Source organism: Cryptomeria japonica, chromosome 3 (genome assembly GCF_030272615.1).
Source record: "Cryptomeria japonica chromosome 3, Sugi_1.0, whole genome shotgun sequence".
NCBI classification, from domain to species: Eukaryota; Viridiplantae; Streptophyta; class Pinopsida; order Cupressales; family Cupressaceae; genus Cryptomeria; species Cryptomeria japonica.
Window position 1 is genome coordinate 385,856,141 of NC_081407.1, and position 72,089 is coordinate 385,928,229.

Here is a 72,089-nt window from a genome sequence, read left to right on the forward strand (position 1 = left end):
AAATAGTTTTTTCTTTCATGGTCACGATGTTAGATGCTTCTCCCCAAGCCTATCATTGTAGATTACGTTTTTCAATATGATAAAGATTATTAACTAATCAATTAATTAAAATAACTAATTTATGTGAAAAAATAGAAGTAGAAGTAGCATAAATATTTTTCTTTTTTTCCCTTTTTTGAATAAAAAGATTGGAAAACAAATTCTTCTCTTCAAATATTTTGGAAAGAAAGGGAAGAAACTAACAATTATTTCATTTTTTATTTTAATAATAAATAATAAAACCTTTTAATAATGCAAAGAAACAATTTTTTTGTACTTCTTAGTTGTTTGCGTGACTTCTTTTCATGCTTCTTGATTGTGTTGGTGGCTTTTGATTGAATGAGATTGTCTTGTCAATCCACTAGAAGATTTCTTTATGTATATTTTGAATCTCAATGAACAAATCAAAGAGCTCATACAGATCCCCTTTGGAGAATCCTTCTTGAAATATTCTATTTTGTATTTGTGGACATTTAATTATTGATGCAAAAATAAAAAGTTTTACACATGTAAATTTATTTAAGCATTTGGAAAACAAAAGAAACCTTTTTAAATTGAATGCAAAGTTTTGAGGCAAAACTTGTGAATTTTTTTTTTCAAATTGAACATAATGGACGAAAAGCACAAAACTAAAGTAAAGGAAGCTATGAGTCTAAATCTAATGTTTCTTGCTACACATAAATCTAGTTTAATTTATATCACACCTCTTTCAAAAACAATGTTTCAAATCAATCAAAAACAAATCTACCAAAATTAGATAAGCAAGTCTAATTTATTGTAAATTAAAGGAAATCCATTAAAATGCCAATAATGTAGGCAAAATAAATAGCAGTAACCACAATGAGCTGAAAGTAAATAGCACTAACCACAAAGACATCCACACAATAACACCAAATATTTACGTGGATTACTCAAGCAAGGAAAATCCACAGTGAAAATCAAACTCGCAATATATATATTCATTGTTGACAATAAATGTGGCTACCGATCAAAGAGCTTACTGCTCCAGACTTGCAAACTAAGGCACACTTCCTTAGGCAAAATACAAAAGATGATTCGCACAGTTGAAGATCACTTCTTCAAGGCAAGATACAGATAATTGTTCAATACAATATGCAATATGATTTGAATTGTAAAAAGATCATCTATACAATGTTGATAGTAGTTCTAGTTAAAGCACTCTTAGATTCATATGCTAAGTCTTCGGATCTATGATCTGCTCCAAATCTATATCACCTTCACATTGTTCGCCTTTCTCATATCTGTGCACACTCATACATGCAATTACAAAACATTTATGACTTTCTTATATTGTTTGGATCAAAATACATAAATTATGAAGTTGGCTAGAGAGAGATGTAACGAGTATATTACCACCGGACCAAAAAACACCCGATTTCGTTAATGTGTAATGCACAAAAACATGTATACTAGTCGACTCCCTACAAGAGATCCATTCTTTCCATACGCTACTGCATATCCTCAAATGAGATTGGCAATTTGTTATTACTTGGTCCAGACCAAAAAGTGATTACAAAATTGTTCATTAACCAAACCAGGCAGGAGATACCGGACAACCTTTGGTCAAGAGGAGTTGACATCAATGACAAGCAGCAGGGCATATTGCAACATCTCTTTCTAATGCTTATTTATTGATGAACTCCATAATAGAACATCAAAAAAAATTGTAATTGAAAGAGACCATTTAGAAAGCTCAAAAAAATTGCAATGACTAATTATGGCTTGCAAAAGAAAAGCTTGGAAGATGTGTAATGGTCTAAAAAATTCTTCATAATTGTAGGTGATTGTTCACAAGAAATTGTGAGCTTGTAACCAAAATTAGAGGAATATTAATAGAAATCGAGATAATCAGAATTAATTGAAAGCAAGCAATGAAGTTCCCTGAACAAAATTGGGCCAAACACAACAAAAACTAAGATGAACTCACAAAAAGAAAAAAATCATGTGTACCACCAAAAACAAAATGTTGTTGGTATACAAAAGCATTCACCAGCTTAGTATCAAAACATTCATTGTGGTGAAACATTCTCCACTACAAGGAAGCAATAAACTCATCATTAAGTGAGAATTTGTTATTTTTTTAATTAATTATTTATTTGCATAAAATTATTGTACAAACACGTGCCAAATGGAAATAGGCTAACATAGACAACATTTTAGGAGTTCTAAGAAGTTATCAAGATCATTTTACTTTCGAGATATCAATTAAAAACTAATTTCTTTATGTTTCATAATGCACAAGTTCACATGTTGGATTTTGTTTATGCTTAGACTTGCTATGTAGACTACACAAAATTCAGACATTTATAAGGACATGTACACCTTTAAATCGTTATTGTCAAACATATCTTACCAATGTAGGATTAACCCACTTACAACTAAACATGCATTTTTCTCAAGTAATAAAACAATTCTATCTATTTTTTTTAAAATTGACTTCTACATACTTATATAATGTCAAGATGACCTTCATCAGTATTGATTATGCTAAAAAACTCCACCAATAATTATCTGCAAAACAAGGATGCGTCCCTAGCCTTGAAAACCCTGTCCTCATATCAGGGACGTCTCGAGGATGTGGAACAGCTAGGGACATCCCTTGACATCTCGTTTTTTGCTTGAAATTTGAAATGTCGTCCCCTTTTTCGGAAACAACATCTCTTTTTTTGGAAACGTTGTCCCCTTGATGGCAAGGGCATCTGGTTGTCTTGGGGATGGTTGGGGGACTTGGCATCTTGGGGACAGTTAGGTATGTCTAGGAAGTCCCCCAACCGTCCCAGGGATGGCCATACATCCTCAACATCAAGGAGACTTAAAAAAAACACACAAAAAAGACATTTTTTAATTGTTTTGTGTGCCCCTACCTCTCAGGTTGCCCTAAAAGTCATTAGGCAGCCGATTTTGACTCATTTGATCATTTGAATGAGGGAAAAAAAAGTGGAGCAGCAAGAGGGTTTAAAGCACGCAATCATTGAAAGAGTAGTAGGATAGAAGGAAAAGAGGTTGAATCTACGACATGATGATCCCAAAAACATGGATTGGTTGGAATTCCGTGTAGCCTATATGACAGCACTGTAGCCTTTGGGTATTTTGTATGGTAATTTTTTTCATATCACATGTACATTGACAATGAATTCTTAATTCTGAATGCACATTGAGCATTGACAATGAATTTTGAACACAAATGTTGTATGTTTTGATAATTAAAGAAGAAAAACTAGGGTGTTGACCCTTAACAACAACCCATAGGCTGTAAGAAAAGCTAAGGGAACAAGTCCCAAACAAAAAGGTTAGATGGGCAAATTGAGGAGCCTGCAAGACCAAAGATGAAATAGACCCGAACCAAGGAGTAGAGACACCTGAGCCTTGATTGGGAGAGGTTAGGGAAGGGGGGGGGGGACTTCCCCTTTCGCCTACAACAAACCACCGTCGAGGCAATACAATCATTAGGATCATCCAGTGAGAGATCATTCGGAAGGTGGTCCACAGGAATATAACTAGTAGAAACAACAGTAGACTGCTGGGAGCCGCAGAGGGTTGGACAAGTATCGCATCAAGGGCATCTTCGGGAGCTTCCAAAGGTTGTTGTAAAATCGCAATAGGTTGTAGAGGAGCCACAGAACAAGGTTGCAAAATCTCACAAGCATAAGGAGAAGCAGCAGTAGCATAGTCGATAGGATCAGTAGTAAGAGGCACCGCATCTCGAGGCTCCTCACCCGAGCCATCTGAATTCTCTTCGAAAGCATAGATAGTCAAATGATCTAATGTAATGTCCTTCCACCAGGTCACACCCTTGCATCGTGAAATAGAGCAATCCGAAGCCAAATGTCCTATAGAGAAACACTTCTGGCAACAAAAAGGGAGACCTTCAAAATCAAGCAGTTACATTCAAGACCTATCCCCAACCATAAGAACCACATTTCCCACGAGAGGTGAAGCATCATCAATGTCTACCAAGATGCGGGTGAAGGTGGAGTGTCCCATAGAGGAAGTATCTTCATCCACCATCAAGAAGTGACCAATAGAGTTGCCAATGGCCTCATAGCAAGATTATTACCAAAAATGAAGGGGAAGATTTGGGAGACAAACCCATATTGGACGCACATTAAGTGGTTCAGTAAGTGGGTTGAAGGCAGTAGTCCAAGGCTTGATAGAGAGAAGGAACCCCCAAACCCACAACTTACCCAAAATCAAATCTCGATCAGTTGAAGAGGTAAAGGATGCAATAAAAAAGCCTTTAGCACAAGGAAATAGCTCAATATTGTAAGCTACCAAAGGCTTCCAAGAGTCACTCACCCAATGATGGAGGTTCAGTAAGGAGGGCCAAAGCCCAGAAAATCTGCACACCAGGGACAGCATTGGTAGAAACCAATGTTGTCTGCAACATCCTGCCCACAGACAACCACAAGGGATGACTTGGCACAAGGGAGAGGATGAACCCCCTTGGAAGATTGAACCGCAAATCTTGCCACACGAACAAAGCTGCATTTACCAACAGGCGGAGGCTTGGACGGGGCAGCATCCAAAGTAATCTTGCTAGAAAAGCAGTTGCACCACGAGCCAAAGCAAAATCCATAAAACCCATGGGAGGAGGACAGTTGGCAAGAGTAAAAACCACAAAGGCAACCAAGGGGGTCTCTCTAGTCGGGAGAGAAGAACCCATCGTTGTTCCCGAAGCAAAGGGAGCTGAAGCGGGGGGAACCACGGAAGGGTCCAACGGACCACCTGAGCCACTCGAGCGGACGAAACCCAAAGGAGACAAGCCAAATGTGGAGGGAGAGAGGGTATTCAAACTAGGAGCAGGAGAGCCGTTGGAAGCCATTCTTTGTATAACTATTTATTTTATTACAAATGTCGTATGTTAAAACTTAAGGTTTTATAATGTTTTCATACGCATGCTATATCCATGTTTTCATATGAATCTAATGTATACATGCATCATTTATCCATGTTTTCATATGAACATTTAAAATTTCTCTATATATTTTTAAAAATTCTTATATTTTATATTGCCGTCCCCTTTGCGATCCCCTAGCTGTCCCAAAAATTGGTTAAAAAAATGTCGTCCCAGAAACCCGTCCTCCCATCCCGTGTCATCCCTGTCCCAAAAACTTGGAGTAATGTAGATAATTATTAATATCAATAAAAAAATTCCAATGGAGACAGATCATCTTGTGACAAAATTGAAAACACAACATTTATAAAATTGGACAATTTTTTTAACAATATTGACCTTATGGCTTTCTTTGTATCAAACCTTACACACAACTCTGGACACGTGAAACTAAGACTATCTTCTGACCCTCCGTCAAGAGGTTAATATTGTTCAAAATCAAAACACAATTTCTTATAGTGGTAGTTGGGTCAAAATGATGCATGAAACTTAAAAAACAATGAATTGGGTAAAACACATTCCATAATTTTGGATTTAAACAGAGTCAAAATCTGTATAAGCTATTTCGGGGAAAAATGTCAACTTGAATGTGATTAAGATACAGAATCAATATTCAGTGGCATCATATATGTTACACATTATACAAAATCGTATTTTTTACATATGCTAATGAGATCACACCTAAACAAATGAAAGTCACTGTGAACTTCATATACATCCAGTTCATCTTATCTGTATGTTGTCTTTAACATTCTTAAAAGACAAATGTAAAATCATCTTATGTAATTATTTTCTCAAGTTGTTTCTTTTCCTCCTTTGATACAGTAACAAAATATAGAATTATGATACTTCAACAAGGCAATTGTGTTATACATGCAAGTACAATGAAACTACAAATACCATAGGCCGCCATAGCCAATGATAAACTCTGATATTCACGTCTGAGAAAAGCATCATAAAATTTATACTGTCCTAATTAATACTGCCTAAAAAATCCTCTTCCATGACATCAGCAACAAAATAGACAATAACGTATGAAAATTAATCCCTCTACTGAGTCTACTCAGGCATTCTTGAAGAGTATTTGAGCATATACACTTTAAGAAATACAACTAATTGAGCTAACTACATATGAATGGTTTGGTCTTTGTACGCCACACCCTTCTCTTGCACTGGAAGAACAATTGAGGTTAAAACCTTACAATTATGACTATCAGTAATTTTTCCAATTTTCTTGCACAGACTAGGTGAAGAACTTACATGCTTTTCATTGCTATTATCAGTTTCTATCAAAGATGGTCAGCATGTTGATCTCAATGAATTGATCCTAATTCAGATTAGATCACAAACGGTGAGGAATCTTCAGTACTGAAGAGGATGTGGTTGAGAACAGGGATGCAGGGACAACAACTTTTGTTTCAAATTTCTAGTCATAGCAGACTTAGAAGCTATTAGCCTATTTGTACTCTCCTAATTTGTACATGGACTTACTGAAATTTTGATTTTTAAGGAGAATTCGAGAGTAATTAGCAACACGGAATCTTTGTTCATCTTGCAATTGAAATTCAGAATTAGAGACCAATTGGCAACATTGAATCTTTGTTCAGGCCTTGTTTCTCTTTCTCCACACTCTTCAACTTTACGTACAGTTGTAAAAGTTCCCCAATTAATAAATATTACAATACAAGATGTGAAAGTTCCATTCTTGCATTTCTTCATTGTTATCAATCATCAATTTCAAATACAGTTAAGAGTTCGACAATGCTTAAAAAAAAAAAATTAAAAGTCAACATAATGGGTTTTTAGTTAAATGTTCTACTAGTTTCCAATGAAAAAATAGTTTGCAAAAGCATGAACCAAGACACAAAAATTATGCTGTCGGCTTCTTAGTCCAAGCAGATAACAACACTTGGATACAAACTACTAAAAGTAATCTCTAACCATGCTAATTACATAACTTCAAAGTCATCCTAGTTACAAACATCTAAGTCGACATAGGAAGCTAGGGGATTATGAGTTCTGGATTCCTATGCACGTTTTGGATGGTTGAGATGTCACATACAAAAAAACAGCAGCATGTAGCCTTGCACCAGTATATCCTTTCAATTTTTTAACTAGATGAGCGTGATGATACAACAAAGTCGCACTGTCCAAACCCTAGGCATGGTGAAGTGGATTCTACAGTGGCAAAGGAAGCAATTGAGGAAGATTCAGCTGCAGATGAAGATGTTGGAGATGTGAGTGATGCTTGGGCAGAGGAAGATTTTTCTCCATCTGCATATTGCTATTTGCCCTTTCATGGGAATGGAGCTAAGGATGCTTTTTCTGTGGATGATGTGATTGATGAGGAGGATGAACTTCTTTTGGGTATCCTCCTTGATGCCTCTCTGAAGGCAAAAAGGCTTGCTGGGGAGTCTGTGGCAGAGGCCATAGATGGAGTTTCAGGTTTGTGTAAAGGATTTCTCCTACCTTCCATGGGTGTTCCCTGTTCCCTCCAAGTCTGTCTGCAATAATCTATCAATGCTTATGTCTTGATCAAAAAATTAGGGGGTTCCAGTTTGTGTTTGTTGAGGATGGTGTTGTTCCTTCACCTCCTAATGTTGTTTCTGTTCCATCCCCTTGGATTTTGGAGGAACTCTGTTAGTTGGATGTTTGGGGAGCTTCAATCCTATAGCGTCCCCTTGGATTTTGGAGGAACTCTGTGAGTTGGATGTTTGTGGTGCTTTGATCCTGTAGATAGGTGTGGACTGTGATGTTGTGGCTGGGAGTTTTGGTGCCCCTGTGGCTGATGTTTCTACTCCGAACTATGATGTGTTTGGTTGCTGTCTCTTCACCTCCACTACTGCCCCTAATTCAATCCAAAGGGTTTCGGAGGATCTCTATGTAGAGGTGTGTGCTCCATCTATGGAGGACCAGTTCCAAATTGGTAATTCCTGATTCCTTCTAGTTGAGTCAATTGATTCCCTTCTAGCCAAATCATCAACTTGGCTTAGGTGCTTGCTTGTTGGGAGATTTTGTGGCAATCGTCCCAATATTGATGATGTTAGATGGGTTCTTCAGGTTTGGAGACTTAAAGGCCAAGTTGAAGTAACTGCAATGTTAAATGATTTTTTTTTTTCCCTTTCTCCTGTTTGGAGGATTGCTCTAGGATTCTTCTGGATGGCCCTTGGTTTCTGGATAGTTTGCTAAATTGTTTAACTAAAATGTTGAAATTTTTTTTCACTTTGTATGTGTAGGTTAAGTAAGCATTAATCATGGCAAGGGAGCAATGGCCACTAGATCCATGCCCATTTGGATATATAGGCACCCATCCTAGAGGTGCTAGAGATGGGGCATGGAGGTATGCCTATGAGGGACCTGATCCTGGGTTAGTTATATGCATAAAGTGTGAGAAATCATGGAGGCATCAACCCCCTCAAATAACACCTTGCAGGAATAGATAGGCATGATGCTAGTGCATGCCCTGGGACCAATGAAGAAATAAAAAGACAAATGAATGCCCTACTTGCAGTTGGAGAAGAGAAGAAATTGCAAAGGGAGAGGGCAAAGCTAGCCATGAGATCAGCCATAGCTGAATCTCAAGGTGTTTTTGTTGACCTTGAAGAGGAACTAGAAGCACTTGAGGGCATAGTGGGCTCTCGACGTGGCCCACGTATCCACAAACCCACCATCACCTCGCCCATTGCTTCTGCTTCCTCTAGTAGAGTACCTGGCACTGTTCCACTTCCATCACCACGATCAGGGTCCATAGGTGATTATTTTGTGCCCAGGAACACACCTGGAGCACAACCATCATTAGAGGCCACTGGATGAAATAAGGAGGTACATGAGAAAACTGACATTGTAGTAGCTGATTTTTGGTACTTCAACAACATTGCATTCAATGTGGCGGACAATGCTTATTGGCTGAATTTGGTGACTGCTATCACAGTTTCAGGAAAGGGGTACAAGGCCCCTTCTCGCAAGGATTTGAGTGGGAGGTTAGGAAATTACTACATAGTCCACTTGATTTCATTTTTAATTATTTTTTAGATTTCTTGTTTATTAAATCAAAATTGTATACTAAGACCTAATTTCACTTTGCACTTACAAGTTGCTCACAAATGCATTTGCTAGGGCAAGAGAAGTGATGGAGGATCAAAAAAATGAATGGGCAAATTATGGCTGCACCATTCTTTCTGATGGCAAGAACCACACCATCATCAATTTTTTGGTTGCTTGCAAGGAGAATGTAGTATTCTTGAAATCTGTTGATGCCTCTAGCAAGATGAAAAATGCAGAAACATTGGCTGGAATGTTGGAGCATGTCGTCATGGAGGTGGAGGTAGAAAATGTGGTGCAAATCATAACAAATAATGCAGCAGCATATGTGTCAGTAGGTAGAATCCTTTTAAATTATCACCTTTAGGCATTAGCAACATTTTCATTTGTTGTGGCTTTGTTTTACTTGGTTGCATATTTCTTAAGAATAAATTCTTCTTTTGCAGGAAGAATCCTCCAAGAGAGGCACCCCACTCTTTTTTGGACACATTGTGCAGCACGTGTCCTTGACCTTCTTTTGGAGGACATACGAAAACTTGAGTGGGTGACTCCAGTTGTGGAAGATGCAAGGAGGATCACCAAATATATTTACAATCACCCTTGGATCCTAAATTTGATGAGACAACACACCCAAGGGAAAGATTTGGTGAGAGTTGGTGTCACAAGGTTTGCAATGATTTTCTTGATGTTGCAAAGCCTTCTTGCTGCATTGACTTCTTTGAAACAAATGTTTGTGAGTGGAGAATGGCTTAACTCACCTCATTCAAAGAAGCCTGAAGGAGAGGTTGTCGCATGCATAGTCTTCGACAGCCAATTTGCACAAAGGGTTGTAGAGATTGTGAAGGTTGTTACTTCAAAACTTTAATTTTTAAATTTTAGTTATTCTTGATTCAAGTCTCTCATTACTAATTTGTAACTTCATTATTTAAATTTTAATCTTTTTGTAGTTTGTATTTTTCAATTGTAGGTGTCAGAGCCCTCGGTTCGAGTTCTTCGCTTGGTGGATGGGGATCAAACCCCAATGGGATATCTTTATGAGGCCATGGATAGGGCCAAGGAGTCTATCAAAAATTACTACAAGGGGAATAGACTCAAATTTGATCCCATTTGGGAAATTGTTGATAGGAGGTGGAGCAATCAGCTCCACCAACCCATTCATGCAGCAGGTTACTTCCTCAACCCTCGTTTTAGGTTTGGGGGTTCTTACTCAGATCCGAATGGAGAATTCATGGAGGGCCTCAGTACATGCATTGAGAGGATGGTACTTGATGTTGAGGAGAGAGACCTCATTGTGAGTGAGCTCCAAAATTATGAGGGAGGAAGGGGTAAGCTATTCTCTTCAGAGCTGGCTAGGAGAGGAAGAACCACTCAAACCCCAGGTATAACATTTGCCATTTAGATTTTGGGATCTAAAGACTAAAATGATTGATAAATTATGTTTTCTCTTTTCTCTTTGCTTTCTAACTTTTCCATTTTATTTATTTTGCAGATGCTTGGTGGCAAAATTGAGGTGGAAACACCCATCTCAAAAAAATTGCCCTCAAAGTCTTATGTCAGCCTTGCAGTTCATCCAAGTGTGAGCGCAATTGGAGCTTGTTTGAAGCAATCCACACGAAGAAGAGGAGCAAGTTAGCACAGAAACGGCTCAATGACATTGTCTATGTGCAATATAATCTTCGATTGCGCGTAAGGAAAGTAGAGGAACTAGAAGGTGGTCCAATTGACAGTGATTGGACATCACAGGAGCAACCTCCATTGTTTTTCGACACTGACATCACTGATTTGGAGAGGTAGGCTATGGAGGAGGGGGGTGGATTTGGTTTCAGGCTGGATGACATTGAGGAGGATGAGGATGAGGATGAGGATTCATTGCCAGTGCCAGAAGCAAGTGGAGACATAGCTTCATCTAGGATGGAGGATGAGTCTCAGTCAGCCATACCGAGCGAGGAGGCACAGTCATGCCACGGCAGACTTATACGACTAGACCCTCTAGTTCTACCTCTCCCCAAGTTTTTGCTAGAGCTGGGAAGAGAAAGTTGTAATTGTAATTTGTAATGATGTATTTACTTCTGTTTTTACAAAAACTATTTAGTAATTTACTATTTTGCTTCCAGGCTTCCAGCCATCAGCATTCTTCAAGAAGATGCGATTTTGTAGACACTTTGCATTTAAATTTATCTAGAATCAGCTTGTTTCTTTTGTGTTATCATTTATTGACTCATTGGATGCATCTTCTCATTAAATTTTGCAAAAAAAATGCATTTTTTACTAAGTTTAAGCGTGCTTTTAAGTTGCTGAGTTTTTCACTGAGTTTTTCCGAGTTTTCCCCGAGTTTTTTTCTCGAGGGCTTGGCGAGTCGAGCCGAGTTGCGAGTAGTCCAACTATGGTTAGAACTGACATATGCAGTTATACGTATATGAAATTTATCAAACACTTATGCACTATTGCTAAGGTGTGGGGGGCCACAAAAATAAATAATTTTGTTTTTAAGCAAGAGCTTTTTTTTAATTTTTAAATGTGTTGAGAAAAGGGGGATGGCTAGCTGACTTTGGGCCGGTTAGGGGATGTCACAAGTGTCCCCAACTACTATGGGGATGGGGGGATGTGACCTTTGAGAATCATTGCTATCCCCAAATTTCCAGGAAGTTTCCTAGGAAATTACAATTTTTGGGGACAAGAGGGGGAGGGGGGCATCCCTTGGTCATCCCTGTGTCCCCGAAATGTCCCCAGTACGGGGACAGGGGATTTTGGCCCAAGGACATGTCTGTGGGTAACCTTGCAAAATTCATGAAGCATTTGTAATTTGCTAGATTCTGTGTATTTGGAGAAAAACTAAGTGCTCCTCACTCAAATTTCCTCATCTTCGATATTTGGAATTTGGGAGTTGCAGATTGAATATGAGTAGCCTCTAGTTATTTGCCGTTTTTGTCGTACTATGTACCATGCATCCACAACTTGTTTGAAAAATAAGAAACACCATTTTGTTTGGAAGAAAAAGGAACAAATGCCAGCTTCTATCGAGGAGTCCATTAGGAGGTTTAGAAAGAAGATTATAAAAGGAATTCCCCTATAGACTATTTGTTGATGGACATCTCTTTAAAACCTTTGGGATTGGAAGAAGGATCAGCCAGTGATCTTCTGATTTCTCCTTGTCTCAAGAAAACAAAAATGGAGAATGATCCTTGCACCGTGATATGCAAAAATCTCTGGAACAATTTTTCAAACCACCCTGACTTTGGGTTGGTTGGTTTTGTAAGGTTTTGCAATGCTTTGCCTTTTGTAGTCTCTTAGTTGTTCCTCTTGGTTGTTCTTTGGTGTTCGGTGGTGGTTCATGTTATATTCTTCTCTTTGTACAAGGTTCTAGGCCCCTCTCAAAACCCTGCTTACCTAATAAAAAACAGTACATCCTTTTTGTACCCTTTAATCTGAGCTATAGAGCCTATTCTCCTATAAAGGTCATCCTCATACTATTCATCTGACATATGATGAAATTATACCTAAACTAATCAAAGCAAATCCAAACTTCATATATATGTAGTTTGTCTTGTCTTGATGTAGTCTTTAACTACCTTATAAAATGATATAAATATTTATCCGATATAATTAGTTCTCAGACTGTTTATTTTTTACTCTTGTATATAGGGGAAAAATACAGAATGATGTGACAACTTCAACAAGGCAAACGTGTTACATCTAAAGGTACAATGAAACTACAAAAAGCATAGGACCACCTTAAACATTGATAAACTCTTATTGGTGTACACATCTGAGAAAAACAGCATAAGATTTGCTGTGGATAGAATTTATACTGCCCTAACAAATACAATGACTAAAAAAATTCTCTTTCATGACACTACCAACAAAATATGCAAATAAAATATGAAAATTAATTCTTCAACCACAAAAGTAGTTGCCTGACAATATCAGAAAAGAGCAGATTCACTTTAAAAGTTTAAATTGAAACAACAGTTGAAAGCATCAATCGTGGTCATATAGCATTCGCTTTCCTCCTTGTGACAAGAAGTGAACAAAAGAATGAACTCCCGTATCATTTTGTAAATATTAAAATCATTGTAAACTAAAACTGCATGCTATGCACTCTAGCTACAAAATCCCTTCAAAATCTAATTTTCAAATAAAAAGTTCTTCCAATCATCTTCTCTTATAGAGAAATGTTCTTGTTTCATAATATATGCTGCCCTGACAAAGAAACCTGGATACAAACTAACATGAATTTTCAAGTCTACAAAAACTCCTTTGCTACTTATGTATATGGTATAACTTTATGGAGAATCTTCATCACCGTCAACAGATAGAGCAAAGGCACCAATGACAACTTCAAAAGTTTCTGAATTGACTTTATCCACATATTTCATCTCAAACTCACCTTCCTGTTATGCATTGAAACATCAGTATCTTTTAAACTTCATTTATAATTTCAGAAGTGAATTGCAGATAGTTTAGTTGACAATACCATCTTTCCAGTTGAAGTTCCAAGAGGACAAGCAGAAGAATACTCAAAACTAGTCCCAGAAAGTATAACTGGCTGCTCTCCAATAACCCCAATGCCCCTGAAACAATATAAACCAAAACTTTAAGCATGTACAAAGCAACACAGAGAGAGTGAGAGAGTGCTAGCCGTAGTGTAAAATCTTCAACAAGTATGTTAGTGGCATTTTAAAATTTAATGCAATTTCTTGCAACTTCATTATCAATCCACCCAATTAACAGCAACAATGATAGATTCTGAATATAAATCTCTCTTGGGCACATGTCTTCCATCCAAGCTTCATTGGCATGAGCTACGTTACCAAGTTTTCAAACAGTTTGTTTTGAACTTACAAAAACTAGATTTTTAGTCCATGGCAATTACCTCCAATCACAGCTGTGTTCCACCAGCCACAATTTCAAACAAAAAAGAAAAAAGGAAACCATTTGAAACTAGAGATCTCTTGCAAGACTCTGCAGATAAAATCTTGTGCATCTGGGAATGTTTAGAGGCAAAAGCTCTATTGCTGAATAATAGTTGAATTCAAGTTACTTCTGTAACAGAAGTAATCAAAGGTAAGCAAGAAGAACATTCATTACCCACGATAAGAATAAAACCTACCGTATATGTTCAGTTTTGCCATTTGCATCTGTAATAGCCCAATGCCTACGAAGTAGCTGGACTGGTCGATCAGATATATTGCTGATTCTTATACGATAAGCAAAAAAATATTGTCCCTTCAATGGCTGGCTCCGTCCTCTTACGTATACGCTCCTAACTTGAATTCTGATTCCCTGTCATGAAAGCCAATTTCTATCCTTAACAAAACATTCTAAAACTAATATGTAAATCTGATTCTGCAGCTCAGTCCAATAAACTTCCATGTCTAAAATAGCGATTACAAACATAACTAAAGCTCAAGCACTTACAAATGTAGTGGTATCACTTAAGCACTTCAGAAATGCATCAGGAGCAATAAGCTGAAGCTCGTTTCTGTATTTTGTAGCATCCTGTCAATAGTTTCGTTGTCAGCAAGGATGATAGAGGCTAATATCAGCTGTTAAATCTCTAGATTAACTTAGAATAATTTGCTTCAAACATTTTAAATACAACTTGTATTTGAAGCACTACCAAGCTTGTTCATACAAAATTGGATTTCTCAAGCTAGCCCTCAAGGGCTATCTCTAGCCACTCTATTACTGACTCGACAACTTTAAAACCATTTTATTTTTTTAACAAGCAGCATTCTTCAAATTTCTGGAATAAAAACCAATAACTAGATACTTTGATGCTTTCCATTTGGCATGGCATTAACCAGAAATAAAGTACAGAACTGTATTTTTTTTAGGAATGTAGTTTACAGTACACACAGCTAAGAAAATTACTTCAAACCTCTCCTCAGAAATAGCCTTTTTCAACAAACTCTGTAAACAAAGAGCTGGTTCCTCTTCTTCCATCGAATTTAGAGCATCTCGTAAACGAGCAGCTTCTTTGTAATCCTGAACAACATGCAGTAAGATGATCAAAAAAGTTTTAATAAGTTCTTAAACACAAGTTGACTATTGAATCCTCTAAGAAAAGGCAACTTTGACCAATCAATGTGCATGGATGCCAGATCAAAAATTTCAGTGAAATTGCACATCATTTCGTATGCCAGTAAAAAGTTGGGTCTTTTACTTTGCTACAGCTTGCAAAAAGGAATCTACATAAGTAGCATGGAACCCAATAAAAGCAACAGATAAACTATTTTTCTGCAGGGAATAAATGAAAAAACTAAACTTAAATTACCATTATATCACATTAGAGGAAGACAGAAATCAACAAGAATATTGAAAGAAGAATTTCTCCCACAAGTACAAAGGACAACTCATAGCAAGCACCAACACTTCTGACTCCATGACATCGTCCATTCTCTATTTTTATTTATAGAAATGGGTTAATATTCATCCTTCAGCCCATAATTTTGAGATTTGATGAGTTGATCTGTAAACCTCTAGATTATTTACCCTAGATTTACATCAACAATGGATTCTTAGGCTAGCTGTATGTCCACAACTCTCCGCAATGCTGTCTTTGACAGTTTATTAACTTGAAGCAGCATAAATAACAAAAGGAAAAATGAAAAAACAAGGCACGCAGCACACAATTAACACATGACACAAATCTTTGGCTGGAAAAAACTCATATGGGTGAAAAACTCCATGAAGGGTGTGCTACAAGTATCCCATTCACTAATTTTATGCCAGTAAATGGAGATCATACCAATTAAATGCTTTTAATGAAATTGTTTTACAATCCCACCAAACTCCTCTGCCTTGACTTTTGCTCTTGCTACACACAAGAACCCTATAAACTTCTTGTATTCTTTGAATCAATCATTAGAGTGTCTTTTCCAAGCCAACTGACTCTCAAATGACTTATCGATTGCCTATTAATCCTTCTCCAACCACTCACAAAGAGAAGATTGATGGTTGCCTAGAAGAACAACAGCCATCCATTTGCAATTGTGTCTGCCAAAATGCCCACACAAGAATCCCAAATGTCCATCATCCCAGCCCTAACAACCATAGTTGGACTACTCGCGACTCGGCTCAACTTGGCTCGACTCACCAAGCCCCTGAGAAAAAAACTCGAGAAAAACTCAGCAACGTAAAAACACGCTTAATTTTAATAAAAAATGCATTTTTTTTGCAAAATTTAATGAGAAGATGAATCCAATGAGTCAATAAATGATAACACAAAAGAAACAAGCTGATTCTAGATATATTTAAATGCAAAGTGTCTACAAAATCGCATCCTCATGAGGAATGCTGATGGCTGGAAGCAAAATAGTAAATAGTTTTTGTAAAACCAAAAGTAAATACATCATTACAAATTACGATTACAACTTCCTCTTCCCAGCTCTAGCTAAAACTAGGGGAGAGGTAAAACTAGAGGGTCTAGTCCTAGAAGTCTGCAGTGGGCGTGACTGTGCCTCCTCGCTCGGTATGGTTGGCTCATCCTCCATCCTGGATGAAGCTATGTCTCCACCTGCTTGTGGCACTGGCAATGACTCCTCATCCTCATCCTCTTTCTCCTCAATGTCATCCAGCGTGAAACCAAATCCACCCCCCTCCTCCTCCATAGATTGCCTCTCCAAATCAGTGTTGTCATCCTCAAAAAACAATGGAGGCTGCTCCTGTGACGTCCAATCACTGTAAGGATCTATATCATCCAAGTCAAGTGGACCACATGCTACTTCCTCTACCTTCCTTACGCGCAATCGAAGATTATATTGCACAAAGACAAGGCCATTGAGGTGTTTTTGAGCTAGCTTGCTCCTCTTCTTCGTGTCGATGGCTTCAAACAAGCTCTAATTGTGCTCACAACTGGATGAAATACAAGGTTGACATAAAATTCTAAGGGCAAATTTTTTGAGAGTAGCACCCCTCGCCGAGGTCTGAGGGTGAGAAAAAGAGGGGTAGAGAGATAGGTCTAGATCTTGGTGGAGATCTACAAACGCGCAATATTTGAAATTTCATCATTCATACTCATAGTTTCAAACTTTCAACTCTAAAATGTATAATACCGAGATTTCTTCAATGCTAATTATGTTGTTACATGAAGCCTAATCAGACTCGAAGGTTAAATTTTCCCTACTTCAATCAACGCAGTTTCCCCCTATATTTTTCGACGGGGGTTTGGGGGCAGCCCCCCTTGCGCGCTCCCTTGACCCCGCAAGGGGCGATGCCCCTTGACCCCAACTTGAAATAAAATATAAAAAAGGAAAAAGACATATTGAAATGCCGCTTATACTTAAATGTTATATTTCATGTGTATATTCTAATGAAGAGAATGAAACTGACCTGAAAAAACAAAAATTGATAATTTTTTGACATGTTTGGGCCTCTTTTTTTAGTCTGGCCGAGTTTTTTAAAGAAACTCGCCGAGTTTTTGCTGCGAGTTGAAGTCATAAAAACTCGCAGAGCTCAAAAACTCGGCGAGTTTTTGAAGCTCACCGAGTAAACTGCGAGTGTTCCATCTATGCTAACAACCACCAACAAGAAATATGAAATGTGGCCCGCCATAAGAAATGCAGTTCCATGAGGAAATGAACACCCTACCAAAAGGCAAACTGGATGCTTCTGTAACTATTATAGAACTAAAATAATTAGGCACAGCCAAAACAAAGTAAATGACTGCCAACAATGGACAAACAGCCTTCTTCACAACCTTCTGCCCTAATGACAACAGTAGATTTAGGTTGCAGATCTTGCATTTTCTTGAAATGTTCAACATGCTCTTCCCTTGCATCAAATGATGGCCTAGAGCATCAAAAACACTTGATAGAAATACCTAATTCTGGGGTGCTCCTATATGTGACTACATATTGCAAGTGCATTTTAAAGCTTGATGGATCAAATGTGAGTACACCATTGAGTCCAATGCATTTAAAAAAGCCAATGCTGTCTTTTGTTTTGTCCAAAATCAGACAAAGGAGGTGTAGCGTCCTAAAATTGCGACACTTGCAATTTCGACCGCATTTGGGTCTTCACGATGGCGACACAATACTGAACCTGAATGGAGACCCCGAAACTTGCTCACGACACCAAAAAATTGCATTTTCAAGCACCCTGGCCTGAACCTCCTTTGCACCCTGCTGTCCCGGGAGGTGGGACCAGAGCGCCCAGCGCCCTGGTCCTTCAGGACCAGGGCGCCCAGCACCCTGGTCCCTGGCCCTATTTTGGGCGCGGTCTCCTATGGGACTTCGGGTCTTTTTAGTTTGCAAATTGGAAATTATCTTTCCTGGTCGGCCTAAGGTCGGGAAAATCAGTCTTTTAACCCTAATTGGCAAGTATATAAACTACATTTTCCTCTCCCATTTGGGTAAGGAGGAGGACATATGTGTACAAGCGTGGAAACTATACTCAAGCATTCAAGCATTCAAGCATTCCTTCAAGCAATTGATCATTTCAAGTCTCCATTCAAGGCTAAGTGTTGCATTCAAGACAAGGATTCAACCATTGAAGAGGAGATCACTTACAACATACAACATCTATACCTTCGCACATAAGGATACAAACATCCTTACAACAAGGTATTAGTACTTGTTTTACATTACAGACATTTACATTTACAGCATTGCTCATTTCTTGGTTAATTCCAAAACCGGGGTTTGACCTAAAGGCAAACCCCTAATCCCTAACCCCCCAATCGTCTTCGCTTTTCTGTGTGTAGGTTGCAGGTACGCGGCTGAAATTGAAGATCTGGAATCCTTGTGCAGAGACGAACAGATCCCCCTTCGTTTCGCGGATTTTTCGGAGGACCGTGGCGCTCGGGCACCATCGTCCCGACAACTTTTGCTCAAATTTGCAGGACAGCGCCGTATCGACATTTTACTGCTAATTCCAGGTCCGCAGCTTCATCCTATATCCCTATCTCAGTTTATAAGCGAATCTTTGTCACTTTCTATGCATTCCTAGCTTAATTCTTCTATCAACATTCTTTACAAAAGAGGGTAGCCTTGCTGTCTTAACCCTTGAAACGCATTTAGCATCCAATCTTGCATTGTGTGAGATTGGATCTTGTGGGTTTCAACCCCTCTTTTGAATGTAAAGTCTCTCCCCTAAGTGAAAACCATCAACCCTAGTGAATCTCCCTTCTCTCTCCTTGGAGTTGGAAGAGGGGAGAGCGACTAGGGTTCGATCGCGATTTTCCGCTTTACATTTTGGTGAACCCGACGTGAACATCCTTTCTGATTATTCATGGTTAGATCTGAAAATTGGATTCCTTGATTACATTTCCATGTTTGATCTTTTGCAAATTTTAGAGGTTGATTGCATAAAAACCCTAAATTTTCTTTTTAGTAATTGAACTTGTGAAATGTCTAAATGTTAATGCTTGTTTCAGATCTGCCCTTCTATTACAAATTATCAATTCATATCTATGCTTTAATTTTGAAAATTAAGTGGTTAAGTGTCAAAACCCTAATTTTTAAAACCCTCTTGATTCAACCTTTGTCCGACAATTTCACTGATCAAAACATCTCCAAATCAGCTGTAACTTTGGATTCCGCAATAAAATCACAATATCTTTCATCCCTGAAAATTTGGAAAAAAGTTGCGAGGACCGTGTGCACTCCGAGCGCCATCGTCCCCGACATTTTTTCCGAAATTTCGGGAGCTAGATCTTACTGTATTTTCCTGCTAAAATCCAGAATTTTGGCTGATTTTATCAAATCTAACACTTTCAAAATTACAGTCAAAGTTGGTCTTGTGATTGCTTGGATTAAGGCTTCTAAACATTCAAAAATCATTGAAATTGAAATTTTGTGTCAAAATTGTGTTCTTACTGTCCTAAATCTGAAAAGTGTGTTTGCATTCATTCGAAATTTCAGTGCTTTATTCAAATTCTTACAATTTGTGACTTTTGAAATTAAGTGCTTAATTACAACAACTTTAATTTCCGCTTTCAAAATTGAATTTTGCGTGAAATTGAGTCAATTTTTAAATTTCAAAATTTGCATTGCTCTTGACATTCCCTCTAAAATCATAAAATTCAAAATTTCAGTTTCCCTCTCTTTTTCAAAATTCAAATTTTGCATTTTTCGACAATCTTGGTAGGGTTCAATTTCGAGATTGCAACTTTAATTTGGCCTATCTACAGATCGTAAAGCCACTCAATTTTTTCAGATTAGCTCTAAAATCATCATAACTTTCATCCCTGCAAATTTCGAAAAAAGTTGCCGGGACCGTGTGCACTCCGAAGCGCCACAGTCCCTGACATTTTTTCTGAAATTTCGGGAGATTGTCCTGATTGTATTTAACAGCTTAAATCCAGAAGATTGGCTGATTTTACTGAAAATTGTTACCTCTAAAATCAAAATTTTCTCTCCCTCTCTAGTGCATGAGTTTTACAACAATAAGCCCTACTTACACTATTCCCGTTAGACGAAGCCGTAGAATTAAGTCTTTCCGAGGTTTAATTACCGAGGAGATGGAACCTAATTTGAATAGCCTTTTTAACGAGGACATGGGTAATTCCTCTAATCCTCCTAATGATGAAGAAGCTCTCCATGAGGTTTCTGAAGAACAAATTTCGAAATTGGATAACCAATTTGACGATTTTCGACAATGGATGTCTCAAGAATACCCCGATAGTCAAGCTCTTCCTTTAATTGAGGGTCTAAAACGTATGCTTCAAAGTGATAAGAATGGAATTGATATTTTGCGTGGTATTGCACACATTGTGGATTCGAATGTGATGCCTATGAAGAGTTGTGCTGAAAATTTGGGTTATACACAACCTCCTACTCAAGTCAATCATTCTATTCCTTTGATGACTTCTATTGCTAGCATACCTACCTTTACATCAAACATAATGGCTACTTCTACACAAGACATTCCTCCTGTGATCACCAGTCAGGGGGGCAATCCTTCCTTTTCAATTAACCCTCTTCCTTCATTCAATCCGATTTCTTCATTCACTCCTTCAATGAGTGTCCCTATTATATCTCCACAAATGAACATGACGCAAGGGGGCAATTCATTCAATCATTCCATTCCTCCTTGTAGTGTTCCTCCTGTCCAATCATCTCCTATGACTAATTATCATAGGGTTCCACCACCTTACTCTTTACCTTATTTCAATAACATAACACCTCCATCTCAATCTAACACATCTAATATGAACTCTTCGACTGAAGCGACCATTAACAATCTTGCACAAACTGTCTCTTCTTTACAGCAACAAATTGCCTCTATGAATCAATCTAAGTTTAGTGTGCCCACATTTGATGTTGTGAGCCCACTTTCTCTTGACATTGTTCGAGCTATCCCTCCTAAACATGTTGAAATCCCGCATTTGGAGCTTTATAATGGTAAAGGTGATCCTCTAACACATGTTAAGACTTTTCAAACAATATGTACTGATTTTGCTTATGACCAAAGGTTGCTTGCAAAACTGTTCACTAGAACATTAAGAGACAAAGCCCTACAATGGTATTGCTCGTTGCCTTCCTATTCTATTACTTCTTTCGAACAACTTGCAAATGCTTTCATTCAACAATTTCAAAACAATATAAGTCCTAAAGTTACTTTGATTGATTTAATGCATTGTAAACAAGGTGTTAAAGAAAAAGTGACTGATTTCATTGGTAGATATAAGCATTTGTATGCTCAAATTTCTTTTCCAGTGCCTGACAATGATATTCAAAGAATCTTTATTTCTAATTTACAAAAAGATATTCGAGACAAACTTCTGTTTTCTGAGTTTACTTCTTTCCAACAATTGTGTGCAACTCTTCACAATTATCAACTGACTGTGAGTCAAATGGAACAATCACATCCTATGGCTCCGAGTGATAAGGGTGATAGCAGTCAACAACCATTTGGGAAGTTTAAACCGAATAGAGATTCCATCAAATTCAATGAAAACATCATCAACAACAATGTGAATGCAGCATCAGGTGTGCCTCCTATTTCTAAATTTTTCAAGAAAGAAAGAAAGTATACTCCTTTGAATGAATCATTGCATAGTATTATAAATAAGTTATTGGAACAAAATGTGCTTACTCTTCCTCCTATAAGACAAATTGATCCTGCAAAGATTACTTCACCTTATTTTGATAACAAATCTTTTTGTCAATTTCATTGTCAGCCTGGGCATGATACTAAAAAATGTTTTTCTTTAAAGGGTAAAATTCAAGATTTGATTGATAATAATACTATTTCTGTTTCTGGAGTGAATGATAAAGGCAATACATCTGTAGCTCCTCCTAATCAAAATCTTCAGATTTTCACTGATCCATTACCTTCTCATACCTCTAATGCGATTGAGACTAATGATTCCTCTCTTTCATCTGATGGTCTTGTGTCTATGACTCCAAATGTGATTAACTTTGTAGAGCAGCAAGAAAACCCTAAAGAACCTTCCATCACATTTGATTCCAGTGAAACCATTAGGGCACCTGATGGTCCTTTATACATAGTTGCAAAAGTCAAGAATACACCTTGCCGTGGAGTGCTTATTGATCCTTCGTGCATGGTTAATGTTATTACTAAAGAATTTCTTTTTACTTTGCAATTGAATCAAGTGATATATGACAAAACAGATGTGATTGTGAAACTATTTGATGCATTTTCTTCTCCTGCAATTGGTTCTATTACATTGCCTATTGAGGTCCATAACAAATCCCTTGATGTGAACTTTGCTATTATTCCTTCATCCGAACAATTTCGTGTGAAGCTTGGTTATCCTTGGCTATCTTCCATGAAAGCTATTGCTTCTCCTATTCACAAGTGTTTGAAATTTCCCCATAATGGTGAAGTTGTTACTGTCAATCATAGTCTCTTTAAACCAGCTGAAAGAACCTCTGGTGTTCCTATTGATTATTTTTGGCCTAAACAATTCCAATCTCTTCCTCCGCGAAGTGATCATCTTTTTAAATCTTATCAAAAGTGGAAAACAGATATGATCCTATCTCTAAGTGAACCTAGAACACCCAAACTTGACATTCCTATCATTCTTGAGAAGGAAGTTCTTCCTTTGAAAGATAAAACTAATGTCTTTCCTCAAGACGATTCCCAACCTGTCCCCATGGATGTGACTATGCCTATGCCTAATAAACTTCCTAAAAGTAGACCTATCCCTCCTCGTCATGATGGACTTGGTCTTCTCCCTAAACCAAATATTCCTCCTTTGTATGGAGCAGTTCCTCCTCCTTCCTTCTATAGAGAGAAGAGACCTTCTTCTTCTCCTATTATCCAGCCTAAGAGACCACAACCTAAACACCCAAGTGATAAGGATGAGAACATTCCTCCTCCTCAATCTTCTTCACTTCCTACTACGACTAGACGAAATCGTTCTGCACGTGAACGCCGACGAAAGCGTCGTCTTAGAGCTCAGGCAACTGCTTCTCAAACTTTACAATCTCCAAAAACACCTTCAACAAGCATTATTCCATTTTCTCCAAAATCTCCAAAACATAAGATGCATGATGGTCTTGATCCTGTGCGAATTAAAGACCCTATTTTTATAAATCTTGATGATGCTATAGATGAAAATGTTATTCATGATGAAAATGTTACTCCTCTTGCTTCTGATAGTGAATATGAACTTGTTGATATTGATAACCATTTATCTAATGAATTTTCTAAAGCACTTATCCTAGCTCCTAGACAAGAACAACGTGGCTTGGAACATGAACATAGCCCTTGTTTGGATCTTGTGATAGCTCCATCTGCTGTGTTGAATGTTCCTCCTCTAGCGTGTTCCCTGCCTTCCCGAAACATTGATCAGCAAGATCGGGGGGTAGATGACGTGCTAGACTAGTTACATTAGCATAGCAGATTCTCTCCTCCTCTCTTGTGTTACTTCTTCTATACGTTATTCTCATTCTTCTATTTGTTGTCCTTGGTGTTGTCTACTTGAGGACGATGCAAAGCATTGAGATCTCTTTTGGTCTCTCTCATGTTGACTCAAAAGACACATGTGTTCCCTTCTTCTAGGTGACCTTCCTTGATTGGGGAATGAAGAACAATTATGCATACATACATATGATATATATACATGAATTATCATACAGCATACTGACCCCGAGGAAAGCGAAGTGACCTCGTGCTTTGTGTTTTGTGTCTATTATCCTTGGGTTTATCTCACACTTGGGGGCTAAATCCTTGCGATAACGTGCTCCTTTCCTTTCTCATTTCTTATGTGTATCACTACGTTAAAACAATCACCCCCGTTGAGGCGTGTGCGATCGCTTTAACGTAGGGGGGCATACACCCTGTCTATCCCTTCAAGATACATGAAAATTTCTTGGAGAACTCAGCTTTGCCTTGAAAATTTCCGGTATTTCTCTTGCATGACTCATAGTGAGGGAACCTTACTACTGACAGTCATGGTTCTCCCTCGTGATCTTCCCTTTTACTTTGTCAATCGAAGTCGTAAGATCCTTCGTCCACTGGGGGCTTGGTGTGTCTTGCCTCCTTGACGTGGTGAAAGTCTTTCAATATTGTTTCCTTGTACTTTACCGGAAGTATGAGCATACATACTCCCGCTAAAGTGGGGGCTAAATGTAGCGTCCTAAAATTGCGACACTTGCAATTTCGACCGCATTTGGGTCTTCACGATGGCGACGCAATACTGAACCTGAATGGAGACCCCGAAACTTGCTCACGACACCAAAAAACTGCATTTTCAAGCACCCTGGCCTGAACCTCCTTTGCACCCTGCTGTCCCGGGAGGTGGGACCAGAGCGCCCAGCGCCCTGGTCCCTGGCCCTATTTTGGGCCCGGTCTCCTATGGGACTTCGGGTCTTTTTAGTTTGCAAATTGGAAATTATCTTTCCTGGTCGGCCTAAGGTCGGGAAAATCAGTCTTTTAACCCTAATTGGCAAGTATATAAACTACATTTTCCTCTCCCATTTGGGTAAGGAGGAGGACATATGTGTACAAGCGTGGAAACTATACTCAAGCATTCAAGCATTCAAGCATTCCTTCAAGCAATTGATCATTTCAAGTCTCCATTCAAGGCTAAGTGTTGCATTCAAGACAAGGATTCAACCATTGAAGAGGAGATCACTTACAACATACAACATCTATACCTTCGTACATAAGGATACAAACATCCTTACAACAAGGTATTAGTACTTGTTTTACATTACAGACATTTACATTTACAGCATTGCTCATTTCTTGGTTAATTCCAAAACCGGGGTTTGACCTAAAGGCAAACCCCTAATCCCTAACCCCCCAATCGTCTTCGCTTTTCTGTGTGTAGGTTGCAGGTACGCGGCTGAAATTGAAGATCTGGAATCCTTGTGCAGAGACGAACAGATCCCCCTTCGTTTCGCGGATTTTTCGGAGGACCGTGGCGCTCGGGCGCCATCGTCCCGACAATTTTTGCTCAAATTTGCAGGACAGCGCCGTATCGACATTTTACTGCTAATTCCAGGTCCGCAGCTTCATCCTATATCCCTATCTCAGTTTATAAGCGAATCTTTGTCACTTTCTATGCATTCCTAGCTTAATTCTTCTATCAACATTCTTTACAAAAGAGAGTAGCCTTGCTGTCTTAACCCTTGAAACGCATTTAGCATCCAATCTTGCATTGTGTGAGATTGGATCTTGTGGGTTTCAACCCCTCTTTTGAATGTAAAGTCTCTCCCCTAAGTGAAAACCATCAACCCTAGTGAATCTCCCTTCTCTCTCCTTGGAGTTGGAAGAGGGGAGAGCGACTAGGGTTCGATCGCGATTTTCCGCTTTACAGGAGGTCAATCTACAAGGGTTTGAAGGAAAGGTTTTTTGAGGGGTATTTGTAGATAACTCATCATTTGGAGCATTTTGGAGCGAAATTGACCTTGCCATTGCATCTAAAAGACCCACAAACCCATAGATCAATCATCAAATTATCAAAATTGGACACTTTTGCCCCAAGCACTTGGGGAAACTTTCCTTCCATCTTTGTACAATATTCTGCAAAAACTTCCATACACAAGCACTTCTACAAGCATACAAGTTTTCTTTTTTTTTTTGTAGAATTTAAAATAGAAATAAAAAATTTGGCCAACAAGAAGGTAGTGATTGTGCCCTACATAGTCTATACACCTAACATCTTGCAACCTTTTAGCATAGGTTGTAGCTTGTATAAAGGGGTCGCGGCTCTTAGTAAATCACAAACCACTCTTTAAGGGGCTACATCCTCTATAATGGATAGCATAACATATAGGGGCCGTGGACCCATTTATCAACCTTTTGTGGCATGTAAACACCTTAGCTAGACCCCTCACCTCACAATGCCCCCATCACATTTTAAACCCCTATGACAATTTGGCAAACCCACTATTTTCGGTGATAAATTTTCCAACTCAATTGTATTTGGTGGCAATTTTTCTCTAATGTAGCAGCCCTCTACATTTATTTGGTAAACCTCTATATCTAGCAAATGTTTTTAGTTGAACTTTTAAATTTGGAGGTGTTCTACTAAATTTGGTAACATTGGCTAGTTAGTTTTTGAAGGAGCCTGTACCATTGGAGTTTTGTGTTTTGTACTCGATTTGTTGAGAGTCGTGTCTCATGCATATGGGCTCCTTTTCAAGAGCATTTTTATTTAAGCTATTTTTCCAAGTACTTCATGGTGGTACAAGCATTTTCTGATTTTGATGCACGGTTTTTCAAGAAATTGCAAACTCTCACAAGTTTTGCTACACTAATCCCATTTTGGGGCCCTTCAAGGCCTCATATGGGCTCCTTTTTTGGTGCAAGTTTTTTTAAAATTATATAGTTTTTTGAGCTCTACATGGTGGTGGTGTTAATTCATTTTGATTCTACTCTTAATATGTATTTCCAATTTTGAGCCTCTTTTGATACTCATAAAGGCATTGAGATGAAGTCCACTTGGTGATATTTTTTTTGTGGAAATTGCACTTGCCCTTGGAAATGGTATTTGCACTATATATAAAGTGCATAGATCATATTATATTGGGGGATCATTGATTGACTAAATTCAAGGGGATCTTGTAGTTGTGCTTGCATTCCACTTTATTTGTCTTCATCTTTCCTACTTCATCACGGAGAGTAGTTCAATTTTAATTCTAACACCTTGTAACTACTTTGCATGGAAATATAAAATGAACAAATCGCTGAGTGTTAAAGGTTGTGCAGGATAGTTCATTGGCTTGATGATGAACCAAAAGATGACCATGCAAAGACTAAGTGGTTGAATAGTTGTAAGGTATTGGCTATTTGTGCTTATGTCTCTCCTAGGTTGTTGTTTCATAATGAGCACCTTGCTATACCTGTGGTTATGTAGAATACGTTGTCAACTTTATTTGGGCAAACAAATGAAATCTAAGGACATTTGTTGGAAAATGAACTAATAAGTCTCAATCCATGCAATTTTGATGACATACAGGACTCTATACCTAGTTTCACGATGCTTAGAGCACAATTGAAGGATTGTAAAAATTAAAAATTGGATGTACGATTGATATTGTTCTTTCTAAGCTAGGACCTAACTATTCAATCTTTGTGTCTACTTTTTATGCTACAAGGAGTGTTGTGTGGAGTTTAAGATGCTTGCCTTTGAGGATATTGCTATGTCACTTACTAGGGATCAAGATAAGCTTATTCAAATGGGCACCTACAAAATATTCAAAACCACAAGCTTTGCTTGCAAAAGACGAGAAGGTTTTTGGTGGCAAAGAGAAGAAAAGGAATATCCACAACAATCCACAAAGAAGCCCAAATGTGCATATTGCAAGAAATTGAGACATGAGGAACATCAATGTGATTCAAAACATATTGGTGACTTGAAAAAAAATATTCTAATGAAGAATCAAATCAAGCTGTCTTCAACTATGTTAGGAGGTTCTTCTTATACACAATCAGAGAAAAAGAGAGGAAATGCACTCGTCGAAGTTGCAGATTCTAAATCAGGGAGATGGATCCTTGATTCTTGAGCTTCACATCATATGGCTTCATCACCAAGTATGTTTTCTTCATTCTAGAATTGTTATACACCACATTTCTTGATGGTTAAGAACATATATATGTGTGTTTGTGGGAGAGAATCTATTGACATGGGCAACAAATCATTCAATGATGCCCATTGTGTTAATGATCAACCAAATCATGTCTATCAAATCACACATTATGGGATAGGAAAGAGGGTTGAGTTCACACAAAATTTTGTGGATTCAAGACTTGCACAATAGAGATATTGTTGCTGTTGAGGAGGCAACCAATTAGTTTAGTGCAATGTCCCCTTCCTAACCAATCGACAAGGTGAACCATTAGCTTAGTCAGTCAAGTTCCCGCAGGCTAATGGGTAAGTGAATAAGAAACTCTGGAGGCCTTCTACTTGGCTTTGTGCATAATTTTATGTTTTATGTGGTCCAAAACTTTATTTTTTAATAGCATAAGGTCTTAAATAAAAATTCAAATATTTCACTTATGTTATTTAAATATTATAAAGTTAAGTCATTTGAGCAACCCATCATCATAAGTTGCTTTTAAAAAGAGGGCTCCTAGGAGTGAGCACCCAATCTAGGGAGTCATAAGGTGATTTCATTAATAAATTAAAAGGAGAATGCAAAAGGTGGTGTCTAGCCCAGAAGTTATAAGGTTTTAATAAATGAAAATAAAGAAAACCTAAAGGTGGAGTCCAAGTTGAGGAGTCATAAGGGTTTTATTGTATTAACAAAATAAAATGTTTTTTCCTCAGTTGGGTGTGGGAATTAGGGCTGAAGGTGGCGCTATATTTGAGGCATTTTTTGGAGCTTTGTTTAATCATTCAAGTTATTGGTTTTTGGAGTTTTTGGCTACAGCTTCTTTGGAGGCTTTCTTCTAGGTTAGTGATGACAAAACCCCTTGCTGATGACATCTTCTACATTGTTGAAAGATACAGTTTGAGAGATCTAAGGTTATTATCCTCTAGGCAATACGTGGGTTCAATAGAATAATTAAATCACTCAATAACAAGGCCGTTGCAGATTTGTAGAAGCTGATTGAGCAGGTTTTGAAGGGTTTGATCAGAAAAAATTGGACGGTTAGGGGCTGTCAACATCCTTCCATCATTCCATTGGCAAATGGCACTTGAAATTGAAGGTGTGGCGCCGAGATCTGGAAGTTTGCAGGTCTGAATTTATTACAGCAGTGGTTTCCAGTCAACAATTTTTTCTGGGTATGTTTGGCTTTGATGTGTAAGGGATTTTTATGAACTGGGTTGCTGTTGTATTGTAGAAAAAACCATTATTTTGATCATCGTCTTGTTAATGTAGATAGCGTCACTCGTATCCTTCTTGGCCGGCTTAGACAACTAAATTGTCTAATTGGCCTATTGGCCTAAGAACAATTTAGTATTATCGATTTGCCTATATTCGTTAATATGCTGATCCATTGTTGAATCGAGTTTGTATCTTGCAACCGATCGGATATTAAGGTTGTCAATAAGCATATACGACTTGCTTATATTTATTAATATGTCATTTGTGTATGACATATATCTCTGCTACCCTTGCATTAGACGTGTTCATTATGATGTAAACAAACCCCTAACTAAAGGACGTGAGGTTTATAGAAGCCGACTTGTGTAGGAGGCGTGTTGATTGGTAACGTCTCTACTTGGTTATAAGGATCGGTTTCCCTCACAAATATCGAATCAATCAATTCTTGTATCTAGCAAATCGATGATCTGGTTAGAAGATCCGTCACTTATTCTACAGCAGTTCTTGTGGTGTCTTCCATACCTTGCATTGGCATCTACAGTTTGTGCATTATCTTGTGCTACCAAATCGGCTTCATCTCCTGCCCATACATTCTCAGTTAGTGTGAAATCAATCCGTCTCCATCTGCAGTTCGAATATTGTGTTTATCATCAGTCATTCGGGCATCATTATTTTCAGTTTGTGGATTGGTATTTAATTCATCTTAAGGAGCAGATCGATCACATATCTTTGTGTAGAGATCAATTACATATTGTGTGCTCGAGGGAGACAATAGTAGTATATCGTCTATGGTTGGGAGGGCAACAATGATCTAAATCATTGCCTGTGGTTAATCGAGCACACCCTATGATTACTGTGCATGGTCATCTTCTTGTGATCCTAGTATTGTAAGAAAAACAACATGGTATCAGAGCCAGGTTCTTGAAGAGCCATTGCCACAGTTAGTGCACTCCCCTCTGTCTTGAGAAGGAGCTTGAGCTTCAGAAGTGAAAAGATAAGACAGTGATAGAGATCATCTTTAGATTGAGTAGAGACGGATTCTTGGATACAAATTATAATTGAGGACGATGCCAGGAATAATGAGAAGGAAGTTGGGGCCACTTCTTTCCAGCTAGACTTTGATGATTCTCTTTATAGAAGTGACATTTCTATCTTCAGCCTTGGAAACACTGCAGATTTGCATTTGTCAATGGCAACTGAAATACAAGTTTAGGACCTTCATTGGATGAAACGACCAAGCTGATCAGATAAGTCTTCTCCCTACTACCACATTCATCTGATAATATATGATGCATTGCTTATGCTTATATTAGTTGACTATTGTATGCATTGATGTTTGTTCATGAGACTAGAGCTGCCCATGTGTAGGGTTGAGTCCTGTAGCCCTTAGCTATGTTTACATACAATTTAAGACATCTAGTTTATCATTATCAGTCTTTTTGTTATGAATTATGTTTAACAGCAGATTATTACAAGTGTATGTGCAAGTGCATGTGTGATTGCAGGGGACACTTGTAGACCTTAGTAATTAAGGCTTGCCTGCTGCTATGCTACTTGCAAGGGTTGCAAGTTTATCCAAAGCCAGATGGAGCTTGGATGAAGACTAGTACTCAGAAGGAAGAAAGAAGCAGCTTACATCAGGAGGGATGTTGATGACCGTTTTGAGATAAGTATTTTTCTTGGTTATTATCTCTTGAGTATTATTGTTATTTGCTTGTCAAAGGTTGCCTCTTATTTGTATTCCTCTATGTACTATAAGAGTTATTTGCCTCTTTATGCTCTTGTTCCTTTCTTTGGCCCTCGGGGATGGGTCTTTGCAGGAAAAGAAGAACGATGCATTAGGAATCCTGTCAAGGCATTTGTGCAGGTAATGACGGCATCGAGGATTACAAAGCAAAGTCGAGACAAGAGGGCTCTCCTAGCAAGAGTGAGCAGACTTCGAAGGGGTTTTGTTCTAATCTTTGGATGGTCATATTCCTGTATGGTCTAGGGTTCGATCTTATGAGATTGATGATTCGAGAGGGAGGCTTATACAACTTGTCAGGACGCCCAACCCAAGCGTTGATATCTGCTTATGACAGCTATGACATCAGAAACTTGCCCAAGATGGCTTCAGATCTCCTTAAAAGCACAAGAGCACTTACAAAAGTTGTGCACTTGACAGGAGTGTCAAGAGTTCCTTGCTGAGTTGTGACAGTAGGTCCAAGGTGGTCGTGAATCCAGCACATTCAGCCATGTGTAGATCATACCAGATGATGTTATGAGTTGAGATGCTCAGAGACATGGGAGTCTCTTGGAGCAATATGTCTTCCATGATTGGGACCATGTGAGCAGGGCATGCTTCTGTGTCAGAGGGAGCAGCTAGAGGATCTGCTTCAGTTGACTTTCGAGGATCTCGGTCATATTTGTTCAGAGGGAGTGGACCATGTCAAGATGGTTTCTCTAGTGATCAGATGGATACTTGGTGAGCATGGGATTCACCAAGAATGATGGTGTATACATAAAGGTTGTTGATGGTGAGGCATTGATTTTGGTCCTTCATGTTGATGACTTATTTCTCTCTGGGGCAAAGAAGCTCATCATTTAGTGTCAGAGGGAGTTAGCCTCTGAATTTGAGATGAAGGATCTTGGCCTTATGCACTACTTCCTTGGGTTAGAAGTTTGGCAGAAATCTGATGTGGACTTGAAGCTACATGGATATACTGATTCCGATTGGGCAAGGTGTGCCACTGATCGGAAAAGTACCTCTGGTTGTTTTTACTTAAGGTCTGTCATGATTTCTTGGTTCAGCGGGAAACAGTCTTCAATGGCACTAAGCTCTACAGAGGCCGAGTATATTGCAGCATGTGTGGGAGCACGAGAAGCAGTGTGGCTTCGGAAGCTTCTTGCAGGATTGTTTGGGCAATCCTTAGAGCCTACAATTATCCATTGTGATAATCAAAGTTGTGTATCTCTTTCTGTCAATCCTGTGTTTCATGACAGAACAAAGCATGTGGAGATCAAGTATCACTATGTTAGAGACATGATGGAAATGAATGCTATTCAGTTGAGATACATTAGTACTAATGAGCAAACGGCAAACATTCTCACCAAGCCTCTCTCCAGAATAAAATTTGTGTACTTTCGAGGTAAGCTTGGTATGGTGGAGAATGAAGCCCTAGCTGAGATTGAGTCCCTGCTTCATTGATTTGTTTATATATATATTTTTTTTATACTAATGTATTCTTCTCTTCAAAAGAAGTTTAAAGTGTAAACTCTTGTTAATGCATTTCTCCTTGAGAGAGACTTGAGGTATACGTTAATGCATTTCTCCTTGAGAGAGACTTGAGGTGTACGCCCTTATCTCCACCCTCTGATATGGTTCATGGTGGATGTCATGTGTGTGACGCCATGACAACATCACGTGAGAGAGTCTGTAGTGATTGTCTTGTACTTGTGTGTTTACCCTCTGGATGAGCAATGGTGAATATCATTGTGAGGTAACGATCTCACAATGATGAACGCTTGTGCATCTTACCATTATTCTGAGGTGACGATCTCACAATAATGATTGATATCTCGTGAGGTGATATCTATGGATAAGTCATAATGGTGGATATCACGTGAGGTGATATCTATGGATAAGCCATAATGGTGGATATTACGTGAGAAGATATCTATATATATAAGCCATAATGGCAAATATCACGTGAGGTGATATCTTTGGATAAGCCATGATGGTTGATATCACAAAGAGGTGATATCTTTCCTTTCCACATATGGATGTAGCCATTGTGGTAAATCATCACAATAATGATTGATGTCACTGTGAGGTGATATCTATTCTTCCAACACCCATGGGAGTAGCCATGGTGGTTGTGTTCATTTGCATTTCCACTCATGGGTGTAACCATGATGGAACCACCCTCTGGGAGTAGCCATGGTGGATGTCACTATGTGACTCAGATATCAAGAAGGATTCCTCCCTAGCTAAGAGTGAGTGTTAATGTAGATAGCGTCTGCCGTATCCTTCTGGGTCGGCTTAGACAACTAAATTGTCTAATTGGCCTATCGGCCTTAGACAATTTAGTATTATCGATTTGCCTATATTCGTTAATATGTTGACCATTGTTGAATCGAGTTTGTTATTTTGCAACCGATTGGATATTAAGGTTGTCAATAAGCATATACGACTTGCTTATAATTTTAATATGTCATTTGTGTATGACATATATCTCTGCCACCCTTTCATTATGATGTAAACAAACCCCTAACTAAAGGACGTGATGGTTTATAGAAGCCGCCTTGTGTAGGAGGCGTGTTGATTGGTAACGTCTCTACTTGGATATAAAGATTGGTTTCCCTCACAAGCATCGAATCAATCAATTCTTGTATCTAGCAAATCGATGATCTGGTTAGAAGATCTGTCACTTATTCTACAGCAGTTCTTGTGGTGTCTTCCATACCTTGCATTGGCATCTACAGTTCGTGCATTATCTTGTGCTAGCAAATCGGCTTCATCTCCTGCCCGTACATTCTCAGTTAGTGTGAAATCAATCTGCCTCCATCTGCAGTTCGAATATTGTGTTTATCATCAGTCATTCGGGCATCATTATTTTCAGATTGTGGATTGGTATTTAATTCATCTAAAGGAGCAGATCGATCACATATCTTTGTGTAGAGATCAATTACATATTGCGTGCTTGGGGGAGACGATAGCACTATATCATCTATGGTTGGGAGGGCAACAATGATCTGAATCATTGCCCATGGTTAATCGAGCACACCCTATGATTACTGTGCATGGTCATCTTCTTGTGATCCTAGTATTGTAAGAAAAACAACACGTCTAAATTTGGAATTCTGTTGTAATCTTGCATGATATTTACATTGTTTTCAGAATTTGTATTTACTGCTGTTTATTATTGTTTCTAGCTGAATCATCAAACAAAAAACAACAAACCCCTTCTACACCTTCTATCTAGTCTAAAAGGTCATACCAAAAAAAAAAATAACAAAGTATTTTTAATTAAAAAGAACAACAAAGTAGCATATTACAGTGGGTATCAAAGCACAATTTTCCTGCAATCCAGTGGGTTGACGAGCTTATATAAGTATTAGTGTCAGACAAAGTAGATACCAGAAAAGACTAAGGAAACAGGAGGAAGATTTTTGGGAACAGTGGCATTCAGTTCCAGAAGAACAACATTCAGAGAACCATTTTGAGCAATCAAAACATTTAGAGAACATGGGTGAAAGAGGTGAAAGAGGTAACAAGAACCAAGAGCCAGATTGCACAACACTCCTTTTGGATGCTTTGCTTAGAATTCAAGAGCAAACCAATCAGCGTATTGCATAGCTGGTTGATGCAGTAAAACAAATAGGGTCAACAATCAGGGAAATAATGAGCAGAGAGATGCAGAAGATCAACCCAAAGCTGCAAACCAGCCCCACGGAGCAGCTTTAGCTAGACCTCTTTGTAATATCCCCATTTTGAAATAGAATTTAATAATAAATGCTAATAAAAAAATTAAAATTAAAATAATTAAAATTTAGTTAAGTTTAATAAATGGTCAAAAAAACATGAAATGAAAAGTCGTGAATCCCTCAAACATGAGATATAAAAGGGAGAAGAGAACTTCATTTGAAGGGGGAGGGATGGAGAAAGGGAGAAAGAATGGAGCATGTGATTCAAGGAAGGATTAAGGGAAGAAGAAAGGAATGGAAAGTAAATAGGGAAGTGACTCTTTCAAAAGGGTAGAAATTATGAAGGGTTGTACTCTTTCAAATGGTGCTAATTGTGAAAGATTGTGGCTCTTGCCAAAAGGCAGACATGATGAAGAGGTGTGATCTCTCCCTCACATTGGAAGATATAAAGGGGAAGAAGGATCAACTGGAATGGAAGGGAATTAAGTGAAAATAGAGGAGATCTAGAGCAGATTTAGAGCAGAAGTATATAGAGGGATCTGAAATAAGATTTGAGAAGGGAAGAAGAAATAGGAGATGCAGATCTAGAAAAAGAAGATATGCAGATCTTAAGTAGGATATATGCAAATTTGAAAAGTAGTAAAGACAGATTTGAGAAGTGAAAGATAGGTGAAGATCAAATAAGTGAAAGGGCAGCAGTTGTTGTCAAACAGATGTATCTTTTCATACCCAAAGGATGTGACCCTTTTTCTCCATGAAGGGTATAAAGTGAAGGAGACATCATTTGAAGGAGGGAACCGAGAAGATCAATTGATCCATTCAAGGGAAAATCAAACTGCATATCTGATTTCAGAATTATAAAGAGAGGAAGCCAGTAAATTTGATAATATTAAGGGAAGATTTAGGGCAATCCCGAAAGGGGACATTACACTCTTATGCCTGTCTTTCCACCCAAAATGGAACCTCCAGTAGGGAATGGTCTTACATCGGTTGAATTATAGAAGAAGCTTAGACATGATTGGATTGTCGCAAGACCAGATTTTCAGCATGATATATCCCTATGACATTATATGGATGTTAGGATGAGACATACGCCTAACAGAGGCAATAGGGAACAACAAGCGACGTCATTCAAACCATACCAAGTATAATATCATTGTCCCCCATATCTACCACATAAAACTCATCTTGTAGCTGATAATCACCCAATTGCATAGGGAAACTTAGCCTACCCTATTTCAATGGAGATCCGGTAAGACTTCAATGAGAGCATGGGTCCAAAAAGTGGACACTTATTTCAATCTTAACCCTATGCCTAAAGAGGAGTCTATTAAATATGTTACTTTGCACTTAGACGGGATTGCTCATGAGTGGTGGCAGGATGATCACCATGGATCATGCACAAATCACATCCTATGCAGTGTTCACTGAGAGGCTAATTGAGAAATTCGACTAAAAGGATCCAAAGCTACATTTTAAGGAATTAGCATAGCTGAAACAATGGAATTCAGTAGATGCATATGTTGCTGATTTTCAATGATTATCGGTCTTGGTGATGGATATTTCTGAGAGAAAACTTATTGTGTTTTTTATAGATGGGATACTGGAACCTCTAAGGGGATGGATTAAGGCATTCAATCCTCCAACCCTACAAGAAGCAACTAAAAAGGCTAGAGATATGGAAACTATCACTTCAAGGAGCAAATTTCAATCCATGGATTTCCTACAAAAGAAGGACAAGGATAAAAAGAATTCCAAAAAGAATCACATCAACCACAAAATAATTTTAAAAAGTTGGATAGTGAACAATTAAATGATCTTGGGAGGAGAAAATTGTGTTTTCATTGTAGGGAACCATGGGATCCTTACATAAATGCTACATGAAACCAAAGGCAAAACAATTAGAGTATTTTTTCTGCAGACGAATCAGCATCAGAAAAATCAGATCAGTCATCTGATTTAGAGAGTGGTGAAAAGGAAAACACTCCGAAAGAAGAGCCCAAGGAAGATAAGACCCTTGCCCAACTCTCCAGTGCCCAGAAGGCGATTACTTTCAAGGTGAGAAGTGTTATACAAGGGCAGCGAGTAGTTGCTTTGATTGACACAGGAGTGACACCTAATTTTATTGATGAGAGGGTAGCAACAATGAGAGGGTAGCAACAAGAAGAGGGTAGTGGCAAGAAGAGGGCTGCAAACAAAAGAGCATCATGGGTTTAAGGTAATGGTAGCAGACAGATATTAAATTCCTTGCACTCGCAAAATTTCTAATTTGACTATGCAATTGGGTGATTATCAGCTACAAGATGAGTTTTATGTGGTAGATATGGGGGACAATGATATTATACTTGGTATGGTTTGAATGACGTCACTTGTGGAGTTCTCTTCCAGCTTACAAAAGTTGGAAATGAGGTTTGAACATCAAGGGAGAAAGGTGGTACTTAGAGGACTTTCGAATAGTGGACCCAAAGTAGTGTCATTCAAGAGGATGGAGAGGTAGATTAGACATGATCAGATTGAGTGGGCAGCAGAGTGTCTTATTGTGCCCAAGGTTCAAAACATTTTAGACCAGCAAAAGAATAGTTACCACCCAGATATTTAGTTAGTGATATCCAAGCATAGCAAGGTTTTTGGGACTATTCCCCCTAGAGTCCCCACCTGATAGGGGTATGGAGTGTCATTGAGTTAGAAGACGGAGCCAAACTTGTGATCACAACTCCTTATCAACATCCTAAGAGGCACAAGGATGAGATTGAAAAGGTAATTAGGGAGTTACTTGAGATGGGACATAAAAGAAAAATAAGAGCCCCTTTGCGTCAATAGTAGTCCTAGTTAAAAAAAAGAATGATACAATGCGGATGTGCATTGATTATATGACCTTAAACAAGAAAACAATCAAGAACATGTACGCAATCCCTAGGATAGATGAGCTGATTGATGAGTTACATGAAGCCCAGTATTTTTCAAAGATAGATTTGAGATCAAGATACCATCAGATTCGGATGACACAAGAGGATATAGAGAAAACTGATTTCAAGTGTAATTTGGGGCATTTTGAGTTTCTGGTAATGCCCTTTTGGTTGACAGATGCTCCGGCCATTTTCTAGAGTTGCATGAATCGGGCATTCAGGAAGCAGTTAAGGAAATTTGTTTTGATATTTTCAATGACATCTTGATTTTCAATAAGACTTGGGAGGAACACACAACATCTTAAGGAGGTATTGAGCATTCTGGAGAGTGAGTCTCTTTATGCGAAGGAGTCAAAGTGTGATTTCCGGATGACAAAGCTCCTTTAGACAGCTCAAAGGATTCTTTGGACTTTAAGAAAACAATAGGAGGTTTGTTAAGGGGTTTTCTCAGGCAGCTGCACAGCTTTCAGATTTGACTAAGAAGGGAGCATTTGTGTGGTCTAATTCAGCACAAGTGTTTTGAGCACTTAAAACAAGTGATGTCTACATGTCTTGTATTAGCCATACCAGAATTCTCCAAACCTTTTGAGTTAGAATGTGATGCTTTAGGTGAGTGGATAGGAGCAATGTTGATGCAAGAAAAACATCCCATCGCATTTGAGCGTGGGAAGTTAAGAAGGGTGGAGAGGAGCTATTCAGTTTATGATAGGGAGATGTTGGCCATCATGCATGCCTTGGCCAAATCCAGATCATACTTGGTTGGGGGCAAATTTATCATCAAGACAGACCATAACAATATTAAATACTTCATGAATCAGAAGGACCTCAATGACAGGCAGCAAAAGTGGGTTAGTAGATTGCGGGCATATGACTTTGACATTGTTTATGTCAAGAGGAAGAAGAATATAGTTGTCGATGCACTTTCTAGGAGACCTCATATATGTTCTCTCGTGGAGATTTCAGCTGATTGGAGGGAACTAATTGCAGCTGAATATGCCAAAGATCCATGGGCAACAAGGATTATGGAAGGCACAACACATGATGACAGATATACCATGGTTAATGAGTTGATAATGTATAAGAACAAGGTTTATTTGGTGCCTTCTTCACAGTTTAAAATGAAGATTTTGTGGACTTTTCATGATACACCCATGGCTGGCCACCCAGGTTTCTTTAAGACTTATAGGCAGATTCGCGAGAGATTCACTTGGAGAGGGCTTCAGAATGAAGTCCTTAAGTACGTTAGAGAGTGTTCAATCTGCCAACAAAATAAGAATGAGCATACATTTCTAGTCGGTCTACTTCAGCCATTACCCTTTCCTAATAAAAAATGGGAGTGCGTCTTGATGGATTTCATTACAGGGCTACCTAAGGTTCAGGGCAAAGATAGTAATTATGTGGTGATTAATCGATTGACAAAACTTGCTCACTTTTTCGCTATCTCAGCTGCATATACAGTCACACAGTTAGCTGATTTGTTTTTTTAGAGAGATCTTCAGACTACATGGGCTGCCCAAGAACATTGTGAGTGATAGGAACAGCAAGTTTTTGAGTATCTTTTGGCAGGAGCTCTTCAAGTTGAGTGGGACTGAGCTCACTCCTGGTAAGAGCTACAACCCACAAATAGATGGACAAATGGAAATAGTTAATAAATGGGTGGAAGGGTACCTCGGGAACTATGTTTCGAACAGTAGAGAATGTGGATTAAGTGGCTGCACTTTGGTGAGAATTGTTACACCACCACCTACCACATATCTATCAGGATGACACCCTTTATGGTTTTGTATGGATATGAGGCTCCCAACTTCATTGTTCTTCTTTTTGGGGAGAGCAAAGTGCCTAAGGCAAAGGACTTGTTATAGGAGAGTCAAAACATCATGAAAACGTTGAAGAACCTGCAACAAGCATAGAATCAGCAGAAGCTGTATGCTGATCAGCAGCAGATAGAGTGCAATTTGGAGGTTGGAAACATTGTATATTTAAGGTTGTAGCCATACAGACATTCTACTCTCAAAAAGAGTGGAGCAGAAAAGCTCAAGCCAAGATTTTATGGACCTTTCAGAGTTACCAGGAGAGTTGGGGAGGCTGCCTACGAGTTTGAGCTACCAGCTAACAGCCGAGTACACAATGTTTTCCAAGTATCCAAGCTCAAGAAGGCATTCGGACACAATGTGGCGCCCTCATCTGTGTTACCACTATTGGATGAGGAGGGGAAACTAATATTGATACCTGAGGCTATTATTGACTTCAGAAAGTGAGTTTTTTGAAGCGAGTCTTCACAAAGTATTTGATCAAATGGAAGGATTTGCCAATAGAGGATGCAACGTGGGAGAGTGAGCAGATTTTACAACTTACGGAGCTAAAATTATTTGAGGACAAGCAATTTTGGGAAGGGCTGACTGTAATGTCCCTTTCCCAACCAACTGACAAGGTGAACCATTAGCCTAGTCAATCAAGTTCCCGCAAGGTAATGGGTTAAGTGAATAAGGAACTCTAGAGGAATTCTACTTGGCTTTGGGCATAATTTATATTTTATGTGGTCTAGGACTTTATTTTTAAATTACATAAGGTCTTAAGTGAAAATTAACATATTTCACTTATGTTATTTAAATATTAAAAAGTCATTTGAGGGTCCCATCATCATAAGTTGTTTTTAAAAAGGGGACTCCTAGGGGTCTGTAATGTCCCCACTTTGAAATACAATTTAATGGTAAATGATAATAATTAAATTAAAATTAATATGAAAGAATATAATTAAATATAATTAAATTTTAATTAAGTTAATGAATGGTCAAAGACATGAAATGAAAAGTTTTGACTCCCGCAAACATGAGATATAAAAGGGAGAAGAGAACCTCATTTGAGGTAGATAATTTGGGGAATCAGAGGTGAGATCTAATTTAAATAAAAGTGCAGATCTGGCTGTGAAAGGTTGTGTCCCTTCCAAAGGGGCAGAAATAATTTAGAGATGCACTCTTTCAAAGGGTGCTGATGGTGAAAGGGTGTGCCTCTTGCCAAAGGGCATACACGATGAAGAGGTGTGATTCTTCCCTCACATTGAGAGATATAAAGGAAAGGAATCCAAGCATCCAGTGAGATCACCATCATTCAAATCAGATCAGAACTGTTATTAAGTTACAGGCAGTAGCATCTTTGTTCTTGGTTGGAGATGTGCTTAATACATGAAGCCTGATCTTATGCAGAATTCAGTAGTAATATTAATATAGACTGCAATATGTATGAGAGTCATAATTAATTTCATATATATCCATAACACATGAATCAGTTGGAGAGAAATAGACTGCACTCAGAATTACATTGTCACAGGTGGATCAGATTTAAAGACACAGACCCTCAGAAAGCCACACCGAAACTGACTGATTGCTTATAACAGCATCTGGGTATGATTACCAGTGAATTCCTTATGCAGATTGAAAACACATACAAATAGATTAATATGCAGAAATATACAGAAGTTCAATCTACGCTCTGATCTGACTTAATAAAGAATTAAAAGGGATAATACTTTAGCAGAACGGAAAACAATAAAGGACCAGCAAACTGTTTTCCCTTTAAGAAGATAAAGGCGCCCTCTCTCTAACCCTCCCTTATCAATTGAGAATAGTAACCTAGGGCAACATTTAGGGCAATCCCAAAAGGGGACATTACAGGGTCACTGCCCAATGTAGGGAGTCATAAGGTGATTTAATTAAAAATTAAAAGGAGAATGCAAAAGGGGGCACCTAACCTAGGAGTTATAAGGTTTTAATAAATAAAAATAAAGAAAACCTAAAGGTGGAGTCCAAGTTGAGGAGTCATAAGGGTTTTATCATATTAGTAAAATAAGATTTTTTTTTCTCATTTGGGAGTGGGAATTAGGGTTGAAAGTGGCGCCTTATCTGAGGCATTTTTGTGAGCTTTGTTCAGTCATTCAAGTTATTGGTTTTTGGAGTTTTTGGCTGCAGCTTCTCTGGAGGCTTTGTTCTAGGTTAGTGAGGACAAATCTCTTGCTGATGAAATCTTCTACGTTGTTGAAAGACACAGTCTGGGAGATCTGAGGTTATTATCCTATAAGAAATAGGTGGGTTCAACAGAATAATTAAATCATTCAATAAGAAGGCTGTTGCAGATTTGTAGAAGCTGATTGGGCAGGGCTTGAAAGGTTTGATTAGATCAAATAGGGTGGTTAGGGGCTACAGACATCGTTCCATCATTCCATTGTGCAATTGGCACTCAGAATACTTTTTCTAGGTATGTTTGGCTTTGATATGTAAGGGTTTTTTATGAATTGGGTTGCTGTTGTATTGAAGAAAAAACCATTATTTTGATCATCATCTGAATCTGGAATTTTCTTCTGTAATCTTGCATGATATTTACATTTCTTTCAGAATTCGTATTTGCTGCGATTTTTTTATTGTTTTCAGTTGAATCGTCAAACCAAAAACAACAAACCCCTTCTGCACCTTCTGTCTAGTCTGAAAGATCACACCAAAAAAAAATAACATAGTATTTTCTATTAAAAAGAACAACAGGATAGCATATTACATTTAGATTGTACACTTCAACATTTTGCATCTGATGTTCCTTCAGCTGATTTTCACACGTAAGCACCTAGTGTATACACTTTTGAGGAGATGCAATATGGTCACCTGAACCATGGTATCCTTTCATCAATTGAGGTTCTAGAGACATGTGCTAACATTCATCTCTTATTTCTTTAGAGTTTAGTATTGCTTTGAATGGGACTTCACACGATTCTTCGCACCAAGATCATTGTCTTCTAGATGCACCTTCTTGAGATTAATACTTGACAAAAATATCAAGTCTGTTTTCTCAGTCCCTCCTTGCATATTTGAAGGTACTCATTGAGAACATTCATCGCCATTTTGATATTAGCTCCTACGGAGTTGCATCATCTTCTTCAAATGCCATGAGAGCACATTCAGACATGTTCTAACATTCCATCTCCTTCATCTCCTAATTCTTTAGAGTTTAATATTGCTTCGAATGGGGTTGGGCTTCACATGATTCTTTGCAACTAGATCATTGTCTTCTAGATACACCTTCTAGGGATTAATACTTGACAGGTATATAAACTTTGTTTTCTAAGTCCCTCCTTGCAAATTTGAAGGACATCATTGAGAACATCCATCTCCTTTTTGATATCAGCTCCTAAGGTGTTACATTGTCTTCTTCAAATGTCATGAGAGCACATTTAGACCCTCTTGTTCTTTCTCCACCTATTCATTTGTCACAGTTTGGCATTGGCTTGAAGGTCCTTGACTACTTGACAAAAATATCAAGTCTATTTTCTCAGTCCCTCCTTGCATATTTGAAGGTACTCATTGAGAACATTCATCGCCATTTTGATATTAGCTCCTTCAGAATTGCATCATCTTCTTCAAATGCCATGAGAGCACATTCAGACATGTGCTAACATTCCATCTCCTAAATTCTTTAGAGTTTAATATTGCTTCGAATGGGGCTGGGCTTCACATGATTCTTTGCAACAAGATCATTGTCTTCTAGATACACCTTCTTGGGATTAATACTTGACAGGTATATCAACTTTGTTTTCTAAGTCCCTCCTTGCAAATTTGAGGGACATCATTGAGAACATTCATCTCCTTTTTTATATTAGCTCCTAAGGAGTTACATTGTCTTCTTCAAATGTCATGAGAGAACATTTAGACCCTCTTGTTCTTTCTCCACCTATTCATTTGTCACACTTTGGCATTGGCTTGAAGGTCCTTGACCAACATTAGGAGGATTAATCATCCTCTTTGGATCTTGATCTACAAAAGCCATACATTCTTATCTTTCTTCCCTCACTTTCCTTTTTAAAATGGGAAGATGTATGCATCTTTGTGTTTATTTCATAAGGAAAGAAACGTTGTTCAATAATCGTGTATCATCTTTAGCATTCAATGTTGAGCATCTACCATAGGCACATGAGACTACACTTTCCAGGGGGAACAAAAATGTTCCTATATTTGGGGGGAAGTTTTTCCCTGCTCATCTTTTGAAAAGCATCCGTATTTTGTTCATGGGTACCTCATCAAGCCTTGTTGTTGGGACCCATCTTTGAGTCTTTTCTTCTTCCTCCCTAAGTTGCATTTAGAGGGGGTGTTGGTGTGAAGGTGTATATTACTTAACTAGTTCATTGTTAAGACCTTTTCACACCTAATTAAGTTGGCTAAGTGATTAGAGATGTAATATTGTCAGAATTCCTGTAAAAATTCCAAAACATATATACATTGAATTTCCTACAGAAGCTGGCTATTCCAGACTGCAACTTTTCATGAATTACTGGGTTTTCTCTTGATTTAGCGCCTCCCTTGTTCTATTTGATTGCAGCATTTTCTTTCTTTCTTTCTTTTTTCTTTGGTTGTGTGCAGATTACAAAGCTTTATGTTTTCTTCCCTATCAAGTTAACTCAATTAGCAGTAAACATCGTCTAAAATTTTAAGGTAATTTCAAGTAATTACAAAATAACCCAATAATGTTTAGAAACTTTACTAGTTCTAGGCTTTACATGACACGATACAGCCCTATTCTTAGATTTTATGCTCCTTATATTTACTTGAAATTTTGTGCCATGAACATCAAATTCGTCAGAACTTTTTTCTAATACAAGAGCTTGAATTTGGATGCAAGTATTATGGAAAATATACTAAGAATAAGAAGGGAGACAAGGATCGAGGAATTTTATGAGTTATCTTTATCAGTCACGTAATTTCACACAGAAATTTTCGCAAGCTAGATTAAAAATCTAACAGAATTGTTTCGAGAAGCTTGTTTCTAAAATTAGACGTGTCAATTCACATATATCCAAAACAGCATTGACCAAATTTTCCAATTAAATTTATCCAGAGATGTCTTAGTATTCATAGTAAATTCTGAGTTTCTCATACCAACTTGACGATGTTGGAGTGCAACATTCATAATAAATTCGGTGTTTCTCAAACCAATTAGACGATGTTGGAGTGCTGTATTCATAATAAATTATGTGTTTTTCAAATCGTCTAGACCTTCCTAAAAATAGAGTTTGAATAAGAAAGATTTGCCCAACAAGTGGCCAACTATTCATCTTTGGTATCTTAAAAAAATTAGCCTCACCTCGTTTTGGACGGCCACAGCCATCTGCTTCTTGAGTAAAGCATATGTCTGAGACCTCGTCAAGAAGCTTAACCTTGCTTGGGCTTGAGCTTGGGATTGGGATTGCTCTTCGCTTTGGCGTTGCCCTTGCTGCTGATCGGCCGGACTCACCTCCTCAATTTCCGCTCGAACTTCAGGCAAGCTACTCGAACCCTTGAATTTCAGGGTTACCCTTTTCGTAACTCCAGCACATTGAAGCCTTGTTGAATAGTAAGGTTTACTGAAGCCCTGAAAATGAAGGCATCTTGCTGAAAATGGATTCAAAACGCCATTAACGCCCTGCATTTTGCATAGAAATGAATGCATACTATGAAAAATTGTGCTTTGCACGGCTTTTCGGACTGTCCTGCTTCATCTCTCTAGCTCTGCTCAATTGAAATCGAAACTTGAGCTTTGCACAATTTGCTAGACGCCCGCCAGACTTGGTAAAGAAAGAGCTCTTGCACCAAATACAATTTTACTTTGTCTGGGCTTTTCCTTTGTCTTTAGGAAAAAAAGATTCACAGGAGCCAATCATGGTGAAGATTGAATCTCATCCTGTAGAGGGCCCCCAACCAAACTTGATCCATTCATTCTATAGGACCACCTCTGCTAAAGGCTTCTGGAAAGAGACTATTATCCATATTTTATATTTTGTTGGCCCCAAAAAGCTCTTAACTGTTTTTCTTGGAGTGGGAAGTGTCTCTTCTAATCATATCAGAGGCGTTCTAGTTAATGCCATAATCGAGTCTAGTTATGTCATAATCGAGTCTCTAAATTAAAATATCGTCAATATAACAATGTAAATACTTGGGCTTTTAATCTATGCTTTAGATTTTACTTCTTACCATTATCACATTTATTCCCCCCACAATTTGTGTGGGCGATTGTGTCGTATTTTGCTAATGTTAGGTCAAATTACTAAATATGGTAGGAAAATAATAGTGACGCAAATGTAAATGAAAAAATGTAGAGAAGTCAAGGGGCCTAGCCCATTCTAAATCTCTAATAAGAGATTAACAAATGTTTTCAAGTTTGATGACAAGATTTTCTAAATCGAGTCAAGATCATTCTAGGGGATAAATATTTGAGGGCGTATTTCAAATATCACACCAATGTTGACGTTGCATCCATGTTTGTGTCATGGTGCTTCGAATTGGAGAACACAGAAAATGTGAGGTGGGTGGTTAATAGTTGTGTTAGAGAAGAACGGTGTGGGGGACTCGAAAGTTTCATGAGGATGACAAGAGATGGGAAGGGCTTTGTTTGTCTAGACTGTCATTGGCTCCATGTTAGCGAATTTCACCCTCCTCTACACCCTTATTTCATATGGAGTGCAAACTGTAACAAAGAGTCTCGTCGGGCCTTTGCACAAATTGGGATGCATGGCATCAAGGAGTATCTAAAGACTTGGGAGAGGCGGGATGTTAAACTAGAGTTGGAGAAGTGGGGGACATCACGATCGGCGATGGCATCCTCTTCGAGATGGAAAAGAGGTCGCCCACGAAGTTCGAAGAAGAAGAAGGTGAGACGAACTCTGTAGATAGGTTTCCCAACAGAACATAAAGATATTGCAGCTGGTTCTGAGGAGGTGATAGGATGTGTCATGGCTTCGAGCAGTAAAGGCAAGAAAATCGTATTAGCCGATTAGTATAGGTTTGTGTGCTTATTTTTGAAATGAAGTCTCCAATGTTATTTAAGGACTTGGTTTTTTGTATAGCTATGTAAGAATGTTTATCAGTAGGGTAGAGTGGATGTCTAGGCAGTGGACATGGAGTCAGTTTTGTGTACAAGGGGTGTGGTCTTTATTGTAGAACATTATTACAGTATTCGTAGAGGTGATATGGACAATGCATATTTTCATTTTTTGAAGATATTGTAAACCTTTGGAAATATTAATAAAAGTAACATTTACCGATCAAAAAAAAAATGCTGAGAAGTGAATTCGTATATGCATACATCTAAATAAACACATACATATTGTTACAATTTTTCATATCAAATGTACTCAACATAGATATAATATAAGGGTCAGATGTAGTATTAGAAGAAATGATTTTTGCATTCTTATGACAATGATATACGTGACATGTATTTGGAAATTAAGACTTAGAATTTTCGTACATGTTTTTGTAAACAAACATTTACATATGATATCATCAAACAAATGCATACAAATAATGTAACTCTCTTGAAAACTATGAATAAATTCTTGATGTTTAATTATATTGTATCTAAACTTATAAGTTATATCATCTATATTTAAATTTATATGTTTTTAAATTATGCAAAGAAAAAAACATAAAAAAACTACTTATATTTTTAGTTTTTTCTTATTTTCACACATATTTCTATAAATTTCTTCCTTATTTATCTAAATATTCCTCTATGTTTCTATTTACTTATTGCATACAAGATCTTGATATACAGACATGAACTCTTCTTTATATTATTGTATTAATAAATTGTAAGTACTTTATTATTATATTCTAATTATTATTACATTGTTATTACATTACTCTGTTTATTAATATATTACTATAAACTAACTATTATTACATTATTTGTTTTATTATTGTATTTTTTTATATAATATTATTATCAATGTTAACTCTAATGATAATTCTAATTTCAAATTTAACTGACCTAGTGCTCCTAGATTTTTTATTGTATTATTTTGTATAGTTTTCTTGAGGGCTACAAAAAAAAATGATGAGTAGATAAGTTGCATAAAAATGATGGGTGCGAGTAAGAAATGTCATTGTAATAAAATAATATGAAAATGTATTTTTATCTTAAATAAAATAACATTTAAATAAATAAAATAACTAAATTATTATAAATAGTATTATATGAAAAATAATATTATTATTTTTAATATAGATAAAAATAAAGAAAATATTTTTTATGATAATCCATTATCATCTAATTATGATTGTTTATGACTAAATTGTAAGTAAGGGTCTCCCAGAATAGAGGATACGATTCAATTACATCACAATGATAATGTCTACTTTTTGTTATGAACTTTATTGTTGAAGAGATATTGATAATGACAAGTTTGGAAGCACACATTACATGCTTAAATGCAATGTCTTGTGCAATGAATTATTTCATGAGGATATTTTTAATGTTTTGGGTTGTCTAAAGCGTTAGATAGGAGAGATACTAAATGTGACATAGCTCAAAAGATAATATCCATTGGTTGTTTATGTTAAAGTCACAACACACATTATTGGCAATCCTTAATAGAATATGTCTTCATATAATACTTAGTTTTTGAATTGTATTGGTGATTGAGACATCGTTGCAAGACCTATCTTAATTTTGCCCTTACAATAAAGGGTTGATATTGGTGCAAATGCAATAAATTACACTTTTCATTATTTCCAAGTCTAAGATTGTTTTCTATTACATCATTCAAGGTCATAGGTTTTCGAGCTTTGCACATTATACCAGACACAAGGCACATTAGCATGCAGGTGAATTTTAGCAGGCTATGTGTTCTTCCAACACACTAACAAGTATTTAAGAATATAAAAAAACATCTTTGTAAAACTCATTAGTAGTCTCAGCTAAAATCGTCAATTTCCCTTCTACAAAGAAAAAATGTAGCTTTTAAACTCATTATCTTTACTATCAAAATTTACAGTACTTAATTATTCAAGTGTGGAGTGCTTTAGTTGTTATCTTCATGAATGAAGCCTACCAAAAAGTGTGGGGGATGATCTCATTGTACAAGTTGTGGACTCCAAGGGTAATGTACAAGGACGTGTTACCCTCTTGTAGAAATTGTTGTCTATGATTTGGTAGTAAAAGTTGCAATGAGAGTGCAAAGTTTTCTCTAAAGGAATTTAGATCCACACGAGCCTTGGAGATGGTAATTGATAGTTTGTTCCATTGGCATACTTAGTGATGTTGTAGTTGCCACTAGCTTGGTAGACATGCTTGCAAAATGTGGAAATATTGACAATGCAAGTGATTTGTTTCAAAGAATGTCTCAAAGAAAGGTGGTCACATGGAAACATATAGAATGGATTTGTTGAAAGGGATTTAGAAACAAGGTATGGACATCCATCAAAGTATAAAGGATAGGGGAATTTTGTCAGACGTTGTAGTCGCCATTGTCCTAGTTGACATGAATGCAAAATGTGGAAACATTAGAGCCTATTTGAGAAAATGCCTCAAATAATTTGTAGATTTTTTATCCTACTGAGGATGGGAATGTAAATTTTAGGGGAAATTGACTACATAATTAAAATCTTTCACTTATTCCATAGAAACATATCGTGTAGGCAATCTTCTGATTACTTAACCATAAACATATATAAACATGAAAGAGTACACACATGAAACATACACATGAACACCAAATATATGTGGAAAACCCAAGAAGGGAAAAACCACTGAGAATGTTGATTCTCAATTATGAAACACCTATTAGGGTGACACTGGTAAAGATGATTTTTACAAAGGGTGGTTCACTACCAAAATGCTCACTGCAGGTGGACTCGCTGTCTGGATGCTCACTGCCCGACTACAACCACCAAAAAGAGAAGGGCTCATTGCCCAGAAGAAGAAAGAAAAAGAAAGAATCCACCACTGAAGCACAACTACCACAATGTTGCAATGTCGAAAGAAACCTTTGGCTCACTACCTCCTGTACCAAACAGTAACAACATACAATCTCACTGCTCAACCACAGATTCACACAACCTCTCACACACTTGCAAAAAATAGATCGTCCTTTTCAATCCACTTGCTTCTATATATAGCCTTCATTATGATCATCCTTTATTTACACTAATCTCTAAAATAAGAATTTCCCAAGTCAGCCAAAAAATAATTCACCGGAATACAATTTGAAATAGATCTACACTGAACATTCTCGTGGTGGAAAGGAATGAGAAGTGGACCACAACACAATGCACTACATCGATAAAAAACAACATGTTATCCATACACCACAATCACCGGAGAAAAAAAAAAACATTCAAGGTCAATAGAACCCAAAATGAACATATCCACAACCACAACTCTGGAGCACAACATCACATCCCAAATCAGAATATGAAAGATAAAGATATGAATAGCAAAAATCCAAAATATTATCTTCAGAACCAGAAATGCAAAGTACTGCAAACACTGTCAAACATCATCATCACTGAGCATGCTTCTAGAGCACCAAATCATAAGCATGACATCTCAAAGTAACTTCCAACAACATACCAAACCTTATGACTATAACTACAACATATCAAAAATATGGAGCATAAATTAATCACTAAAACATAGAATCAGTATGTTGACATCAATGATAGCCATATTGATAATCATACTGACACACCATCAACTTCACATTTGCAACAATCTCCTCCTTTGTCACAAATTCAAAATCATAACTAATCTCTCCCCCAAACATCTCCAATCTCTCCCCCTTTGACATCAAAGACAAATGTGAGCAACAACACAGCACATGTAATCATCTTCAGATTCAACATAGCTCCCCCTAAGAGGAAGCCCCAATCATTAGTCTAGACTAAAATATGCTTGAAGTTCCTTGGACTAATGCACTACTTCAAACGAGGAAGGGGTGTTACCCCCAACTTCTACCGGAGATACTCAAAAGTATCTTTGCACAAAGCCTTCGTAAAGATATCTGCAACCTGCTCTTTTGTAGGAACGTACTTAAGTTTTGATTCATTGTCCAACACCTTTCCCCTTAAGAAGTGATACCGAATAGAAATATGCTTTGTTTTGGAGAGCAATATCGAATTTTAAGAGATATTTATTGCACTTGTATTATCACACATGATCGAGATTAATTCATCAAACATCACACCAATATCCTTCAATGTCTATTTCATCCAAAGTATTTGAGTGCAACATGATGTGGTTGTAATGTGCTTAACTTTTGCAGTTGATAAAGACACAAAATCTTTCTTTTTACTTAACCATGCAACTAATAGGGAGCCAAGAAAAAATGCTTTACCACCGGTACTCTTTCTGTCATCAACACTTCCTGCCCAATTTGCATCAATGTAAGCTTTTAGAGTAAAATCTGATCTTGTGGGATACCACAATCCAAAATATTTTGTACCTTTCAAGTATCTAAAAATTCTCTTTACTGCAACAATATGTAACTCTTTCAGATCTTGTTGAAATCTGGTTGCAAGGCAAACAACATGCATCATATCTAGTCTGGTAGTAGTTAGGTATAACAATCCTCCAATCCTTGATTTGTACTTGCTTGCATCGGTATTAGGAGATTTATCATCATTAGTCAACTTGCATCTAGTTGTCATAGGAGTACATACCATTTTAGAATTCTCCAATCCAAAAAATTTCGACAATTCTCTAACATACTTTGACTGGGGAATAAAAATGCCTTTACTATTTTGATTTATTTGCAATCCAAGAAATAAATTCAACTCACAAATCATAGACATTTCAAATTCCTTTTGCATTTCACCAGCAAACTTCTTGCATATGCCATCATTTCCTCCAAATATTATGTCATCCACATATACAACAACAATTAGGATCTTTTCAGATTCAACTTTAAAATAAAGATTGTTGTCGGCAAACTCTTTTTGAAATCCTTGATTCAATAAATACTCCTCTAGCCTTCCATACCAAGCTCTAGGTGCTTGCTTCAACCCATACAATGCCTTCCTTAATTTACAAACAATATTTGGATTATCTGACAACTTAAATCATTTTGGTTGTTCGATGTAGAATTCTTCTTTTAGTTCCCTATTTAAAAATGTTGACTTCACATCCATCTAATAAACTTTGAAATCTTTACATGTTGCAAAAGCCAAAAACATCATAATAGCTTTTGATGCTTTGCAAAAAGGATTAGAATAATGATAGAAACACAACAACACAAGAAACAAGTTCAAACATTAGTGTTATCAACAAAAGACTATCCTAAACAAGCATATCAAGAGAGATATTAAACATGAAATGGAAAGCATGCAAATATAAAAGAGATAAACTACACTCCTCCAAATGCTAACTAAGATGCTCATAGTTGCTCCTCCCTCCTTCGTCTCCTCTCCAAGTTCCACATGAGTGTAGCTCTCAGCTTTGCACTACTATGGAAGTCTTATGGAGATTCAAGATTGAAGATGATTATGAAAATATGCAAATGCAAGCGAGCTAGGAATGAGAGAAAATGAGTTAATTAAGCTATTTATCAATTTTTAACCAAAAGACAATGTAGATTATGATTTTAGTCTAAAATGCTCTCTCAAATTCACTATAACTTATGCATACAAGATTTTTGAATCTGGATTATGAAGAAATGGGCTCTATTTATAGGAAAAATAGAGAAATGGATGGTTGAGATTGAGTAATCTCAACAAGGGTCGAGATTGATGGGTTTATGATCCATGTGAGGGCTTTCAACCCAATCCCATGGTGACAAATGTCATCATGAGATGGGTTGAGAGGAGAGGGAAGATGCATTAAATGCTTGACATGACTTGAAGGTTAACTTGGGAGGTAAGGTTAGTGTTGAGTTGAAGGAATAAAGTCATTATCCAATAAATAATGTCTTTATCCAATGGATAAACTCTTGTGCAAGAGTTAGTGAGGATAACCATGGTCAAAGCAATAAATGCTTGAAGAGACCCATGAGTTAAATGAGGGTTGAGTCAAAGGTAAAGCCTTTAACCATGTGGGAAAGTTGAATTAACCATAAATGGTTATGTAAGAGCCATAAATGGACATGTAAGAGCCATTAGTGGTTTGGAAGACTTTAGGGGTTAACTTGTTGAACACATAAAGCATTACATGTTTTTCAAAGACTTTGGAGGCTTTGAGAAGTGACTTCAAGTTGCTTAGGAATGTGACAATATTTAGGAAATGGGATTGGGCTATTTAGGAGTGGTTAGAAGAATTTAGAAAGTGGTTAGAAGAGTCTAGAAGGGGATTTAGGATTGCAAGTGGGTTTGGTGGGTGAGGAAAAATAGGTTTTTATTTTAAATAAAATTAATTTATTTCAATTGTGGTTGCAACTTGCATTTGTAGGAGAATGCAAGTGGGGGGTAGTTTAGGGAATTAAATAAATATTTTATTATTTATTTAAAAGAGGAAAGGGGGGTTTTAATTAAATAAATATGATTTATTCATTTAATTGATTTTGAGTGTGGCTAAATGAATTAATTTAAATAAATTCAATAATTTATTTAATTAATGGGAGAAGGATTTGAGGATGAATTAATTAAATATTAATTTAATTAACAGATTATTGAGGGTTAGATAATCAAATAAATAGTAAATATTCATTTAATTAAGTGGACAGATTTAAGTGACTACAGCTTCCATTTGGGCAACAAGAGCATAAGTCTCTTCAAAATCAATGCCTTCGACCTGAGTGTAACCTTTGCATACCAATCTAGCCTTGTTTCTTACAACATGTCCATTTTCATCCAACTTATTCTAGAAACACCCACTTTGTTCCAACAATATTCTTATCTGCTAGTATAGGGACTAGTTCCCAAGTCTGATTCTTCTCAATCTGATCTAATTCTTCCTTTATAGCCTTCATCCATTTTTTTATCATTACATGCTTCTTCAATTGTCTTAGGTTAAACTTTAGAAAGTAAACACAATAGAACATGTTCTTCAGCAACTTTACTTCTTGTAATAACACCTCTATTCTTATCTCCTATGATTTGATTCTCAGACTTATTCTTTTGTACATACCTCAAAGTTTTAGATACAGTTGTCTAAGCAACTTGAGTTTCTTTCTACTTATCTTCTTCTATGCTCTTCTCCTTTTCTTTTCTCACGAACTCATCAAATTCATATCCTTCTTGCATACCCAAGTCTTTAGAAATGTTTTCATCAACCTTCACATTTTCACTTTCAACAATTTTATTCAATCTCTTGTTATAACATTGGTAAGCCTTGCTCTTTGTTGAATATCCTAGGAATATACCTTCATTTGCTCTATTGTCAAACTTTCCAAGATTTCCTTCATATCTCCAGATATACCATTTAATTCCAAATACTTTGAAATGTCTCACTGATGAAATCCTTTTGTGCCATAACTCATATGATGTCTTCCCATATTTCTTCCAGAAAAGAACTCTATTGAGAGTGTATATTGTAGTATGCATTGCTTCTCTCCACAAGCTTCTTATAGGTTTGCTTCCTTGATCATAGTCCTTGCTACCTTTTGTATAGTATCGTTCATTCTTTCCACTACACCATTCTATTCAGGTGTCTTAGGGGCAGACAAATGTCTCTTAATTCCACATTTCTCACAAAAAGTATCAAATTCATCATAAATAAATTCTCCTCCTCTATTAGATCTCAAGCATTTGATTCTTCTATCAACTTCATTTTCAACTCTAGCTTTGAATATCTTAAATTTTTCTAATGTATCTAACTTTTTCTCTTAAAAATGCAACCCAAGTCATTCTAGAATGATCATCAATTAAGAGCACAAAGTACCTTTCACCTTGTAAACTCCTTGTTTTGGTCAGACCACATAAATCTATGTGCACCAAATCTAACATTTTGGTAGGAGATTGTTCCTTTCCTCTAAACATTTCCTTTGTTTGTTTTCCCACTTGACATTCTTTGCAATCACTATTATCTAGTTTAGTCAGTCTCGGTAAGTCTCTCATAGCTCTTGTCAAACTAATCTTCACCAAATTTTAAAACTTGATGTGACACATTATTCGATGCCATAGCCAACTTTCTTTGATCTGAGATAACAAGCAATTTCCTATAGCAGCCTCAGTTGATACATGTTTCCATTTGTCCCTTTTTCAGTAGCAATAACAGTTCCAGATCTCACAGCCACCATCCTGAAAACATTGTGACCATTCTCACACATATGTACAACACTCAATAGATTATAATGTAGTCCTTTCATATAGTATACATTGTTCATGTTATGTTTTCCATCAAAAGTAATAGAACCTATTCCAACAATCTGAGTAGTTTGATCATCCCCAAATCTAACAAAACCACCATCATACTTTTCAAGTTTTACAAACTTACTTTTGTCACCATTCATATGATTTGAACATCCACTATCAATCAACCATCCATTTCTATCTCTTCTAACATGAAATATTGATGCAATTGTTTCAACAACCTTAAAGATATATCCTTGTTATTGCTAGGTTTAGATTCATGTTTTTCTACCAAGAACAAACAATCACCATCTTCATAATCTAACTCATCATCTGAAATACCAACATCATCTTTAACATACTAGGATTTCTTATTGAAATTTCCTTTGTTTTATTTAAACTTTTGTTTTGTTCCTCTCTCCAGACATCTAGATGCATAATGACCAATCTTTCCACACTTAAAACATTTAAGAGGTAACATACGTTTATACTTGTTGGTTTCTCTCTTCATTTTTCTCACAAAGTTTGCTTCCATTTCATATAGGCTCTCATCATTTGAATCTTCATTTGGACCTTCTGTAGCCTTAAATGTTGTCTCAGTTCTTGCTTTTTCTTTACCAAACTTTCTCATCTCGAATGTAGTCAATGTTTCATACAACTATTCTCTGGTGAATTTGGATGGATCATAAATTTCTTCAATAGTCAATATCTTGTCACTGTATCATTCTAGTGAAGTCCTCATGATCTTCTCTATCACATCCTTATCATCCAAGGTACAACAAATATCTCTGATCTCATTCACTATATTGTCAACCTTATGAAAATAGATTGTTATGTCTTCACCTTCTTCCATCCTCAAGTTATCATATTTGCCTTTAACAGTCTATATTTTAGCTAGCTTAACTTTGTCATTTCCTTCATATATGTTTTTCAATCTTTCCCAAAATTCATAGGTTTCAATCTAATGCAACAACCTTCACCAATTCAGTTTTAGATAGGGAACTAAAGATAGAATACCTTGCTTGGTCATTCTCTTCATAGGTTTCAATCTCATCTCTTCATAGATAGAATAACTTTCTGAATCTTGTAACTCAGAGAAATCAAATATCCTCTCATCTTCACTCTCCAGAAACTTTAGTCAGATTCTTCAAAGGTAGGAATAGTCAACTTATGTGCCATCGGATCTTTCTCAAGCGGTTAGTCTCTCTTTCTAGGAACCAAAGCTCTAATACCAATTGTTGAATATCCCGAACAACCGAGAGGGGGGGTGAATCAATTGTACCAATTAAAATCTTTCACTTATTCCATAGTAACAGATCTGGTAGACAATTTTTTGATTACTTAACCATAAACAAATATAATAGTGAAAGAGTACACACATGATCATACACATGAAAACCAAATATACGTGAAAAATCCAAGAAGGGAAAAACCATAGAGAATGCTAATTCTCAATTATGAAACACTTGTTAGGGTGATACTGGTTAAGGGTGGCTCATTGCCAGAATGATCACTGCAAGTGGGCCCACTGCCTGACTACAACCACCAAAAAAAGAAGGGCTCACTTCCTAGAAGAAGAAGAACTAAAAAGAAAGAATCCACCACTGAAGCACAACTGTCACACTACTGCAATGCCAGAAGAAACCTTTGGCTCACTACCTCTGGTACCAAATAGCAACAACACACAATCTCACTACTCAACCACAACTTCACATAACCTACACACATTCGTAGAAATAGATCTTCCTTTTCAATCCACTTTCTTCTATATGTTTTTAAAAATGATCATCCCTTATTTATACTAATCTCTGAAATAATAATTTCCCAAGGTGACCAAAAACATAATTCACCGAAACACAATTTGAAATAGGTCTTCACTAAACATTCCCATGATGGAAAGGAATGAGAAGTGGATCACACCACAATGCACTACATCGATAAAAAATAACACGTTATCCATATGCCACAATCATCATAGTAAAATAGAACATTTAAGGTAAATTGGACCCGGAATGAACATATCAACAACCACAACTCTGGAGCACATAATCATGTCCCGAATTAGAATATCAAAGACAAAGATATGAATAGCATAAATCCAAAATATTATCATCATGACCAGAATTATGGAGAAATGTGGAGCACTGCAAACACCATCAAACATCATCATCACTGAACATGCTTTTGGAGCACAACTTTCGAAGTACTAAATCATAAGCACGACATCCCAAAGTAACTTCCAACAACATATCAAAACCTCATGATTAGAACTGCAACATATTAGAAATGTGGAGCATAAACCAATCACTGAAACACAATTTCAGTACGTTGACATCAATGACAACCATACCAATAATCATATTGACACACCATCAACTTCACATTTTCTACATAACTAACTCATTCAAGAACTAGAAATCACAAAAATATAGTCTACACATATGGGAAAAGTATGAAACTTGGCACACTTTTATGTAAACTATAAGCATCAAGAATTTGTTATTTTTAATTCATCCAAGAGGATTTTTGCAAGGGTCTTCATGTCTCCATGGTCTACGAAAAACTTGAAATGGTATTTTTATCTTGGAGAACCTACTTACAACCTAGGAATTCAAGAGGGTACAAATTGTAACTTGCACTCTAATGTTGAGTGCTTAGATAATGATTGGTGCAATAGAGACTTTCCATCATGGTCATATTGATCAATACCACATGGCATGCCATGTACTGCATGCACCCTGTCTCATTGAACAAAGGCATGCACACAATAAGTCATGCCTTGACTTTCCCTTCACCATGTACTTCATTATTATATTCTTTGGTCGTTTTCTCAGCATGATGGTGATTTATACATGTATGCACAAATAAGACATAGAGATTAGTTCATAAAATTCTTGGATTACCATAACTTCATTAGAACTGTCTTAGCTTCATTGTTAAGATTGTCACAACTTTCTTAGGACAATCATAGGTTCATTAGGATTGTATGTTACACTCTTAGGATAATGATAGGTTCATTAGGGCAATTATAACTTCATTAGGATAGTCATATGATATTTAGGACTATCAGAGTTTTATTACACATGTCATAACATTTAAAGGACAATTTGCCTTTGTACTTTTCAGTTCCTTTCTTCATTATTCTCACAAATTTTATCTCAATCTCATCAATTTTTTTCTTCATCAAATTCCTCATCTTTCACTGATTTAGTAGCCTTAAATGCAACTTATGTTCTTGCACTAGTAGTACCAAATTCTCTCATCTCAAAAGCAAGTAATGAGCAATACAAGTAATTATTTTTATTATGTGATTATTCTATTGTTGAAACCTTAGAGCTATATGGTTTAGTAAGAGTTCTAAGTAGTACCTTTTTCACAACTTCATCTTCTGGCAAGTTACCACCAAGATATCTGATCTCATTTACAACATCATCTATCTTCTACAAGTAGCTAGTTATATTGTCTTTTCTTCCATCCGCAAGCACTAATATTTAGTTTTAACATTTTGCAACTTTTTTTCTTTTTTTTGGCAAAAGTGGCAAGCTACTAATATATTAATTTATAAATAAGTACAAAAATTGGTTCAAAGGGCAACTTGGGAGGAAAGAGCCTATAAGAAAACCTCCGGTTAAAGGCCCAAAATACACCATATTAACCTAACTAAAACAGAGAAGGAAATATTACATGGTTGATGCACTTTGTTTTGCAAGACTAAAAACTAAAGGGGGGAAAGAGATTTATATAGTTATCTCCAATAACCCTCTAACATGAAACATATTACATAGCCAACATTGACTTCGCATGACCAAATGTAGAAGTCCAAAAAATATGCATAAACCCAAAAGGGCCCACATGACTATCCATGAAGAATAGGGCCAAAAAGAGAATGTGATGAGTGAAGTAAACATCACACCAAAAAAACGTGTGTGTGAGATTAGACATGTCATCGTATTCGACGTCCAAGTCACTTTGTCAATTGTAATCAGCATCCTCGTGAACCTCCGAGCCTACTGACTTGTATACATATTTGATTTGTCCTTCGACCTCTACATTGATTGGATTGACCAATTGCCTCATTCAACATCCTAGCATATTTACTTGATCACTTGGGGTACACGTGTCTTCACATTAGCCATCCAGGTTACTTGGTCAAGATCGGTCAACTACCATGACAGTCGGGCTGCTCAGATCAGTTCATCTCCATGCCATGACTAACCTTTGTATTATACAAACATGTTGCACGTATCGAGTTTACAGTTAAACACTTATGCCGATCAACTCTGTTAATTGGATTTTTCTACCCTCATGTTCATCACCATAGTTATCTTCAAGTCACATCTTGTCCCTTATCTGCATAACAATCATTGTCAGGCAGACCTCTCGCATCTATACCACCTTCACAACCTATCCCGATGACCTTGTGATGCCTTTGGTTCCTTTCATCGACATGAGTTACTCCAATGGGAAACTCAACTTTGACTTGTTTGACTACATCATATCCTTCACAAGTCTTTTCTAATTTATTCCAAATATCATGAGAAAATTCCAAAGATACAACTTTATTAATTTAGTCTTAGAAAGAGCATTAAAGATAACAAACCTTGCCTTTTCATTATCTTCAAATTCCTTGATCTCATCTGGAGTGTTCACCCCAATCAACAATTTGATGTAATTTTGTGTAACTGTTTTCCAAACTTCATAGCCAAGAGAAATCGAGTAACTTTTTATCTTCACTTTCCATAATGCATAGTCATATCCATCAAACATAGGGATTGCTAGTTTGTGTGCAATCAGGATCTCCTCAAGCGATTAAGCTCTTCTCTAAGGAACCAAAGCCCTGATACCAATTGTTGAATGTTCTTACACACAAGACAACTAAGAGCAGGGGATAAATCAGTTGTACATACAACTCTAAAATATTTTCCTTAAATCTAATCCACATTAACTTAACTTTATCACTTAATCCATGACATGAAAGAACATGAAAACAAAAACACATCATACACAATGAAACACCAAATTTGATGTGTAAAACGCTATTAAGGGGAAAAACATGAAGAATGTTATTCTCAATATATGAACACTCGTTAGGGTGACACCAGTTAAGGTGATTTTTACAAAGAAAGGCTTGCTACCAAAGGGTTCACTGTCAGAAAGAAAGAAAGAAAGGCTCGTTGCCCAAATGAAGAAGAATAAAAGAGAAAGAATCCACCACTGATACACCTCTGCAACTATAAGATCTATAGATACCTTCAACTCACTGCTTCTAGTAGCTAACACATTAAATTCTACACTGCTCAACACTTTTCACCAACTCAAACAACACTTATCAAACAATCAGGGAGATAGATCTTCTTTCACACACCTACATCGCATCCACATATACCATGACTGACTTCCTTTCTATTTCATGTTTTACATACACACACACCATCCTTATCAAATTATCCTTTATTTATATCATCCTCACATATACAAAATCTCCCAAGGTTGGCTAAGCATCTTAATTGGACACACTTCAAATTAGATCAGCACTAAGCATTCTTGTGATGGAAAAGAATGTAAAGTGGACCACAACACATCTTAACTGAAACTAAAATATCCATCATACATATTACACAACAATCCATAATCATCAGAGCAATGATGTAAAGTGTAAACACCTGAGGTCGGCCAAACCTGGAGTAAACACCATCAAACTTTGAAACCATGCTTCCAAACCTCAAGAACTCATGCCAACTGAATAGAATGAATCTATAAGCAAATATCAAAACCACATGAATAGATATAGAATATAGAAGAAAAATGCAGACCAAATCTCTCAGCACAATTGCACAAGAAACTAACATCAACTATACCAACCAGTCACTAATGACAACCAAAGCTTGTTGACATCAATGACAACACACCAACAATTCAGTCTTTCCAAACTTGCAACAAATCTCCATCCTTAATATGAATTTTGGTATCCCTTAAATCCTATATCATACTATAGAAAAAGTAGATTCTACCATTTCCTTGAAATTATTAATAAAAATCATGCCATCAACATAAATAATGATAATGTCATGATTATTGTAAATAAATACAATAATCAAAGTTTTCTTTAACAAATCCTAGCATTAGGGCACAAGTATCAAACTTTTGATACCACTTTCTAGGAGATTTTTTACCATAAAGATATTTCTTGAACATGTAAGTTATAATTTATTTACCTTTTTCCATTAAGTGCTCAAAGTATGTCTTATAGATTTCCCCGTTTTAAATGACCATGTAAAAAATATTATCTTAACAACCATTTGCTCAACCTTTAGGTCATATGTGATAGAAATAGAAAAAAAAATCTAATAAAAGTTAATTCTTAATAGGGGAGATAATATCGGAGTTTGGTGTGTTTTCGGTGGGTGGGAGGCTGGTGTCTTCTAGTTTGGTGATTTCTGATGCGGGGCAGCGTACTAGTTCACCTTCGGGGGTGCATGTGAATCCTCTAGATTCTTTCTATGTTGGCAAGGGATCTAAGATGAAGAAAGTTAATGGATGCCTGTCGAGAAGCCAAGATCATCCTATGCTGGTTATTTCACTTGAATCTATTGTGGAGGATGTGTCTTATTGGGGGAATCATGCTTTGATTTGTAAATTTTGTGGGATCCACATTTCTCTGTCAACATTAGATGTCTGGATTCGTCGGACTTGGAAAGTTGAGGGGATGTGGAGATTATGTTGGCTGCCAACAGTTATTTTATGATTTTTTTTTCCAGTATGGCAGATAGGAATTGAGTTTTTGAAGGCAGTCCCTATTTATTCAATCGGGTAGGCTTGTTTATTAAACCCTGGCATATGGGCTTTAACTCAGCTGAAGACATGCCTTCCCAGGTTCCAGTTTGGGTGCGTCTTTCGAGGTTGGCATTGGAATTCTAGAGAGAGGATATTTTGCATCGAATTGCTGAGTTACTTGGGAAGCCAGTTGCAATCTCTCAACAAACCCTAGATAAGAAGGTAATTTCATATGCTCGTATTTGTGTTGAGGTGGATTTCAATAACCCTTTGCTAGATTCTATGGAGATTTTTTTAGGTTCATCATCTTGGGTTCAGCAGCTAGATTATGAATCTCTTCCATTCAGATGTTGCATCTATCATGAATATGGGCATCTTCAACGTCAATGTCCTCGGGTTAATAAACCTGTTGTGGGTGATACTTCCTCTAAATCTCCACATGTTACGGTGGATAAGGGAGACAAGGGAAAAGTTCATGTATCGAAGGGGGTTTCTAGAGGGGATGGATTTGAGCCAGTTAAGCTACACACTAAAGGGAGAGGGCAAAAGAGGTCCCTTAAGGATAGGCAAACTGAGGAGGAGTTCAATCATTTTGAGGTTTTGGCATTGTAGGAAGGTATTTCCGCTGATATGTTTTCTAGAGCAGTGGGTTCTGATGTCCTTGTAGGGGTTGATTGCAATGTCCCAACATGTAAGAACCCTTAGGCCCATCAGGTTATTACTTCAAATAAGAAGGAGCAGAATCCAACGGCTTTTGAGATCATGGAGGATGATATTTCTCTTGCAAACTTGGCCAAGCAGGCTATGAAATCTGTCAAGAGTAGGGGTCCCTCTCAGGCTTTGGGTTTGTTTAAGCAGCCTCACAAAAAAAGTTCTTTGGATATTTCCAAGGGGGGCCAAAAAAAGGATCAGGAGAAGCTGCATGCAGCCGAAGATTTGTTGGTGGAGTCAGGGTTGGTGACGCCTATTGACTCTCACTTTTCACAATCCTTGAAATGACTATTCTTTCTTGGAATGTGCGAGGGTTGAATAGCCCCTGTCGATAAAAAGCTATTCGGGATTTGGTTGGTTTTCATCTTTCAGATATTTTGTGTATTGAAGAGACCAAGCATTCAATTGATCTCATGTTTAAGCGAGCTTGGGTTGTGTGGACCAATGGTCAATGTTAGTGTATTGGTTCCTTGGGGTGCTCTGATGGATTGGCTCTTCTTTGGGACCCGAGAAAGATTACTCTGCTTTGGTGGATCTCCAGTTAGTCTTCTATTTCTTTGGCTGCCTCTAGTCTGGAATCAAGTGAATTTATTCTGGTTACTAATTTTTATTCTCCTATTGACATTTGGAGTAAATCTCAACTCTAGTCTCATCTTAGGTATGTTCGGTCTTGTGCTCCTTATCTTCCTTGGATCCTTGCTGGAGACTTTAACTCTATTCTTAGTTTGGCTGAAAAGGGGGGGGGGGCTTGCTAGATTGGGCCCTTATTTTGTTCTCTTTTAGGAGAATGTTGTTTTTCTTGGCCTAGTTGATATCATGCCTTCTAATGGGGTTTTTAATTGGACTAATCGGAGATATGGGGAGGAGGCTATTTCAGAGAGATTGGATAGATTTTTGGTCTCTTGCTTATGGGTTGGTGATAGGGTGATTTCCTCTTCAAAGTTTTTGGATTGGAGGGGTTCTAATAATTGGCCTATTAAGTTTTCTGCTAGGTTTTTTAGTGACCCTAACAATCCTCCTTTTTAAGTTTCAGCTCATGTGGCTCAAGGACGAGTCTCTTCATGGCCTCATGGTTCAGTGGTGGCGAGATGGGGGACTTGCCTGTGGAACAACTATGTATTCTTTTGTTAAGAAGTTACAATATGTGAAATGCCATCTTAAAATATGGAATAGGATGTGTTTTGACAATATTTCTCATAGGAAAAGAGAAGCTCAAGCGTGCCTTGATGTCATTACTCAGCAAATTCGAGACCTTGGTTTCACTATTGAGTTGGGTAATGCAAAGTCTTGGGCTTTGAAGGACTTGGAGGAGTGGGAGCTTTGGGAGGAGATCTTCTGGAAACAAAAGGCTAGGGTTGACTAGCTTTAGGAAGGTGATCGTAGTACTGCCTTTTTTCACAAGTCTATTCAGGCTCATCGGCAAAGGAGCGTTATTTCTTCCCTTTCTATTTTGCTTTATGTTTTGCAGTTTCAGCATTTCATTCTGCATTTTCTGGAATTGGCTCACCGGATCTCAAGGAGTTGGATTTTTCTTGAGGACTTGATCATCTACCTTATTCCTAAACCGCAAAGCATTTGGATCATTTTCCGGCAAGTTATCGCTACCGGTTTCTGAGACAGTTTTCTATTACCGGTTGCCTGGACCTATTTGCATTTGTAATCTACCGGAACCTACTGGATCCCTTTCGTATCTTGTGGAGCCCTGAACATTGATTTCTATGTTCCTTGGTGTGTGGTTGACATCCTTCAGATTTTTCGGAATGAATTTCTTTGGCGGAGGCCGACCTTGTTGTTTTACACATTAGGTCTTGCTCTTCGGCATTTGATCCTTTTTGGGCCGACTAGATCCCCTTGGATCGTATAAATCATTGTAATTGAGCATTAGAATAGAGATAAGTTAAGAGATAGAACACATAAGATATATCTTAAGATTCGAGGTCCCAGTTGTGACCTATTCTGTAACTAAGCATGTTTTAGCAGGCCAGTGAGTCGGCTTTTTTAACTCGGTTATTACCAATTGATTGTAAATAGTTTTCATGATATAATTCATTTAGTTTTGCATTGCCTCCATCATATCCTTCTATTTCCGTTGTGTTTACTCTTGCTGACTGGTCTGGATTGATCCCTTTGAGGTCCCTCCCAACTGGTGACTGCACCAAGTGGATCAGAGCGAGCTTTCATTCTGGAGATTGCGTTGTCCTGAGAAATTTTATTGTAGGGTGGCATATTGTGGATCCAACTTGCAGCTACAGAGGACTAGTGTGAAGATGAAGGAGAAGAAGCCCCGATAGAACAAGTAAACCCACTAGCGATTGATCCAAATGAAGAGAGGTTTTTGAGGGTTTTGAGTAGGGCGAATACTAAACCTCATTTTACCCCACTGGAATATGATAGAAAGTTGGATTCAAATGAATTTATGGATTGGATCTCGAAGATGGAGAAATATTTTAATTTTGAAAACGCTATATAAGAAAGAAAGGTGAAATATGTTTGTACCCGGTTGAACGGTCATGCATTTCTTTGGTGGGAGCATTTGCAGGTTGATAGACAGAGAAGAGGTAAAGAGAAGATCAAGACATGGGATCAGATGGTTGCTAAGTTGAAATCAAAATTTATGCCAGTTGATTATCAAGTGAATCTGTTTTGAAAGTTGTAGAATTTGAGGCAGAAGGAATCTAGTGTGAAGGAGTACACCGAAGCATTTTACAAGTTGAATATCAGATCCAGACATGTTGATGATGAAGTTGAACAAGTTGCAAGATATTTGAATGGATTGTGGATGTCTATACAAGATGAACTCAGTTTGATCAAATTGCAGAGTGTTGAAGAATCTTACCAATATGCCCTGAAAGCATAAGAGAAGTTGAACAAAATACACGAGCAGAGACAGAGAGGTAGAGGTGGAAGGTTTTCCAGAGGAAGATTTCAAGAAGGAAGAGGATATACTAGAGGTATAGGAACCTGTACGGATCAGAACAAAGACAAGGAAGTGAGCAAAGAAGGTAATTCATACCGGAAAGATGATAGAAATTTATACCAGAGGAGAGAATCGGATGGCTACCGGAATGAGAATTTTGGTAGAGGTGACAGAAGACAAGACAAGAGAGTGTTTAGAGGAACTTGATATAAATGTGGAGGAGAAGGACATCATGCTTTTGAATGTAAGAAGACAGAGAATATAGGAAGAACAACAGTGGTGGAAGAAAGCCCCACCGAATCATCTAATAAACTAGAAGATGGAGAACCGTTGATGATGAGGAGAGATTTGTGTCATACTGGAGGAGATGAAGAGCCCTTGCAGAGGAAGAATTTGTTCAAAACTAGATGTAAGGCATCTGGTAAGTGTTGTAAAGTTGTTATTGATAGTGGTAGTTCAAATAATCTTGTTTTAGAAGAGATGGTGAATAAGTTGAATTTGAAAAGATTGAAACACCCTAAGCCTTATCAGATATCATGGATTCAGGATGATCATAAGTTGTTGGTAAGTGAGCAATGTTTGGCTAAAAAAAAAATTGGGAATTATCATGATGAAGTCTTGTGTGATATTATGCCTATGGATATTTGTCACCTTTTGTTGGGTAGACCTTGGTAGTTTGATAGACATGCAATACATGATGGGAGAAAGAATACATACACTATTGTGGCCAATGGGATGAAGCAAACCTTGTTTCCCTTGGAGGAGCCTTTGAAGAGTGAAGTTTGTATGAACGCTAGAATTTGTTTGGTGGATGGAAGGAAATTCCTTGATGGAATGAGACATGAGAATGTGTGTTTTTCCTTAGTTCCTAAAAAGACTGAGAACCCAGAGCATGAAGAAGAACAACCGGAAGAGATAAAAGAGTTGCTGACAGAGTATGAAGACATCATTTCAGATAATGTGCCTAATGGATTACCGTCCGTGAGAAGTATCAGTCATTGCATGGACCTGATTCCCAGAGCTAGTTTGCCTAACAAAGTTTCACACCGGATGACACTGACAGAGAATGAAGAGTTGAATAGATAAGTGTAGGAGTTGTTGAAGAAAGGTTTGATCAAAGAAAGTCTGAGTCCTTATGTAGTACCAACATTATTAGCACCCAAGAAGAATGGAGAATGGAGGATGTGTATCGATTTCATAGAAATAAATAAGATCACAGTTAAGTATCGGTTTCCTTTTCCTAGGATGGATGACATAATGGACTATTTGAGTGGAGCCAAATACTTTACAAAGATAGACTTGAAGAGTAATATCATCAGATCAGGATCAGAGAAGGAGATGAGTGAAAGACAACATTCAAGACAAATGAAGGACCGTATGAATGGTTGGTGATGTCTTTTGGATTGAATAATGCAGCGAGTACTTTCATGAGGCTGGTGAATGAGGTATTGAAGAAATTATTGGGTAATTTTGTTATTGTATATTTGGATGACATTCTGATTTTCAGTAAAACAAAAGATGAGCATTTGTTGCATTTAAGACAAGTTTTGTAGAGGTTGAGAGAAGAAAAGTTGTTGATAAATCTTAAGAAGTGTACTTTCATGAAGGAAGAGTTAGTCTATTTGGGATTTGTGATATCTAAGGATGGTTTGAAGATGGACCCTAAGAAAGTAAAAGCAGTTGTTGAATAGCCTACACTGAAAAGCATTGGAGAGGTAAGATCATTTAATGGATTGGCTAGTTTCTACCAGAAGTTTATTAGAAATTTTAGTTTAGTTTGTAACCATATGACTGAGATGATGAGGGGAGATAGGAAGGAATTCAACTGGACCACCGGAGCAAACAAAATTTTTGAATTGTTGAAGCAGAAAGTGACTGAGTAGCCTGTGTTAGCTTTACTGGATTTCAACAAAGTATTTCAAGTGGATTGTGATGCAAGTGGAACAACAATAGGAGCAGTCTTGAGTCAGGAAGAGAGAGTAGTAGCTTATTTTAGTGAGAAATTGAATGATGCCCGGAGGAGATATTCAGTATATGATCAAGAATTTTATGTCATAGTTCAAGCCTTGAAGAAGTGGAGACATCACCTATTGCCCAAGGATTTTGTGTTGTATATAGCTCATCAAGCTTTGCAGTATTTGAACAATCAGAGTAAGTTGAATCAAAGAAATATGAGATGGGTAGAACTTTTGCAGAGTTACACCTTTTTTTGTTGAAGCATAGAAGTGGGAAATCTAACAAAGTTGTTGATGCATTGAGTAGAAGAAGGAATTTGCCGACAGAGATGAGAGTGACGGTATTAGGATTTGAGGATTTGAAGACTTTGTATGATGATGACCCGGATTTTGCAGAAACTTGGAGAGCATGTAGAGAACCGGTTGCGGTAGATAGAAGCAAGTGGCTAGATTACTTCATTCAGGATGGGATGTTATTTCGAGGAGTTCAGTTGTGCATACCTAAGAGTTCTATGAGGGAGAATCTGATAAAGGAGAAACATAGTGGAGGATTAGTCGGACACTTTGGTGTTGATAAAATAGTAGCATTGGTTAGTGAGCATTACTTTTGGCCCCAGATTCATAAGGATGTTAGGAAATATGTGCAAAGTTATAGAGTTTGTCAAGTTGCAAAAAGTAGTAGTCAGAATGTGGGATTGTATAAGCCTTTGACAATACCAGAGAGACCATGGGAGGATATAAGCATGGATTTCATACTGGGATTGCCTAAAACATGGAGAGGGAATTATTCTATATTTGTGGTAGTGGATAGATTCTCTAAGATGGCTCATTTCATACCTTGTAAGAAAACATCAGATGCAGTGCATATAGCTGACCTATTTTTCAAGGAGGCAGTGAGATTGCATGTATTACCTAAAAGCATAGTTTCAGACAGAGATACCAAGTTTATTGGTTTTTTTTGAGAACACTTTGGAAGAAGATGAAGATAGATTTGAAGTTCATTTCTACTTTTCACCAACAAAATGATGGACAGACAAAAGTAGTTAACCGGAGCTTGGGAAATTTGTTAAGATGATTAGTTGGAGACAAAACCGAAAGTTGGGATTTGATTCTTGCACAAGCAGAGTTTGCCTACAATAATTCAGTAAATAGGAGTACCAGAAGGACACCTTTTGAGATTTTTATCAGAGCACACCCTAGAGGTATATCAGAATTAAGGGATATCGACAGTGAAGACCGGAGAAGTTCAGAACCAGAAGAATTTGCATATCACATAAAGGACTTACATATTCAAGTTAAGAAGCATTTGGAGGACATGAAGAACAAGTATAAGGAGAAAGCGGATGAGAAGAGGAGACATAAGGAATTTGAAGTTGGTGATGAAGTAATAGTGTATTTGAGAAAATAAAGATTCCCGATTGGAACTTATAACAAGTTGCAGATGAGGAAGTTTGGACCTTGCAAGATTTTGAGAAAGTTCAGTTCCATAAATACATATGAAGTGGAGTTACCGGATAGTCTAAGTATTTCACCTATATTTAACATTGTAGATCTACATCACTATCATGAACCAGAATTTAGTAAGGACAGTATTGTAGACTTGGACAAACTGTTGCCTCGAAAGGAACCGAATAAGATTGAAGACATTTTGGACAGTAGGATTGGGCGTAGTACTCAGAGCAATCAGTATAAGAAGTATCTTGTAAAGTGGGAGGACAAACCAGTTGAAGATTCATCTTGGATTTCTCAGGAAGAGGTAGACCGCCTTGGTTTTCCTCTGACCCCATCAAAGAGAGAGACTCACTTTTTTTTTTAACAACCCCGGATGTCTGCTGTAGGAGCATCCCCAATTCTTGGCAATCTTGCATCAACAAAAGAATATTTCCTTTCTGTTTTTGGTTTCATCATTTCATTCTGCATTATATGGAATTGGCTCATCAGATCTTGAGGATTTGGATGTTGCTTGAGGACTTGATCATCTACCTTATTCCTAAATTGCGGAGCATTTGGATCATTTTCCGGCAAGTTATTGCTACCGGTTTCCAAGATAGTTTTCTGGTACCGGTTGCCTGGACCTATTTGCATTTGTAATCTACCGAAACCTACTGGATCCCTTCCATAGCTTGCGGAGCCCTAAACGTTGATTTCGATGTTCCTTGGCATGTGGTTGACCTTCCCTTTGATCTACACTTCATCCTTTGGATTTTTTCTGAGGAATTTCTTTGGCGGAGGCCGACCTTGTTGTTTTACACGTTAGGTCTTGTTATTCGGTATTTGACCCTTTTTGGATGGACCAGATCCCCTTGGATCGTATACATCATTGTAATTGAGCATTAGAATAGAGATAAGTTAAGAGATAGAACATAGAAGATATATCTTAAGATTTGAGGTCTCGATTGTGACCTGTTCTATAATTAAGCATGTTTTAGCAGGCCAGTGAGCCAATTTTTGTAACCTGGTTGTTACCAGTTGATTGTAAATAGTTTTCATGATATAATTCATCTAGTTATGCATTGCCTCCATCATATCCTTGTGTTTCTATTGTGTTTACTCTTGTTGACCGGTCCGAATTGATCTCTTTGAGGTCCCTCCCAACCGGTGATTGCACCACCCTCTTTATGATATCTATGTGGTTGTTGGTTGGACTACGGTTGGACATTACAAGACTATTCAACATTTTGGGCCGACCATTGGTTATAGAATGGAAGGGTCATGATGGGTGGCCGCCTGGCGGTTCTGAGGATGCTCGGTGAGAGTTGGCTAATATTTTGTCCTCACGAGATTGTAATTCCTTATTCGGTCCAGATATTTTAGCTTAGGGAAATGATTCTTCAGGGAAATATTATGTTGTCACGGGTTATAAGCAGTTGGTTCGTCAAATTTATGGTGGGGAGGAGGTTCCTTGGTGGAAGCAAGTGTGGAATAAATTTTACTACCCCAAATGTAACTTTTTCGTGTGGTTGGTGGTCTAGAACAGGTGTCTTACTTGGGACAATTTGTGCAAGAGAGGTTTTTGTGGGCCTTCTATGTGTGTTTTGTGTTGTAATAGTGAGGAGACGGTCTCCCATCTTTTCTTTCATTGCTCTTTTTTTCAATGGATTTGGCATTCTTGGTGGGACTGTTGGAAGCGCCCTTGTTGGCATGTTTCTTCCCTTGCTGAATTCTGGGAGCATTGGGGCCAGGCTCCTGTTCAAACCCCTTTTCTTAAAGTTTTTTGGTCTTTAGGGCCTCCTTTTATTATTTGGCACATTTGGCTTGAGAGGAATCATCAGATTTTTCAGGATGTTAAGTTAGCTATTCAACATGTATGGTGGAAAATTATCCATTCTCTTCGAGAAATTGTTAGGGCTAAATGTGATTTGTCTGGAGGCCCTGCTTCTAGGGAGATTGATATTTGTAACCATTTTAATCTTCCACTTGAGGGGGATATTCAAGATTGTGGTATGCAGAGGACTAGACAACTCTTCAGAAATATATGTCATCACCCTCTGCGGAAGATCTCTACATGGAGGCTCTAGCCATTTTGGTTGCTTTAGAGCGTTGTTGTTCTATTGGTTGGCAACACATTATGTTTGAGTTTGATTCCTAGGTTGTGGTGACTTTATTGAACCAACAGAGTTGTGATGGTGTTAGTTGGCAGCTTCAGATGATTATCCATCAGATTCTCTTGCTCTGTGAGTTTTGTGTGCCAGCCACTTTCATGCATATTCCCAAGGAATGGAATAGGGTGGCTGACTGTTTGGCCAAGTGGGTCACAGATTTTGGGGAGGGTTGGTCTATTGAGGATAGGGGACAACTCTCTCCTGAGTTGTCTCAGGTGCTTGATCAACTTGTTAGTCACAATAAGTCTATGATGTAGTTGTTCTTTGTTGGGTTGTTTGCCCTCTTTTGTTGTTCCTCTTTCTCTATTTTCAATAAATTTTTACCCCTCTTTTATTGTAAAATAGGGGAGATAATCACCAAAATTTGATCCCTCAACTTAGGAATATAACTTAGCCACCAAAGTTCCTTACATATTCCAATCTCACCTTTAGAACTATATTTATTATTGAAGACCAATTTACAACTAGAAAGTTTCTTTTTATTAGGAAAATGAATTAAATCTCAAGTCTGTTGGCATTCTGATGCAATTTTACATGATCGGTGAATAATATAGTTGTCATTGTTGGCAACATAATCTCTTAAGTCTTCAGTCCATTAGTAGTAAGTAGACCGACAAGCAGTGAGTAAACCGGGTAGCAGTGAGTAGATTGGTACAGAAGAGGTCCACCGGCTAAGCAAAGTGCAGACCAGTCCATTGGTAGTAAGTAGATCGGCAAGAAGTGAGTAGATTAGTAAGCAGTAAGTAGACCGGGTAGTAGTAAGTAGATCGGTACATCCAAAAAGTCTACAACCGATAGACTAGTAACGTCCAGTTAACATTCAGTTGAATTGGAAGTCTTCTCTAGTCAACTGATGGACTTATGGACATGTTAGATTGTCTTGACAGAGATTGTTGCAATGATTTCAAAGACGTGATTTAAAGCATGATAACAAAATTTTAAAAGGTATGTTTTGGAGGGAAAATTGGTGACAGACTAAAGGGTTAATAAATTCACATATCTCATTCTTAAGATGGATGTTGTGAAGATAAGTGGAGAGAAAGTGAAAGTGAACACATGGGGAGTTTAAGAAATTGTAGAGCCAAGTGACAGAGGACCGATAGAGTAATGTTCCATAGAGTCGTGACCCAAGTGACAGAGGACTGGCAGTATGAAATCCAAGGATTAGCAAATCAGCAGAGGACAATGTTGAAGGTGTATTCGGGAAATCAATGTTGTGCAGAACAGACACAACCGATGCAGACATAGTGTGATTCTTCACTGTGATCTGATCAAGCTAATGAGTAGCCACTCTAGCAGATCATCATTTTATTTCTCTCTAACCATTGCAACTAAAATCCCTTAATAGGGTGGATTTTAACAGGTCCCATTATAAAAATCCCTTCACCGGGTGTCATCTTAATTGATGATCTTAAGACCTTTTGACAAGGCTACCTTTAACAAGGTAAATGCACTAATAGGCCTTAGACAAAATCCCTTAACCGGGTGGCACCTGACAGTGTCTTTGTAATCTCCTAATCGGGATGGCTCTTCACCGAGCGTACTCCAGAAGAGTACAAATTTTGTGAGTTACTACTCACACTATGGTTTTCTCCCATTTGGGTTTCCACGAG

General features: G+C 37.5%; 1 protein-coding gene across 1 annotated transcript; it reads right to left on the reverse strand.

Moving 5' to 3' along the window:
- Positions 1–12,918: 12,918 nt before the first annotated feature.
- On the reverse strand, positions 12,919–45,338 carry LOC131044708 (uncharacterized). The gene is made up of 6 exons (XM_057978097.2): positions 44,622–45,338; positions 14,870–14,983; positions 14,414–14,494; positions 14,106–14,278; positions 13,470–13,566; positions 12,919–13,386 (listed from the first exon to the last, which is right to left on the reverse strand). The coding sequence occupies exons 1-6, from the start codon at positions 44,964–44,966 to the stop codon at positions 13,279–13,281; spliced, it is 918 nt and encodes a 305-aa protein (XP_057834080.2). The 5' UTR covers positions 44,967–45,338; the 3' UTR covers positions 12,919–13,278.
- Between the last annotated feature and the right edge of the window lie 26,751 nt (positions 45,339–72,089).

Bases quoted from the DNA above. Each gene is read 5' to 3' on its own strand.
- LOC131044708 (XM_057978097.2), bottom strand. From the start codon at position 44,966: ATGCATTCATTTCTATGCAAAATGCAGGGCGTTAATGGCGTTTTGAAT. The intron at 14,984-44,621 runs GTGAGGCTAATT...CATGTTGTTCAG, and splicing joins CTGTGGCCGTCCAAAACGAG to GATTACAAAGAAGCTGCTCG. The intron at 14,279-14,413 runs GTAAGTGCTTGA...CTTTCATGACAG, and splicing joins TAAGTGATACCACTACATTT to GGAATCAGAATTCAAGTTAG.